This window comes from Mercenaria mercenaria, unplaced genomic scaffold (assembly GCF_021730395.1).
Source record: "Mercenaria mercenaria strain notata unplaced genomic scaffold, MADL_Memer_1 contig_1021, whole genome shotgun sequence".
Lineage (NCBI taxonomy): Eukaryota > Metazoa > Mollusca > Bivalvia > Venerida > Veneridae > Mercenaria > Mercenaria mercenaria.
Window position 1 is genome coordinate 1 of NW_026458991.1, and position 70,579 is coordinate 70,579.

The window sequence follows — 70,579 nt, forward strand, 5'->3', positions numbered from 1 at the left end:
GATCTATGAAAAACAACTGATACTTCTCATGAACAGACTCAATCAAACCGAGTCTGCTATGTTTCTGCTTGGTTGCATTATTTGCTCACAAAGGATATTTATACAGATTTTATTGAAATGGTTTAAAAAGCTAGATGTTTATTTATTTCATGGCTGACTATATGTGACAATCTGTTTGCCTAGGAAGTGAATGTTGATTTGTTCAAAATTAGGTCATAGACAATTTGCTACAACTCTTTCAGTCTTTCGTTTCCCTTATTGCTCTGTCTGCAACGGCATTGAGTACATACGTTTTAGGTTCTTAAGGATCGCATATATATATATATATATATATATATATATATATATATATATATATATATATATAAATACAGCGGGAAAAAAGATTGAAGGAAATGCCTTTTTTGATTTTTGATCTCAACCGGTTTCACCATTAATATGGATCTTCAGGAGAATGTTTATAACGTCGTCGTCGTCAGGCAACGACGTTATCAATACTGACGTCGCTTACGTAAATGATGAATATTGTTAAATTGTCGTTAGCTTCATTGAAAATATATAAAATATGAAATAATGCATAAATTCGGTCCTTGTAATTCTGCAAATATTTATACAAGTAGTAATTATTATTTCGCATTCAGAGACGGTTTAAATAGATTGATGAAATATGTTTCTTTCATCTTCCGAAGGGTATTATCATTTTCTTTCGGCTTGTAAAATGGGAATATGTTGAATTTACACAGTTTTTTGCACAATTTGCTATATGTCTGCTTACTGGAAGTATTGCCGCGTCTGCTTGTCTTATATGTTGATTATGTAGTGTTACTCTGTTTCTTATATTGATGGTTTCTCCTACATAATCTTCTTTACAACCAGAGCAGCGTATTACATATATCACATTCTTGATTTCGAAGGTTGCTGAACATTTTATTTTGAAATATTTACCGTTTCTAAATGTATATGTGTTCCCTTCTAGAAGATGAGGACAAAATCCACAGTTTCCTCTGCCGCATTTCGTAATTCTGTATTCTTGTTTTTCGTCATCAAATTTAGCTCGTGTTAATAATTTTTTAAGATCAGCTGGTTGTTTTTTACTCTTTATTAAATTGTGTTTGTCTATAATTTCTCTCATTTTTTCATCCGCTTTTAATATTGATATATCATTTTTGATGATACTAAAAAACTCTGCATTTTTCGGATTGTTTCGATACGAATGGAATTGTTGGTGAGTTATCTTTTTCTTTTACTTGTCTTAATTCACTTTTCGGGATTCTATTTTACTGCCATTTTCAACAAGTGGCAAAGGGTAACTGCGGGCAAAAAAGATATCTTCTTAGTTCTGAAAGTCGATAATCATGTTGGTATGTATTTGAAACTATAGCACATATCCTTCTTGCAAGACAAAAAGGAATATTTTCTCTTGTATGTTTGAACAACATATGACAAGAAGTATAGAGGACATTACTAAAGTTCTAGGTAAGATATTACAGACATTGACAAAAGTATTGAAATTTATGACGGAAAATGTACGAACAGAACTACCAGCGGCCCAATCGTCAAACACTGAATCAGGAGCATTAACAAAAAAACTGAACGCCACTAATAAGTTAGTTGATGAGACACGTAAGCAGCAACCACTTCTGATGGAATCAAATCAAGTTACACTTGAACAAGAAGCATTGAAAATTAAAGAATCTTTCAGTAATATTTGGAATACGAATCTTGTAAGAAGAAAACAAGAATTTTGGCAACTACTGCGTAATGTAAACCATCAGAAAGTGTATGAAGGTTGGAAAAGCAGCACACCAATAATTCTACCTCAGAAATTAAAAATGAAAGAAATTCGTTGGGAACCTGATGACCAACGCAGAAAGAGGGGAAAACAAGTCCTTGATAACTACCGTACAGAAATAGAACTATTAGAACTAAGATCACAAAGTCATGCAGAACGGGTGAAACAAATTGATGAAAAAATGAGCGCATTATTTAGTCAGAAGACGAGTGGCGGCAGAAAATTAATTCTTGAGAAACTTTGGAAGGACGAATGTAGTCGAGAAGAAGAGATATCTTCTAAAGAATGGCAGGACAGAAATGAAACATGGCTTAAAAGGTATGAAAATTCATTGAGTACTAACACAAAAACCAATTTATCAAAACTGGCAAGCTAGTATCTGAACACCAGCCATTACTGAATGAAAATCGCAGGCCTGTTAGCAGAACATTTGACAATACTAGCAACAAGTCAGCTGAAAGAGCACCACGTAACCGATATAACAACAGGCCATCATACGCATCTGTAGTTAGAAACCAAACTTCAGAGGGAGCCAGACAACAATACAACAAAGATCGTACGTCCCGAATAGGTGAAAACACAACATATATTGGTCACCAGTTTGCGCAAAGATTTAACAATAATCGCAACCAAGATAGACCGCAAATCAATTCTAGAAATGCCAGGAATTATCCTTACCTTGGCTTTAACAATTACAGGCGGAATTCGCAGAATAATGGTCGATATATACAAATCATTCAACAAGATTTGAATGTAGTTACACTCCTCGAGAAGATACACGCAATAGTATTTTTTTTCACAGGCCTGCCTACCAGGACAGAACAGGGTAATTGTTAATGAGGCACCGAAGGTTGTGGATATTCAGGTAATTAATATATCATTAAGAAAGTTAAATGAATCTGAACACAAACTTTTAAAGAAAGGCTTAAAGTTCACCCCGACACCAGAGAAACAAAATACGGACGAATTAGAAACAGACATACAGGAATTTACTAGAAGATTACGTTTAGCAGCGTTTTTTGAAGGCCGAGAGGATGATGATGAATCATTTGTAAGGAACAAAAGCAAATTTATGCCCCCAAAAGGAAGAAATGTCTCTTTAGATCAATTTGTAGAAAGTCTTGATAAATTTCCCAGATCCGGTAATCAACAAAATGCTAAATCTAATATATCAAAACTTGAGAGGAATGCTCTTAAGAATTTAATGGTTATAAATATACTAGATGATCCGGCATATTATGAGAAACTTAAAGGTGACCCTTCAAAATCTGACAGAATGAAATACAACAAACTGATCGTTGGGTTTCAATACTGCCTTACAGATAAGGAAATAGGTTATCTCCAAAACTTTGAAGTAAAGACAAGTACTTTTTATGGTTTACTAAAGGTCCATAAAAGCAAACAAATAAGTGAGTTATGTAAAAAAAGCCACAACAGAATATGTTGAAGTCACAAATGTTACATACTTGAAATTAAGACCAATTGTTGCTGGTCCAGCGTGCCAAACACACAGACTCGGTAATGTTTAATATATTTTACTAAGGGCACTTACAAAATATGTTCCTAGCTATTTACGCGATAGTACAGACTTTCTAAACTCTCTTCCAGAAAGCATTACAGCAAGAACAATTCTAGTGTCTTTTGATGTTGAATCTCTGTATTCTAATATACCGCATGTGTTAGGACTGGAGGCATTACAATACTGGTTAAATCTGGTTAAATCTATATCCAGAAGAAATACCTAAATGTTTTGATAAGGAATTCATCACGGTAGCAGCAAAGTTTATACTTATGAATAATACATGGGGACAAAATTTGCACCGGTCTATGCTACACTAGTTTTTGGCTATCTTGAGAGATCTAGACCTAGAAATTCTACTAAAACTGTTGAACAGTCTCAATGAAAATCTGAAATTTACGATGGAGAAAAGCAGCACTATATTACCTTTCTTGGATGTTCTTGTTGTAAATAAAATCAGGCACTTACTTAGAAAGAGATGTTTACTATAAACCAACAGACAGCAAACAATACCTCTTATTTAATTCTTGTCACCCGAAACACACAAGAGAAAATATTCCGTTTTGTCTGGCAAGAAGGATATGTGCTATAGTTTCAAATACATACCAGCGTAATTATCGACTTTCAGAACTAAGAAGATATCTTTTCGCCCGCAGTTACCCTTTGCCACTTGTTGAAAATGGCATTAAAATGGCGATAAGAATCTCGAAAAGTGAATTAAGACAAGTAAAAGAAAAAGATAACTCTCCAGCAATTCCATTCGTATCGACACACAATCCGAAAAATGCAGTTTTTTTAGTATCATCAAAGATAATATATCAATATTAAAAGCGGATGAAAAAATGAGAGAAATTATAGTCAGACACAATTTAATAAAGAGTAAAAGACCAGCAGCAAATCTTAAGAAATTATTAACACACGCTAAATTTGATGATGAAAAACAAGATGACAAGAATTACGAAATGTGGCAGAGGAAACTGTGGATTATGTCCTCATCTTCTAGAAGGGAACAAGTATACATTTAGAAACGGTAAATATTTCAAAATAAAATTTTCAGCAACCTGCGAAATCAAGAATGTAATATATGTAATACGCTGCTCTGGTTGTAAAGAAGATTATATAGGAGAAACATCGATATAAGAAACAGAGTAACACTACATAATCAACATATAAGACAAGCAGACGCGGCAATACTTCCAGTAAGCAGACATATAGCAAAGTGTGCAAAAAACTGTACACCGAAATTCAACATATTCCCATTTTACAAGCCGAAAGAAAATAATAATATCCTTCGGAAGATGAAAGAAACATATTTCATCAATCTATTTAAACCGTCTCTGAATGCGAAATGATAATTACTGCTTGTATAATATTTATCTTGTACGATTTCGCCTAGGATATACGTATGATGCTGATCACAAATTATTTGTTGTTCAAGAGCTCCGCCAAGCGCGAAGCGTTATACCAGAGGATGGGAGCAAAATTTAAAGAACTAGACCGGATGATGGGAGAAAAATGGAAAGAACTTGACTGTTGAAGCCCAAAGCACAGGAACAACAAAGGGAAGAAATTCAAAAACAAGTCACAAAAATCTAAGTCCACAAAAAATCCTTATCAGGTACAGATATGTCAAAATACACTTAAACATTGGAGGTACCATCCATGTTGTATCACAGAAATGTGGTATCGGTTTTCCCTACAGCCATTAATAAAAGAGTAACAAATTAAGCTATTTATAGTACATTAAGGGAAAGTTATTAAAAAATTGAAAGTAAACAAAAATAAAAACTAGAGCACCGCAATTCAGAGCAATATACACACGAAACAGTCATATGACCTTTGACCCCTGTGTGGACCTTGACCTTGAAGCGAGCCGTACAAAGTATGCGCTCTGCACGTTGTCTTGTGGGTACCTATGAGTTTTAATACATATTTCTGTTTTAAACTTGATTCTTAGTAAGTACACAAAGAATAAAGAAATTCTGATCATAAACAGTCATGCTTAGGCTGATTATTTTATTCGAAAGGTGCGTTTGTTTGCCTGCAGCTGCTGTTTACTAGTCTAAACTATATTATTCTGCAATTACATTTCATTTCCAGAATTGTCAAAATACAAAGTACCATTCAGAGGTCTAGTGACATGGAATAAATTTAAAGGTCAGAGAAAAAAGCCCTATATAAAACAGCAAATATAATATATATCAGGAATACAAAACCTTGTTACTTTTACGTACATTGTACAATAAACTAGCACCGTGGTTTAATTATGTGTATTAGTCATGTTTAAGCTCTCTCTCTCTCTCTCTCTCTCTCTCTCTCTCTCTCTCTCTCTCTCACTTTATACCTACCAGCCTATTTACTTAAAAATGACAGAAAAATAAAATGTTTTATGGCCCTTTAAAAGCAAACTTGGTTATATTTTTTAATTTTGTCTTTTGACACTTCCTGTGATACGCAGGCTCCATAACCTCAGATCCCCTTCCTAAATTCCAGTTTGTTTAGTTCTGCCCATTGTTTTCTCGTTTGGTGCAAACCCTTTACTTGTATCATTGAAGGTTCCATGTTCACCGCCGTTTGAATACATCTGCGGATGTGTCTAAATTGCTTTTTGTACTTTTAGCATGTGTAAACGTTGAGTGCTGCTCAACCCGGGGCTAGAGGGCGTAGACGGTAGCATGCCCATGAACAGGCTCAATCAAATCGAGCCTGCAACATTTTCGTTTTTGTCGTGTAACTTTCCACTTTTCTATATTTTATATATCGAGACAAAGGTACGTCTACCATTTTTGATGCTTTTCATTGTTGACAGAATTATTTTATAAATGGTGCCTTTTCTAATAATTATATAAGATTTATGAACACCGAATACAATTTGATCATCACAAAAGTAGGCACTGAGTAAAATATTGAAAGCTCTAAAGACATGTAAATCATTACTTAATTGCTCTGTTAAGGCTCTGTTTTGATATACGTTTAAAGAACATTACCTCTCGTAGTCTTTTCACTGCATTTATTGCCTTTTTATCGTTGCGTTGATACTTTGAGTCAGATAAAAGCTTACTCAGCTTCCATATTACGGATTGCACGTCTGGAACCCTATCCGTGGATAGGATTTGACTTTTTAACTGGAATATAATTTTACTTATGTCACACCAGTATACGATACAAATCTATAAACTCCAGTGACTATAAAACTAAATCGAGTGATCTGGCAAGTGTCTGTGTTAAAACGACCATTTACAATAGTATATATATATAAACATGAGACAAATACATTCATATAACTGATACATTATAAACAATCTGGCACATAAATCAGGTAAAAATAAGTAAAATAACTTCTTTATCAAAATAATATTGTTGATACTGCGATCTTTATTGGTCTTAATTACTAGTCGTATCAGTAGAAAAGTTAAAACTAGGTCAAGTTCCAGTGTGTCGTTTTTGTCACATAATGTTATGAAGCGTTTAATCGACCTCGGCAAGTAACGGTCTTGACCGTGCGGCTGACTGACCAGCACTGGGCATAACGAGGTGCCACGTGGAAATAAGAACAGGTTAATTAGTGAAACTTAATGTTTTCGAGGAGGATATGGCCAAACCATTAGAGAGTATATTAATGCAATGTTTATATTCTTCAAGTACGGATGTAAATTATTTGTTTTTGTGTACTATATAATCATTTATTTTGTAACTTGGGAGTACATTTTAATGCGGGCGGTGCTGGAGCCTGTATTTGAACATAATCAGTATACGTAACACTGTAGGGTTATAACTGTAACAATTCCTATTACCAGATTACTAAGATTACCAGCACTTAAATTATGTAGCACAGTAATGACTTGATTGATACTGTCTTATTTAGATACATTTCAGATCAAAGCTTCCTGTATATTTTACTACAACTATGGATTCTTTTAATCTATTTACAATTTCCTTAAATATGGTTGAAAAATAAAACTGTACATGGTGTTTATTTGTTTCTTATTTCATACAATTATATGCTATGTGGCGATGCCCGACAGTGTTGTTTTCTCTTACTTGTCTATTTGTTTATCTGTATATCTTAGTTGTGTGTGTGTGTGTGTGTGTGTGTGTGTGTGTGTGTGTGTGTGTGTGTTTTCTTTGATCCAAATATTAATACTTCAGTTGTTTTTTTTTGAGTATTGACTTCAAGTTTCCATTGATGATAGTATACTTCAAAATGCTTTTGTATAGTCTTCACAACTTTAACTTAGTAGAACTGTATCATTCGCACACAGTAATATAAATAGTATAAAAGATAATAGGTAAGTGTAGATTTCTCGGAAGCACAGAGAAAAAAAAACACAGCCCAGAGCCATGCATTTGCATAGTAGGCCCACAACAAAAAGCTGTAATGGAAAAATTTCAGACGGGTTGGTTCAAACATCCAACAAGTACATATTAATTTATGCTAAATATAGGATTTAGAGGAAGGAAATGGTAAGGGGCAAAATGGGGCCGGACGTGGGGGGTGGGGGGTATAAAGAACCCGAAGGGGAAAGTTGAACAAGAACGAATATACAAGGGAATGTCATGTTCTTTAATAACAGTCACACTACAACGTAAACCACAATAGCGCAGACACTCATGTACCAAAGATGAACACACAACTACGATCAACTGAATAACATAGAAAAACGAACAAACAACACATAAGAAAACAGTAGGGCACCGTTATAGACTCACAAGCATACAACACACCCAAACTAGTAGGAAAAAACAATCAAGTACCATCTTAGGATTCCGGCTGCCGAAACAAGGGCGGGGGTGGGGGCACGAAAACTTACTCAAAGTAAAGGGGTAGGGGATGCAAAGAGTAGCGTAAATGCATGGGAAAGGAGAGGGCAAAAGGGGAGTAAGGAGGAGGACAAAAACGATTACAACGAACAAGAAAATATACGCAACAAACAATAAATGACAGACAAAACAACCAGTTGAAAATAAGGGCACCGCCTTGGAATAGTCAGTAACCAGTATAAAGGAAACACATATAATTTGGACTTTAGTTACATTCGATACCATTCACATTTTAATTACATAGATAACTTTCCAGATCAATTAAGTAGATTGCAAAAAGTAGGTGTGACAGATTTTCACCTTGTAAAAATTGAGATTAACCAGTTTTTGTTTTTATTCTAGATTTAATATCAAGATACATGAGATGCACGTACCTCCTAGAAAACGTATACAAAAACAAATAATACCCATGCAAATTACAATGAACATGATGATTACTATAATAAAGAATACATAGAATCAAAATTAAAATTCTGATAGTGACTAATGTGTTACTCCAGCTACAATCCAAGCTTTAAAAAGGCAAAATAAATAACTTCACGTAATGACACGAAATGTTAGAGACCTTATGTTGCTGATTAATTCTTATAATTTGAAACTGTTGGTACCGATTCATAGAGTGAGAATACAGAAGATAATAGGTAATGGAATATAACTCGGAACCACACAGCACAACAAACACAGCCTCAGAGCTACGCATTTGCAAAGTAAGCCCACAACGAAGCTGGAAAAATATTATAGACAGGTTGCTTCAAAAATCTAACAAGGACATTTTAATTTGATGCAAAATATAAAAAGGGGAGGAAGGGGTAGAGGGTAGAAAAGGATGGGGGATGGAAGGGAAAGTGGAACAAGGGTGAATGTTCAAAAGGGAATGCTACGTTCCTTAATCACAGTTACACTATACCGTAAACCATAGCAGCGCAGACACTTATGAACAAAAGACAAACACACCCCTACACACATCCCCACATAATTAACTTACATAGATAAACAGACAAGTACACACATAAGCAGGAAAAACAACAATCGGGAAACGCCTCAGGATTCCGGCAGCCAAAATCAAGGTGGACACAACGCCAAAGCAAGGGAGCACAAATGCAAGTGAAAAGAGAATACGGTTTTCAGTTACAATAAACATTGCAGGAGAGCAATTTTAAAAGATAACATTTAATCACTACTTACGATGAGCATTTTGACTGGTTTGGAAATCTAAAATTTGGCAAAGGCTCTGTCTCTACACTAGTATATATTCTCATGTTTTGGTACATCAAATAATAATTATTATTCAACAGAATAGTATAAATGCATACTATCATTATTTTCTTAAATGTAAAATGCTTCATTTCAAATGTCCTGGATTTCTCTTTACAACCTGACAAATTTATAACGACAGATTTAGAAATATGGGTAATTTGGACAGTTCCTTTATTGAAAATATATAATGGGCCATTGGGTGCGTTTTTTCTACCAGTTTTTTTTCTACCAGATAACATCGGCCCCATGTAGTTCTGGGACGATCTGTGTATCAATTGAATTAGAACCACTATCTTACCATTGCATGATCGCAAAAGGCGATTAATAGGGTCTTAAGACTTGCTTTTGCTGTAAATCCAGCAGGCATGCAAATATTTTGATTCCATACCATATGTTTTACTTCGATGTAAATGATATGTGAAACCAAAATTTGTAGTCCTATTTGACGCCATATAACATATACTGTGTTGGTGAGCCGCAATATGGCCCTAAGTCGCTCACCTGTGTAACACACCATAAGAGTGTATTTATGTTTTACCTCGTAATTTCATGGAGACAAAATATTCTGACCAAGTGACCCAGATTTAAAACATTGAAAACTTCATGATAACAAATATTCTGACAAAATGTTATGAAGATAGAATAAAAATGTGCCCCAGGGTGTAAACAAGCTTATTTTTTTTTTTTTAATTTGATTTGGTGACCTAGTTTTCGACCCCACATGACCCAGATAAAAATTCATACGATATTTCATGCAGACAAACATTCTGACTAAGTTTCATGCACATCAAATAAACATGAATGTTAACAAGTTTTTCCTTTGATTTGACTTTATGACCTAGTTTTTACACCATATGACCCAGTTTCAAACTTGGCTTATTTACTTCACAACAGCGGGTGTTAAGTGCTGTGTGGCGGCCGTAAAAAGTCAACCCGACTTCATCTCAGTGTTATTATATTTTCTGGCCCCTCGGGATCATTGATTTCAACTCATTTAGATTTGAAGATTGAATTCTCCTTAAGCCGGTGCTAGGGGGCGTGGGCAGTGTTGCATTTTCCATTACTGCTCATGAACAGACTCAATCAAACCGAGTCTGCAATTTTCACTATTTGCCTTGTTTTCGGTGCTTCCGAGGGATCTACCTTTCAGATTTTATTAGATATAATCAAGATAAAGATTCTGACTAATTTTCATGAAGATATGTACCCTCTAGGTTGTTAACAAGCTTTTCTTTTGATTTGACCTTATGACCTAGTTTTTGACTCCATATGACCTAGCTTCAAACGTGATTTAGATATCATCAAGACAAAGACTCTGACAATGTTTCATAAAGATAAGGTCATAAATGTGGCCTCTAGGTTGTTAACAAGCTTTTCCTTTGATCTGACCTGATACAAGTAAACTATTTTTTGACCCAACATGTTCCAGTAAAGATCCAGGACTAGAGATCATCATAATAATCATTCTGTGCATGTTTTTATCAAATCAAAGCATAAATGAAACCTCTATATGACTGAAAGGGCCAAAATATAAAGTTTTGCCGGAGAAGTAACTTTAGAACCCATGTTGGAATCTAGTCAGTTTTCAAAAAGAACTGAGATCCTATTGTGACTTAAGTTGTGTGTAAGTGTGGTTAAAATCAAATACAAAATGTCACTCCGTAACTCCAGAACCTATGATTGGATCTGACAGATTCACCATAGAATCCAATATCTATTGTTGTTGAAGATATTTTGCAATTTTGTATCAAATCAAACCGTAAATGTAGTTTCTATATGGCTGCAAATGCCAAAATAGTAAATTTCGGCCCATGAAAGGACAATCACTCTAGAACTTATGATGGGATCTAGCCATTTTTTAAAAGGAATTGAGATATTATGGCAATACAAGTTGTGTGCAATTTTGATAATAGTCAATCGCACAATGTTGTCTCTATCGTGTTCAACAGCCAAAAATAGCAACTTTTGACCCTTTAAGGGGCAATAACTCTTGTACCCATGAAGAAATTTGGCAAGTTTTCAACAGGAACCAAGATTTTATGCCAATACATGTTGTGTGCATGTTTTATTAAAGATGATCACAAAATGTGATCTCTATCGTGTTTACAAGCCACAAATAAATGGCAAAATCTGGCCCTTTAAGGCGCCATAACTCTAGAACCCATGATAGAATCTGGTCAGTTTTCGAAAGGAACTGAGATATTATGCCTATATAAGTTGTGAGCAATTTGATAAAATTCAAATAAGCAAGAGCTGTCACTAATGGTGACAAATGCCCCCGCAGCACCTTGACCTTTGACCTGGTGTCCTTGACCTTTGACCTGGTGACCCCAAAGTCAGTAGGTGTGGTGTACTCAATAAGTACTATCAGCATATGAAGCTTGAAGGTCCTGGGTGAAGTGGTTGGCGAGTAAAGTGCCTTCATGCAAAAAGTTAACGTTGGCCCCTGTGACCGTGACCTTAGACCTGGTGACATCAATGTCAGTAGGGATGGTGTACCCATTAAGTACTATCAGCATGTGAAGTTTGAAGGTCCTGGGTGAAGTGGTTCGCGAGTAAAGTACCTTCATGTAAAAAGATAAAATTGGCCCCTGTGACCTTGACCTTTAATCTGGTGACCCCAATGTCAGTAGGGGTGGTGTACTTATTAAGTACTATCAGCATGTGAAGTTTAAAGCTCCTGGGTGAAGTGGTTCGCGAGTAAAGTGCCTTCATGCAAAAAGTTAACGTTGGCCCCTGTGACCTTGACCTTTGACCTGGTGACCCCAAAGTCAGTAGTGGTGGTGTACCTATTAAGTACTATCAGCATGTGAAGTTCCTTGGTGAAGTGGTTCGCGAGTAAAGTGCCTTCATGCAAAAAGTAAACGTTGGCCCCTGTGACCTTGACCTTTGACCTGTTGAACTCAAAGTCAGTAGGGGTGGTGTACTTAATAAGTACTATCAGCCTGTGAAGTGTAAAGGTCCTGGGTACAGTGGTTCGCAAGTAAAGTGCCTTCATGCTAAAAGTTAACGTTGGCCCCTGTGACCTTGACCTTTGACCTGTTGACCCCAAAGTCAGTAAGGGTAGTACACTCAATAAGTACTATCAGTCTGAGAAGTTTGAAGGTCCTGGGTGCAGTGGTTCGTGAGTAAAGTGCCTTCATGCAAAAAGTTAACTTTGGCCCCTGTGACCTTGACCTTTGACCTGTTGACCCCAAAGTCAGTAGGGGTAGTGTACTCATTGAGTACTATCAGCATGTGATGTTTAAAGGCCCTGGATGCATTGGTTCGCGAGTAAAGTGCCTTCATGCAAAAAGTTAACGTGACGAAAGAACTCACGAACTAACGAACGGACGGAACAGTTGAAAACTAATATGCCTCCCTTCGGGGGCATAAAAATATGGTCTCTATCGTGTTCACAAGGAAATTATGGACGGATGGACGAAGGGTGATCACAAAAAAATAGATGACATCGATTTGGGATAGTTCATACCCGAACAAATTCTCTTACAGATACTCTGATCAAATAATTATACCTTTTTTTACTGGCATCAATACGTTATGGTTTGGAAATTGCATGTAGTACATTTCTTTAACTTGGATGTTACAACGCACTAATATATTTACTTCAACACTACTTTTAAAAACAGATTGGAAATATGTATTGCCTTCTTGTGTACATATATTATCAACAAAATAAGGTGTCATAACCTTCGAAAACAACGATTTAAATTAATCCCCGTCAGGGCATAGTACATTTGGTTTAAGACTTACATTTTGTAAAACTTTTAATCCAGTGTGGTTATTCGTCGAAATCCGCGAAACAAGGGACCTTGAATGGTGCCCTTAAATGTTAGAATCTTGGTGCTCTGACTTCAGACAAGTTGTTGAGTACATTGGTGTAATTTTACCTTAGATTTACCTTAATTTTATGTTTTACTTAATACGATCTGATTTTTCGGTAATGTTAGAGCCTTTCTCAGCGGGAATTTAATTAAAATTGTGTTGTCTGTCTTGTCGAAATTCGGCTAAGTGCGAGGTTGGCATGCCCTAAACGCGTTTAAACTCCGTGTTTCCTTTAAATAGGTTACTGACCGTTCCAAGGCGGTGCCCCTATTTTCAACTGGTTTTCTGCCTGTCTTATATTTTGTGTTGCGTATATTGTAGATTATGAGCCAGAAGGGGTTTTGCCTCCCTCGCCCCCCACCCATCTACACTCCCCCACCGGGGTGAGTTTTGTGGACCATATTCTTTGAAACCCCCATGTATGTCAAACATTTTTGCATAGAGTTTGCAACTGACGAGCGGGACGTTTCTCCGTAACCACGCTTAAAAATACTTTACCCTCATAATCTCTATATTTCATTTTTCATTTTTAAAAACAAATTGTACCATTTTGTTAGTAAATCATTTAAAGTGTGCATATGTTATTTCAAGGTGTATGCTCGAAGCTGCAATTTTATTAAATTTTAATGTCTTAAAGAAACAAACTAGCTTGTTAACGTGTTAACACTCTAGAGGCCACATTTTTAAAAATATCTATATGAAACTTCTTCAGACTGTTAAACTTGTCAACTTTTAAGTCCAGTTTAAATCTTGGTCATGTGGGGTCAAAAACTAGGTCACCAGGTCAAATCAAAGGAAAAGCACAATCTAGAGGCCATATTTATGACTATATCTTGATGAAACTTGGTCAGAATGTTCGGAAAAAGCTTGTTAACACTCTAGAAGACACCTTTAATACTGTATCTTCATGAAACTTGGTCCGAATGTTAACCTTGATGATCTTTAGATCAAGTGGAATGTGACCTACTGACCTACTTTCTTGCATTTTAATATACAGCCTTAAAATTTGGATGACATGTACAGTTTTGCACACCGATCTTAACACTGACTTTCAGTGACCATGAATGTGACCTACTGACCTACTTTCTTGTTTTTCTGAGAAACAGCTTTGACATTTGGATGACATGTACAGTTTTGCACACCGATCTTAACATTGACTTTCAGTGACCATGAATGTGACCTACTGACCTACTTTCTTGTTTTTTTAAGAAACAACTTTGAAATTTGGATGATATGTACAGCTTTGCAGACTGATCTGAAAACAAAATTTCAGTGGCCATGAATATTACCTATTGAACTAATTTCTTGTTTCATAAGATACAGACTTGAAATTTGGATGACATGTAGAGTTTGCACATCAATCTTTAAACTGACTTTCAGTGACCATGATGGTGACCTACTGACCTACTTTCGTGTTTCTTACGATACAGCCTTGAATTTGACATGTACAGTTTTGCATAATGATCTCAAAACTTAAGACTTTCAGTAACCATACATATAGCTCATATTACTCAGATGAGCGATCCAGAGTCATCATGAACCTCTTGTTTAATATTCTAGTAATTTTAAATTAACGTAAGTTACGAATAATAATTCACATTTGTTCGCCTAAGATGATATATGCAAATGATAATCGCAATTTTAAATATATAAACATGAATAAATGTCTTACATATTATAATTAATTGAATAACTGGCATATTTATTATACAGTCATTGACTTATGTTGAGGTAAATATGTGTAATTGCGGACCTGTAAATATGATACTGACCGAGGACGCAGTCAGAGGTCAATATCATTTTACATGCTAGTGAAAACACACATTTGCCGAAACATAAGTCTAAAATTGTTATATCATATGCCCTTCACAAATGCACTTATTTGACTGGCCCATATTTCATACATACATGTATAAGAAAAAGTGATACCACAAGAGTTATTATCACTTAGCGGGTCAATATCGCTTTTTGCCGACCGCACGCAATCCCTTTAGACCAGATGAGCGCATTCGGGAAGGGTTTATATTATATTAAATACCCTTCCTTAACGCGCTCATTTGATTGGTCGAAATGAGTGCACATGAGGGTCCGCCAAAAGCGATATTGACCTACAAACTTGATAATGACCTTTGTGGTATCACTTTTTCTTATATGAAATATGGGTCATTCAAATGAATGCATTTGAGAAAGGCATATAACAAAACAACTATAGACTTAAGTTGAGGTCAATATGTGTAAGTCAATAACTGTAAATATTAGCATTTATGCTGATTTAGGTGAAAATGTACATGGTAACGTATTTTAAATCTCCGTAACTCGTTAAAACCCCAACAGGAACTCGCAAACTTTTATCTTTGAATGCGAATTACCATAAGATTTAAGAACATCACAGTGTTGAAAATTACTCCTTTGGGGAGCAGGGCCAGTTGTCAGCTCAAGGTCTATATTGTCTTGTTTGTTGTTAGCGCTTTGTTCCTCTTTCTGCTCACTCCCCTTCTCACCCCATCCTTTGACATGCAATGACACTTCCTTGTTTTGATATCCCCTCCCCTTTTACTATGAGTAAGTTTTCGTGCCAATCTTTATTTTGGCTGCCGGAATCCTAAGGCGGCACCCAAATGTTGTTTTTTTTTCTGTTTATATGTTTGTGTTTGTGAGTCTTGGGCGGTGCCCTACAGTGTTGTTGTATCTTACTTGTCTGTTTATCTATGTTAGTTGTGTGTGGTTGTGTGTTTGTCTGTGGTGCATAAATGTCTATTGCGGCTTACGTTGTAGTGTAAGTGTGATTAAGGAACGTAATATTCTATTTGTATTTGCATCCTTGTTCTACTTTCCCCTTCACCACCCACCCCCTCTTTTTACCACTTCCTTCCCTTCCCCTCTATCTATTTTTTTGCATTGGAATCTTGAAGCAACGCCTCTGTAATATTTTACCGTTATAGCTTTTTTTTGTTGTTGGCCTACTTTGCAAATGCGTGGCTCTGAGACTGTGTTTGTGGTGCTCTGTGCTTCCGAGAAATCTACCCTTACCTATTATCTTCTTTACTGTTTGGATATGTTTGGTTTTATGGCAGTCAACACGTCTAGTTGTTGTATCAACCTTTTAATTTCATCGTGGGAATTCAGAGATTTTTGATAACTTTAATAAAACATACTTGTACTTGATCACCACTAACATCAATATCATCACCTGAATTATGTTTGTAGTCGATAAATTGCTGTATAAATTTATAAGAGCATACAGTCGGTGAACGATAATAAAAATGGCGCGTAAATGTCAGGCGAGTCTAAGAGAGATGGTTAAGGTTGGTCAGTTATCACGGTAAATTAGATAGGCATTCTTATGATACTTGTAAAATAACATTTAGTTGAATGGCGAAATAGCTCAGACGGCTAAGCTCTAAGGTTAATTTTTTGAGGAAATGTTTTATACAGCCTTGCTTTATTTTTCTTGTTTTTTTTTCAGTTTGATTTTCAGTTTATCTTCTCTTTTTTATTTTGTTTTATATTATCATCATTTCAAAATTACAATAAACCTTTAGAACTTGTCGAATGACCTTCCTAGAATCCGCAGAATAATGAAATCGCTCATCATAAGCTTTTTCAATGTTCGCCATTTGGAACTATGGAATGGTATGTTAGTGTATAATGTGGGGCTACTATACCTACATTCGGTATAAAAACCCGTGTATGCTGTATACCGTATTACAAGTATTTTCAAAGCCACCGGGAAAAAAACGGTATTGTATGCTGAAAAACGTAGAAAAAGGTTTACTCTAGCCCAGTATCGAACTCTGGGCCTCGGGTGTCATACCTAGCAGCTTATCGCGTTGCGCTAATACAGTTCTTCGTTCATCGAGACTCAGTTTAAGATACTAATCTATATCGTCTATGCGTGATTTACCATTATTGGTAAATAATACGTTCGACTGCGTTTATTTAGAAATATCAAATTATCGTCCGATTACAGTATCCATTCATCCACCTACCCTCACTGCATACTGGTTAACAGGTGAAAATGCCCAAAAAGCTTCTTAAGTTTGAAGGATTTAAAGTAAATAAGCAATAACAAATACCTAATAACAAAAAGTCTATGTTACATGTAATACATAAATAGAGAATATTAGTTACTGTCTTTCTTAACTTAAGATTATCCAACGAGTTGGAGAAAGGTTTATCCACCCCGGGGCTTGCCGAGGGGTATAAACCTTTCGGAGAAGAGGTGGATATACTTAAGGTAAGAAAGACAGTAACCTAATATTCTCTTTAACCTGCGACCAATAAAATTTGTGTATAACATATATTTGTTAAAAAACTGTTTTTCGATACAAAAATAATCCACTTAGATTTTTACTATATTGTAAATTCCTACGTTATGCTTGATTCAGTTACACACGATTCATTACAATAAAACAGCATCCCTTCCCCCATGCTTTGCCTTCTGTGTATTTTAAATCATCGGTGCTAACAGGGCTTTCGTGTACAAAACAAGGACAGTGGTTTTTACTCGGAATAAAATACAGCCAAAAAACCACGCTTGAGATGAATTAACATGCCTGCAGTCCATACTTTAAATTTACTTCATTTTCGTGTAAGACAATGTGAGAGAAATGAAATTACGCCCACCGTAAATGGTCTAGATCCAATCATTACAATAAACGTCTGCTTAAATCTGGTTATTTGTCTAAATTGTTAACTTAAAAGGTATAAAGATCGATTCACTCAGACTTTAAAAACCGTTCCGTATTGAGGATACTAGGACAGAGTCAACTAATTGTCCTTATAAAATGACATAATGTTAAAGTTTCGAAACTTGGCCCAGTGTACACTGCCTATAGTACATATACTTGAAAAAGTAGTTCATCATTTGTATTGACCGTGTAAACCTCTATTGACTGGATAGACCCCAGCAGATGTAAACCTGACAAATGCGTAGTGGTAGGATATATTCTTAAACATGTTACATAATATAAGAGGGCTTCCACAAATTTCAAAAGATTTTTAGGAACGCTACGGAAGTGTGAAAATTTAATAAGTGCTTAAAAGGGGTACTATTTTAGTGTTGTTGGTATATAGTCGGTTACATGGATGCTATCACCTCTTCATGCATATTGTAATGTTTAAAATTAATATCTATAGTGGAACTTTTGACAACTGCACAACTTCAAGGCCAGAAGAATAGTTACGTTTTCGGTATTAGGAAAAAGCCTGTTATTTGGTACAAATGTATACTATCAATTGTTGTTCTTTGTGATCTGAAGCATGAGTAAGATTCGGGAACTATTTTGATTTTTTCCTGTAGGGACAGTTCACTTAGACGACGTTTTTTGCACGGTTCCTCGGCCATTTCAAGCATTGTAGTGATGGGGATTTTGTAAAATATTATGATTGAATAGGGTTTATTAAGTTTCAGTACAGTATTCAGTCTTTACTGTCATCTATCTAGGCAGTCGCAGCAGTGTTTGACCAATTACAACACTCTTCATGCCTTATAGTTAATTTCGTACTGTTAAAGTAGAAGTTTTCGTGAGGGTTTAATTTTTGCTATATTCGCGAGGCCCCATATCTTGCGAAAATGAATCCTCGCGTAAATGTTTACCATTAGTATAATTCAAATTCAAGTGCGATACTTTTTACAATTTCTCACATATTAAACCTTGCGGTCATACTCAAAATTTCAAATTCGCGAAATTTTGACTCCGCGAAAATATATGCTTTTACAGTAGTATGCACGCATTATATACCACGATTAATCTCAATATTAATATTAAGTAAACAATACAACTTAATCCGCTATTTCAAACGTACTTTGAACAGCTTCATCTTCATTAAATTTTAACAATCGTGTATAAACGTACAATCTTACCTCTTTGAGGTCCACAGAAAATTTCTCATCAAAATCTCTGAAGGTGAGCATCGCCGATATCATTGTTTCCAAATCCATGTCAGAAGCTGAGGTCATCTGTTGCAACGTTTCATATTTTCCAGTGAATATCTTAAGAATGTTAAATGGATCATTCAACAGGTCTTCTACACATACATTTGTCAGGTTCGGACTCCCATTCTTATATTTCTTTCTTACTTCATCTATTATGTTGTCCTTATTCAGTGTTCTATGAAACACTTCAAACACATGTGTAACAAAATCTTGTAGATCCTCCTTTGCTATGAGTAAAGCAAGTGCTAAGGTTTTCCTACTTCTGAAACTTCGTTCTTCTTTTTTCTCCACAGCAGTCGTATCACGCTTGTCTGCAAATATAAATTACATCGAGTTCCTTTATTTGGCATGGAACAAATATTTGTCCGGCGCCTCTATCGGCCGGCTGAGACATGACTTGTACTTATCAAAGTTGTACCCGACCACTTTGACAAAGGAATAATATATATTTTCTCACAGTTTAAACCCAAAATCGCATCAGAGGCCTTTATCAGGGTGCATGTTCCGTGTGACATTTTTGCTAATCTAGGGTGCCAAAAACAGGGTGGATTCCTCGATAAAGGTAAGATTTTCTTAAATAAAATTTCCACCAACCTGTTCAAATAAAAAGAAACATAGATGAGTACCGTCTTATATGAAAATCCAACACTCGGCTACAAATTTTCTGTTTCAAAGTCCACTCGTTTTCTCTAAAAGTGGACAAATTTGAGGATGTTAAAACGGGGGACCTTTTGGCAAATTCAATAAACTAAGCCTTTAAAATGCCGAAAAAGACTACCTTGCGACACGGATATTTGTACGAGTATTGTTTTGACAGATACACTTTAAGAAATACAGATGAAGAACCAGATTTATCAAATTGCTAAGATAGGGGGTCGTTTTTCATGATGCTTAGACGGGGTGTAATTTCTACATTCAACGAAGTTCGAAACATTTCTTTTCTTAAATCTTTCCCTCTTTTAGCGCAACTATATTGCCTCGTGTTTTTGAAATAGCAATTACCATGGTCTTGTTTACACATCGCAAACATACCTTATGTGGGTTATTTTAAACAAGCAAAGCGCAGTGAAAATGATAACTAATTTCAGAATATAAAAAGATAGCAACAAAAAGTAAAATATCATGTCTAGATCAATTTTGTAACAAATACTATATGTTGCTGAAAAAGCAACTGTTTGAATTCTGAGCGTCATGAGCATCTGTGCCAGTTGTGAAAAGAAATCAGAAATGGTACTGGCTTTGTTGGTCATTAAATATAAATTTCCAGATATCTTATTTTAAGTCATTTTGTTCCAGTGTGTAAATACCACGTGGTTTGTGACGTCAATTTCGGGTATTACGGCCAGAAAATTGATAAACAAATCCGTCGATTCAAAACTTAAAAATACCGTATTTCATTTTTTTCACCGATTTTAATAAAGTTTTTACGAGGCTCAAGCCAAGATAGTAGGCTATAAAGAAAACACAGTGTTTTCCTGAAATTCTAAGCAGTTTTTGCAAAGGTCCGTTCCAACCCTGAAGTTCGGCAAATTCTTGGAGGGTAATACGGCAAGAAAAATCCGTGTTTTACCAAATAACGCAGGACTGCTTTCATTTACATTGTTGTGCCTTTCATCGCAGTTTATCTCGGTTCCGATAAGGCCTGCAAACCACTTTACTTGAAATAAAATTGTAGGTTTCTTAATGAAAACATATGCCATCGGAAAATGCTAACACGGCAAGAATGATATGACGGCGAGCAGATTCATGAATACACCGATTGTTCTTTTACGAACAGTTTCACGGATTACTGAGTTTGAGAACGGTTTAAGTTTTCAATGCTTCTTTGAGATCGTTTAGTAGATCTATTATTTTTTTTCTTTTTCATTACTCAATAGGGCTTCCAAGAGAAGTTTCCTAATTTCTACCTTATATATATAGTCTCAAGAGGTAACTTAAAAATGAGCCTCTATGTATCTATACTGTTGCATCCGTGAATGAAAACAACCATCTTAAAAGAGTCAAACTGCCAAAAAGTCTACAAAAAGTGTTTAAAATTGAAAATGTATCCTACATGTTCATACTCTGTGTTTACTTATCAAGCATTAGTGAAAGCTTGGCCTCTGAACAATGCCTGTCAATAATAGTAATTGATAATGTATCGAAATAAGTGTTTGAGATTTTGAGATTATGATGATACATCTACCAAACTTTTCAACTAGCAAAGAGACATACTTGGACGAGGTATTTTTACTTTTGCAAAGTAATGACGCGAACAAAGACTAAACTTAAACTTGAGAAACGATCCAAGACGTCAGTGTTCAGACACAGAAACCAACAATACATACAGAAGTTGAAATTTTCAAAAAAGTTACTTATTATAATAAAATTAGCACATTAAATTATGATAGTATTAGAAATTTATTAAACGTTTTGAAATGTAGAACATAACAGTAGAATTTAAGTAAAATTGGAAATATTCATTTTATCAGACCCAAGAAAGCAAGGTAACACAGCAAATGCAAAATGAACATAAGGTCACCAAGCTAGCTTTGTAGTTTCTGTATACGGAACGACATATTATGCACATTGAAAATTAGAAAGCATTCATAAATGAATACTGTGCAGCATCCTTTTGTGATAAATTTGTATTTCAAAATTATCTTTTATACAAACAAAAAATGTACTTACCATGGGCAAACTGGCACATGTGATATAAAATTATTGTAAGTGCAGAGCATTTCTATCTCGACTTTGCATTTGTCGTATCGTCCATTAATCACAGTTTAACAATATAATTATAAATAACAAAAATATACATGTGTACTTCTAGTATGTCATACTAGAGTGTAAATTCAGATGCACCTTTAAAAAATAAAAACAATGTACAAAACGGAATGTGTTAAAATATTTTCTTAAATATTTTGACAGTTTCAATGCGTAAAGACCAGAGAAAGAATTATTGCATGACATTTGAATAAAGCGTCAGTGATTAGCCAAAGAGCACACATAAGTGCGATATTGATCTGCTCCTGAGGCATAACTATCTGTTTGTAAATAAAACATAGTTGCCACAGACGGAATCAATGGTCGGTGTAACACCTTCTATATACAGGTCATGTCATGAAACAGTTATTTACTAAGTTATGACCCTAGTTATGGTATGAATCGCAGAATGTTTACTGTGCTTATCCTGAAACTTAAGAATCATATATCCAATCATAAAATGATGAAACCAGAAAGTGCTGAAACTTTATGTCCAAAAAGGGGACATAAAAGTAAAAGTATGAAAGGAAAAGAAGGTTTATCACCTTCGGTAAACGTAACATTATAAATTTGAATTTTCTTAAGATTTTGCGTAATCTCATATCAAAATTGTACAGTATAACATGCATTCTTCAGACCCCTTTACGTATGTTGTCATAGTTTCAAATTATTTTTGACAAACGATAAATATCTTTTATTATCAAAATTCCAATCGTTCAAAATATCACTTCAGAATCATGGTCGTAAAATACAATGTAAAAATATGCATATACAATCACTTTACTTGCCAACAATGTTCGTAAAAAGTATTTTCAAGTTGTGTTAAACAGACAGACTTTAAACAAATAATCTCGAGATTGCTAAGACAGTCCTTTATCGCTCACAATAATACAACTGCTTGTACAGCAACGCCCTCATGCTACCTATGGACTAAAGGCGCATGAACAAAATTAATTTTGAAAATAAACCGCTGAATGTTTCTTTTTAATAAATCTGAGGCATACGGAAAAATGTTTTGTCAACACAAGGCTTTACTGTTGATAAACGGTTCCGTCTTGTTTAGCATACCATGCACTATGTAGGCAGGCCCTATTTACTTATCTGCTGACAGAAGTAAGTAAGCCTCAGCTACTCTTAGGGACAATAGGTGTATTCATAAATCTGCTTGCCGTCATATCATTCTTTCCGTATTAGCATTTTCCGAAGACATATGTTTTCACAGAGAAACCCACCATTTCATTTCCAGTAAAGTGATTCGCTGGCCTTTTTGGAACCGAAATAAACAGCGGCGAAAGGCACAACAAGGAAAATGAAAACAATCCTGCATTATTTGGTAAAACACGAGTTTTTCTTGCCGTATTACCCTCCAAGAATTTGCCGAATTTCAGGGTTGGAACGGACCTTTGCAAAAACTGCATAGAATTTCAGAAAAACACTGTGTTTTCTTTATAGACTACTATCTTGGCTTGAGCCTCGTAAAATCTTTATTGAAATCGGTGAAAAAAATAAAATACTTGCGGTGTTTTTAAGTTTTGAATCGACGGATTTGTTTATAAATTTTCTTGCCGTAATACCCAAAAATGACGTCACAAACCACGTGGTATGTCCACACTGTGTTCGGAATTTGCTTTTTGTTTCAAAGTCAATATGATTGTCATTATTATTGTAGTACTAAAGCGCATTTACATTTCTGACGTTTGTGTGTCAGGAATGTGCACGGGATATACTTCAAGTAAAAAAGGCCTTTGGCACCACGAAAGAGGCCACATAAATCTTGGCCAAAATAAATGCTGCGGGCAGTCTTTCCCGGTGAGATTAATAACATTATTTTATTACGACCCTATATTCGCATATATTAAGCATGGCACACTTTGTCCATCTGTCCTTCATTCCAGAAATTGTATCAACTATAAGGTGGATTACTTTCAGTCTTTCACAGATGGTGCCCAACTTGTCAATCAAAATAATCTTAAACAATTCTAAATGTTAACAAATGACCACTTATGATTTACATATTCCTTTAATTCTTTTGCTAATTATTGTTCTTCTTTAATTCGAAGCGGAGTGCATTTAGGGCTACTTCCTTTTTCGATTTTTTTCTAATATTCACATACACGAAAAGGAAATGTGTGATAAAAGTTCATTCAGGGATAATTCTTGTTGATAAAGTTCTTTCATTTTCGAATGCAAATTGAGGCATTACAACTTGGAAAGATTGCGTTCGAGCTTCTAGGAGTCACTTTCTTGATTTTAACTGATTAAATTACAAAAAAAATGTTAGTTTGTTACTATGCACGTTTTTGTTTTGACGATACATTTGGTAAAAATGTATTTTGTTGTATCGAGTAACTTATACAGCCCACAGAATATCATTTTACTGAGCATATACATGGCATACGCCGTTAAAGAGAAGAATCGATCTGCGATAACCGATTCTCATCTTTTTTGTCAATCGAAATGGAATAATATTGTCAGGCTTTAATTCTTTTTCTGTAGCATTTGCTTAGCAAAAACTTACTGAGAAACTTAGTAAGGTCAACGTTTTTACATACATTCATAAATAATTGTACTTTTAAATTACTAACAACACATTCAGTAGTGATCCGTTTCTTTTACCTTAAGTATTACCACATTGATATTATGTTCAAAATTTCGGGATGTCGATCCATTCCGCTAAAACTGCAACACGTTGTATGATAAATATTGGCTCTGATTTATATTTTCTTTTGTGTACAATGGTTTAAAGTACTTTCAACTGTAACCTTCGAACTTATAATTCTATGATTTCACAACACATATGGAGTAATTATCGGCACATACTCTGATTATTTCAATATCTATATCTATGCTTAAGGTTTGGGAAGTATGATTATTTATTTCAAACTTCAATTTAACAAAATCTATTCTGACAAAAGCGATAAAAAAGCACTATGATTTTAGAAGAACTGAATACATTCTCAACCACTTTCGGCTTTATGTAAAACAAAGCAAATGTAAGAACGGTTCACGTTTTAACGATAAAGGAATGAGAGTTACCGATCTGTTCCAGCTAGAGCAATATAATATTGATATCGAAAGTTAAACCGAACAACGGACAACGCCAGTGCGATTTCAACAGATTTATTATTTTTCCAAAGTCAACCTCGAAATGTAGTACATAAAGTGAAAGTCGGTCGTTTTCAATTAAATCAGTCAAATTAAGTACCAAGTAGTTCACCTTAGATAAAATTCCAGTTTACAGTCGGCGAAAAGCTTTCATTTGACCATTAAAAATTTTGAATTTTACCAGACATATAACGGGAGTTTTCCTATAGTTAGCAGAATAAACATGGAAAAATGAAGCAGGTTAATAAAATACAAAGGACTTCCACTAACAAATAAATCACACCCACGTCTTAGCATCAAGAAAAACGGCCTCCTGCTTAGCAATTTGATAAATCTGGTCCCGGAAGCTAATGAAGACTCTTAATTTGTAATTTCTATAAGTGTATCTGTCCAGTCAATACTCGTACAAATGTCCGTGACACAATTACTAAACTTTTTCGGCCCTTTGTTGAATTTGCGAAAAGCTCCCCCGTCTTAACATCCTCAAATTTGTTCACTTCAGATGCGCGGTTGCACTTTTAGAGAAAACGAGCGGACTTTGAAACAGAAAACTTGCAGCCGAGTGTTGGATTTTCATAGGAGACGGCACTAATCTATGTTTCCTTTTATTTGAACAGGTTGGTGAAAATCTATTTAAGAAAAAGTTACCTTTATCGAGGAATCCGCCATGTTTTTAGCATCCCAAATTAGCGAAAAATTTATGTGGTACATGCACCCTGACTATTTCATATCTATATTTCAAAAATATATGCGGATACTTTCTGACCTCGCCCCCACCAAAGTGGAGGGCATTAGCCTCTCCCATACCTCATTTTTTTAAAATCAAAAATGCTGCATTGGCCACCATTTTATACCTATATTTCAAATATTGTCACGCAGACACGCCCTGATCCACCTTACAGGAGGAGTTATCAACCCCCTATCGGCTCACCGATGCCGCCTTCGTTCTTAATTGGTACCCTTCATCCCCAGCCCAAAGAAATATTTCTGGATTTGGTCCTGTTATACATATATTTTGCATTCGTAAAACGATGAGTTAACATATACTATGATATATGTCGGCGAAATATGATATATATATCATGTAGTGCTGTTTTATAATTTTAAATCTCCTTATGCAGCTTAAGTAGAAATAATTGAATTCTGAATTGACTGTTAGTTTAAGGTATTGGACCCGTACAGTAGTTAGACGTCTTTAAAAATACTGAGTTACATGCGGTAAAAGTTCTCTATTTTGCCATCATTATTTATATGACATATTGTGAAAGAAATGTAGGTAGGTTTTACTTCTGCCCCAATGTTGTTTTTGGATGAAGTGAGCAAAATTCAAAACAGACACACAGGATTCGACCTTTATGTTTCAATGTTGGAGTTAGAATTCTGTCTCATTAAATCTGTTTACTTGAGGCATCCTAGAAAAAAAATGATATTTACACTTTTATTTTGTGTTTTATAATTGTTTACCAATAGTTTGATGTTTCTTTTATCAAAATGAATGCTGTAATGAGTTCTCTACAAACGTTTTAAATAGTGGCTATCACATTAAAATTTTCTCTACTTGAGCTTTAGGAAATAACATAAATTTACTAAAAAAAAAAAACAGCACGGTAAAAGTTGTTTAAAATTTGCATCACAGTGCAAAACATAGTCAACTTTAAGAATATACATGTACCAAGCAAATGCCATTTTTAAACATTACTATTATGGGTCCAATAGGGGTCTAATAGAAATAAAGATGATTTTCAAACACTCTGTCACTGGCTTCAGAATAACGTTTAATCAGAGATGGCTGAAAAGTATTTGTCGTGTTTTCACGTCAGCGGGTCAATTGTCATGTTTTCGTGTTGGCTAGGTGGAAACACGAAAACTGGACAAACAAGGTATTAGTCGTGTTTTCTTGTCAGCGGGGCAAAAAAATAAAGAAAACACAAAAACTCGACAAATAAAGGGCGCCAACAAGACATTTAAATTTCGAGTTTTTATGTGAAATGTGTCATCTTTTCGTGTTTTCGCCCCGCCATCACGCCAACACGAAATAGCAGAAATCAGCTACCATAATATAAAACATAGTCCACCTATGATTCAAGTAGAGTACTTGCGCTAAATATTAGAACACTGGTTACGCTAACTGGCCAGTATTACGTAACCAAATTACTAGAATGAAATGACATTAAACCCAGTCATAAACAAATTTTGGTAAATTGTCTTCTATATAAATGTTCAAGTACCAAAACATACGTTTTTCAAACTGAATAAATATTCGGTTATGCTCAGTTTGTTCAGAAAATAACAAACTAAACGGACACAATTGATTTTATTAAATCAATGCATCTTCAAAACAAATACCTTCAATGGGAAATGTGTAGCGTTTGTATGGCGGATGTTCTATTGAAATTTTCATCTGAAAAAAGATAAATAAGCATGAAAATACAGTTAACGAACAAGCCAGTGCATAATACACAAACGTTTATTACATTGACATTGTGTTATTTTGTCTCCTTTAGCATGTGATGAACTTGTTCTCAAGAGCAAACGTAAGTATCTAATGTTTGTAGTAAACTGATTTTCTCATTGGCATTTTGATGGCATTGCAGCTTATCTCAGCAAGTCTTATAAATAAGATCCGGGATATATAATAGGCTATGTCCTAAATTGAACTTTTTAATGGAAGGAAAGATACTTAATGGTAACTTAGAAACATTATAATTCATATGTTGTATCTTTTTTCACGAACAAAGGACCCATGATTCATGTAATATTAAAATTAAATTGTATTATTGCAATAGCTTTATGTGTATATAATAAACTAACAAGTTTGTTCGGTCAAAATTCATCCAGATATATAAGAGGTATGAAACGTGCAAAGTTGTGACGGACGGCCGCATTGTACTGTTTATCCCTTTACCTCTGATAAGGGATAATTAGATATTTGCAAACCAAAAGCAGTAATGAAGGAATTATTGTTAACTGCAACATTATTCTATCACATGTTTGGACTCATGATTATATAACTTAAGTAAGCAATACATGTCAAAAAAAATTTAAGAACTACCTTCTCCAGATCTTTCCTAGCGTCTGAAATTGAAGTTTTTATGGATACTTTTCTATCTTCTGAAACCGATGTGTCTTTATTTACAGCTTCTACTTTGACTAAAAGCGTAATAAGTAGGTCAACATAATACAACAGCTGCCTCCCTGTCAACAATATTTTTCCTTTTGCGAGATCCTGAATAAATTTTGTGTGCCGTCTAGCCTATATTAATAGATAAAATTAAAGAACATAGACAGTGTATTCCGGATAGGTAGTCTGTCCACCGCTTACTTTAGAAAACGTCACAAAAGCCATGCGAAGAGGCAGAGTATTGTATGATGATAAGAAAAATGCGTGAATTAAGTTAAATGCAATGAAAATATAATCACAGAACTACATAATATCAGCTTTTTATTCTAAATATATACCATGAGATTTGTTCGTAAAATATAGTTCGCAATTAATTAAATTAATGTCGCCCAAAACTTACAAACTTGATTTATTAATATCATAGTCACAAACAAATCGTCCTTCTCTACCGCAATATTTAACAAGAACATAAAAAAGAGTACCTCAATGTATAGAGGTTCAAAATCAGACAGCCTATTCTTGAAGTGCACGAAGTTGTAAATGGCAGTTATCAAGGTAAATAAATCCGCTTCTTCAATACGATTTATGTTGTTGTCACGTGGCATGTAACACTTGCAGATCTGGAATGGGTTCTGAAATACGTCCTCAGACTTGGACATATTCGTAAAGGCAGGACTTTTTCTTCTATGGTGTTTCTTAATTTTATGTTTGTTAATTTTTTTTGTTGTTTTTGTAAACGACTTAAATTCTTCTAGGATGAAGCTGGACAACCCTTTAGCAGTGATTTTTCCAGCTTCTATACCCTTTTCTGTATTTCCCGAGTAGTCCTCTTCTTTCATTGTAGTTATTGTCAGCTTAATTTCAGTCTAAAGTTTGTTATTTGAAGGATGTGAAGAAACGTCGTCCCTGTTAAACAAAAAGTTGTTATATTATTAGCATAAAGACTATATGCGACCGTGTTCAGCATGTATTACTACACAAGATCATACCATACAAGGGTATGAATTTCTTTACAAATTTGAATAAACCACTTTCTGGCAACACTAATAAGTTACAATGTAGTTAGATATTTAGAGCCTAAATAACTCAATAGTAGGGTCCGCTTTAAGTGCGGGAGGTCGTGGGCTCGTGCAATGACCGCTGCATATCAAAGACGTAAAAAATGGTACTGGAAGCTCCCTTGCTTGACTCGCAGTATTTAAAGGGTCGTTTCAGGAGGTAAACTAAGCCCAAGTAAATATCATTCTGTTACTGTATGCCTAGTTTGTTGCACAAGAGCTGGTAGCCCGTGTTATATGTTGATAATATGCAACAATAGAAAGACAGTTTATGTTTACCTTTATGTTGCTTTAGAGAATAGAAGTGGAGGATTATTATGCATGCATTGATAAAGGTTACAATCTTCTTGAAATGATCAAAGAATGCAGCAGTTGTTGTCAACTTTCACAGTCTGCCCTTTTCTTAGCAGAACAAGTGTAGTTCTTCCATGAAAAAGTCGAAATTACTTATTTTCTGTATCCGCAAAAAAACTATTGTCTTTATCTTTGCCACTGACCATTGGTCAAGGTAAAAAACATGGAAAAATAACACATTTGTATTGATTTAACATTCAAATAAAAATATATCTTTAACTAAACATGATGGGATTTTAATGCTGAGATAAAATTGTGTAAGACCCTATCAAATATTTGACTCCAATCTTAATAATACGATGGATCACGTGATTTGTGTCAAGCATCAATGCGAGTTATTGCAGGAAATCCTGACCTCGTCGCATGGGATTAGACTCTTTCGAGAGTGTATAGGTAAAAAATTAAATGATGATAGGTATCAAACCAAATAACTTTATCATCATCAACGTCTGCCTCTTTTAAGTTCATGAACTGACCGTAGGCATGTAATATTCGATAGTTTTAGTCCAGTATATCAATATCTGAATGTATAAAGGACTAGACATCATCCAGTTTCTGGTCAAAGTATGAGTCAAAACATCTTTGCGTTTTTACCCTTGATCAATTTACTTAAGGATTCCTCTTGATAGCACATAAACTCGTGATTAAAGGTAAAACGAGTCACATGAAATAGGGAAGGCGCGTATGATCTAAATGTTTTAAATCCTATTTTGATCATAGATATTCGATACTTGAACATTCGAAAAGCATTTTTGCCATAGTCATATTAATTAATACACGTATCTTTTGAAAATTTGAGACCTGTGCGATTTACAACGAAGCGCAAATTATAACGTAATCCATGGTGCATTCTGATTTAGGTACCGATCTATAAAGTAAATATTGATCATAATTTACTCCATGCACTTAACAATCATCAGAATTTGTAACCAGTCAGCTCCCTTTTATGTCACAAGAAGTAATCGACCGTCATTTTCCTTAAAGGGAACAGCAATACTGTTCTTATGCTAATTCCATCTTTTATGTGTTCTTAAATCATTTAAAGGAGTTTAAAAATTTTCAAAATCGACTTAAAAATGAGACAGTCCATGGCTACAAAACAGCATGGCGGATTTATTAAAATTTTATACTTATTTGAACTACATGTATATTTACTTACTTCTGTAAAATAATGTCTCTACCTTTTCCAGCTATAATGAAAGGAATTACTATGTTTTACATCTTACACTCAAATAATGTATGAAATTAATCTATTGAAAAGGTTATATGCTAAATATAAGAATCAGCAGAGTAAATGACGATATAACACAAAAAATGGCTGCCTCCATGATCAGCAATTTTCTTAAATTTCAAACTGCCATATCGTTTTTAATAGTGACCCGATTTTAAAAATTCTTTATGCGTTATGAAAGGCTATAAATTAGCTTTCACATGAAATTTTATCACGGTTTTCTAGCCCTATAAAGTGTACAAAGATATATTAACAAGCTGACTTCTTCAATATCAAAAGTGTTGAATTTTCTTGTGCTAGATTTGATGAAATTCTGCCCTGTCTGGTCGACCAACGGAAGAATTCTCATTTCTGGTATTTTTGGTGAAAAAATACCCCAACATTTTCGGTACTTTCATGTATTTCATGAACTATCAAATGACATAAACATAACATTTACATAGTAAGTCTTTTAACCTCTATAAGATGTAGGTTAGTTCCATTTGATAAAAAAATGTGGAAAATCTCGACACAATTGTGTACAGAGGTTGTCTAAATCAATTTAAGACTTTGGGCTGTAAAGACCAAGGTAACAGCTCTTTGGAATTCAATATTTTCAAAATGGAAGCTATCTAAAAAAAGTTATTTTAGTAAATGTTATCGGCCTAGTGGTTAATGTGACTTCTTATCACTTGCCGATGTTGGCTGGAACCTCACTCTAAACACTGAATTCTTCATTGGAGAAAATACTTCCAGCTGACTTAAAGAAGGTCCGTGGTGTTGTTTTGGTGACCGCCCGTGAGGAAAATAATGCATAGAAAGGCACCGGGGATTTTCCTCCATCAACAAAGCTGGAAAGTTGCCTTGTGTTGGTGCTACGTTAAAACCCCTCACACCCACTTACCCCTTCTTTTTAAGCTGTAAACGTATGCGTACACCCATAGATAGGTCCCGTAATGTGCCACTTGACTTTGATTTGATTTTGGTCTAGAAGAAATGAATATATTGGCCAAAATTTTGGGGAAGATATATTGTTTTTGTTTTGCCCGTTCTCCCATCCATTGCAAAACTCATGTCTCAGAACAGCTGATAGTATGCTGTTTTGTTGACTGTTTATGTTATAATCTATATACTTACAACTGCTACATGTAATGTAAAAATATGTAAGCAGGGGTTTATTTTAAAATGAATTAACATAAACATACATCATAAAATATTCTGTTGCTATATACTATAGGCATGTCGAACTACTATTGTAGTTAGGTTTTGCTTTACCTCTGTTCAAAATCGTCTTTAATTCCAATTTCTTAATATCTTGTATAGAAAGAACAATGTTTGTTAAAATTTTACCTCGTACCTATATCATCAAAATAGTGTCATTTGATAGCAAAGTTTTAACCGTGTATATGTCATTCTATTCTTTGATGTCTGTATCTTTTAAAGGTGATAACTTAAAGGTAAGGTCATTTTTAGTATTAATCATTACAAAATTACGAATTTGTCTAGTATGTAGAAATGAAATAATAATGGCTTATGGAAATGATTTTTACACTTTGAGAGTAAAATATTTAAGACGAAAATGATTCAATAGCGGACTGTCCGAACCGCGTCAGCGTTGAGGGCTTTCTTGAGCTATATCTTACTTACGCAATTTCTAACCAACGCAGTACTGAGCTCTCGTTAGACCGTGGTTCTCGTGTTACTATTAGTTGTTGTAAGTCGTGGATGTAATATTATGGCTACTTTTTTCAACTCTGGCACTAACGAAGGTTTAAACCATTAATAGTTAAACACGCGCCACAAAATAACTGTATTCTTTTGTATTTCTATGACGGATATTATACATGCTTTGCATGAACAAATGAGAAAAACTAGTATCTGCTTACAAATACACAGTAACATATATAATGCCAAGACAATGTGCTTAATGTCTGAATATATTATTGAATTAATGGAATAGTATGCATAATACTTTATATACCCTGAAATCCCGAAAATAAGCTGCGGCTTAATTTAAATTTTCGTAAGGTTTTGGTGGCTTATTATTGAGACCGGCTTATTCTTGAGACCGGCTTACTTTTGAGAACGTATATCCGGTAACAATAAAACAACCGGTATATTTTCGAATACCAAAATACTGCAGATAAGGATGTCGTATTTTATGCTTTTTAGTACAAACATTGACGTCGGTAAATACTTATATTTCTGACATGCCTGTTTTGCTACAATAGATATTTAGATGATAAAAGATTATTACTTACCAATTAAAACCTCTGTCTGGCCTAACAAATAAATAAACTTTTGATTTAATCACCCAACGGGTATGAATAACGTGATAAACATCGCATTGTGTTATCAATATATCTGTCCTAACAAGATCATTGATACTATTTCTGATACAAAAATGTTGACGGCTTATATTTGACTGCGACAAATTTATGAGCCCTTTTTCCTGTAGTGAAACGGTGGCATAATTTTGAGACCGGTTTATTTTCAAAGCCGGCTTATTTTCGAGATTTCAAGGTTTTAGGGTGAGTTTAGACCACACTTTGTTTCCAAAGTGTAAGATAGTAATCATTCTATGTTTCTATAACTAAACTGAAAAGAGATTGTGTGAAGAACTTTGTAGATGAAGTTGTGAAAACATATTAATTCAGGGAAAGTCTAAATTGTCCACCTATCATCTCCTGGAATAGCTGTATTTATCAGAAGGATTTGCACGAAGTTCATGCGAGAGTAAAAAGCAGGTCACGTGGTTGTGGCGGGTCTTTAGTCATTGCCAAGCCTTGCATTCTAACGGAATTTTCCAAAAACCGGGCGCGCATATTTGCAAAGTATTAGTTTAAACATATTTTATTTCAGTAATACATGAAACATTTACAAACAATTAATTAAGGAATTGGACAGAAAGCTATATCGGTTAGCTTTGTATTCTCTGCGCCTCAGGAACCGGTTAATACTTTCTTCGAAGCGTCTTTCGCTATGTTAAATATACATAAAAATGATATTTGCTTTAAAGTGTATCAGATATAGCAGGCATGTCGGTCGTGACCGACAGGTGACCATTATTACTCTCGCGGTTGGTGTACAAAGGTCAAGGTCACGTAGACCTAGGGCTGAAAATCGGTTTCTAATTAAAAAAACTGAATATTGCTTTAGCCTACAGTCGCCAAAACTCGTAGGTTTATTGTCAGTGGTCAGAAGATGAATCACATTGTTTGTTGTTGTTTTTTTTTTCGTTCAGTAATTCAAAGGTCTAGGTCGCAGAAAAGTGAAGTTCCTTGTCTTCCTAGAGAGGCTGTTTTGTCAAAATATTATTTGAAACAGCATTGTATATCACAATTATATTATTTTACTGATGCTGCTTCACCATATGTAATTGTTATACACACATTTTAAAGATACTCCAACAATATGTAAAGACAACTTCGGCGCGGGTATAGATAAAATATTGCCAGACACTTCCAACTTGAAGGTACCCACCTGTATATTTATCCAGCTAATTCAAGGTGATGGAAGTTACTTCAATAATGTGTGTTACATTCGACAGAGGGTGGCGCAATCTCTATTCTCAACATATTTCTCCAATGACCTCTTGTTAACAAAATGTTCAATAGGACCAAACTTTTTTCCATTATATTCGTTTTATCTAGTAAGATAAACTTTTTTCAAGACTTATTATTATTGATTTATTGCATAAATGGAGACATTTTTCATTTGATTACCCATTTCTTGTTGTTTAAAGTGAATTTAATCTCTGATGCAAAATGGTCTTTGAAAATACTGAGTTATATATGGTAAAAGTTCTTTATTTTGCATTTATTCCTTAGTTTACATATTGTGGAAAAAATGTAGGTAGGTTTTACTTCTGTCCTACAGTCATTTTTTAATGCAAAAGCAAGGTCATAATTTTTCAGTGTTGGAGCTTGAATTTCTGTCCTATTAAATCCTTTTCCTAAAAATGTTAGCGACAGTTATCTTTAAAAACAATATAAAAAAGCGACACGATAAAAGTTGTTAAAAATGCAACACAGTGCGAAACAATATTAACTTCAAGACTGTACCAAGTTAATGAAACATTACAATTACGGGTCCACTATGCTAATATAACCTGAAATACAGTTGAAAAGTGTGTTTAAACTAAAATCGCTTACATCTATGTCCCTCTTAAGCAAATTGGAGACAAAGCACTTTTTAGAATATTAATTACAGCATTCGTCAGAATGTTTCTCAAACGAATTTGTTTAGTATAAGAAATGCGCCCCCCCCCCCCCCCCCCCCCCCCCCCCCCACACACACACAAAAAAAAAGCAAAAATAAAAACAAAAACACAAAAAAACACAACCATAACCAACAAACTGCCGTTAAATCAAATAATATTATAGTTTCTATTGTAAATGTAAACATTATTTCTGTAGCAAAATATAACATGTACGCTGTTTCAGTATACAAATCGTAGACTGTGATCATTTGTTTTTTCTCACGTTACTGTGGCAATTCCACGCAGCGCTTACGTCCCCTAGAACCTATATCAAGTGATCTGGAAGAATTTCTTTTCAAAACTTATGCTCATGCTTATGCTTCCTTTTTACATTATGCATATTTTGTGTTTATTATTTACGTATTATAATGCAGAATCATACCAAAGAAAAGTAATACTTTTATTAAACATATAATTAATAATGCGCAATATAATTCATATCGACATTTGTTATAAATGAAACTGTGCTGTTTGATGAGCTACTTATAGACCGAGGTCATAAGCTATAACGAAGTGGTCGCGGGAATCCTGTTTCCATTTAATCAATATAAACATTACCTAAGTGTTTCGATGAAACTTTAATTCGATATGTTGTATATTTTTGTTAAATACGTCTTACATTTCGCATGATTTATTAGCTTTATCCCTGCATATTACTCAGTGTGTGTAGTATGTCATTGGGTTTTACATTAGAATATATACATGTACATAAAATACATAATCAATGTAAAATGTAATTATTGACAACAATATTGAAACCATCAAATAAAAGAACATCATAATTAAGAAACTGATATTCGTATAATCAAACTGATAGAATGCATTAATTCAAAATGTAAAAAGGAACATTGAATGCGTAATGAATGTTTCAGATGATTACTTTGTTGACAAAAGTGAAGAAAGAACGTTAGAATTAATACCTTAAAGTTTTAACATATCCATGATATCATAATATTAAAAAAAATATATATTTCTAAATACAGCAAAGTACAGTGGTAACGTATTTTAAAGCGCCGTTATCGAAAAAATCTCATTGCTTGGAAAGTATGGAGCTGTACTATTTTGTAGGAGTATTTAACAACTTGATAACTAAATATTCCTCTTCTAGATTCCTCTACTATTTTCTACCATCCAGCTGGCTTACGGAAGGTCGGTGGTTCTACCCAGGTGCCCGCTCGTGATAATGCACGGAGGGGCACCTGGGGTCTTCCTCCACCATTAAAGCTGGAAAGTCGCCATATGACCTATCATGTGTCGGTGCGACGTTAAATCCAACCAAAAAAAAAAAAAAAAAAAAAAAAAAAACTAAAAAAAAAAAACAATTTTCTAAGAAAATAACGATACAATAAAATATGATTACTGGAATGGTAACGTAACATGTGTAAAGTATGTTACAAACAGATTCCTCCTTCAAATAAGTATTTACATTATATTTTCACGCGCTTTAGCTCAAATAACACAAGTTTATTAATCACAGTTTAGTTCATCATGTTGTTCAGTTTTAGTTATATCTTGTTTTCAGAGATGCCTGTTTTAGCATAGAATAATCTATGCAAATTAGCTAAATACCTAGTGTAGAATAAATTATTTTACCTTCACAGTAATAAAATACTATTCTAGAAAACACTGAGAGACATTTAGACCAGATCAAAGCTGTCTGATCTATATTTTCTAAATAATTGATATAACAAAACAAGGTTATTGAAATGGTAATCCAACATGTGTAAAGTATGTTACATACTGATTCCTCCTTCAAAAAGGTGTTCAAACTTCATTTCCGAACAATATAGCTCACATAATTGCTTTTTCGTTGATAACATTTATTTATATCATTTTATTGAATTTTAGTGGTATTTTGGAGGAAAAAAGTTACTATCAGTGTTACAAAATACTATTTAATATTCATGAATATGCAAATTAGTTAATTAACATAAAACTGCTGCTATTTAAATGCCAATGTCCTATTTTGACACCATTTTTATTGTTTTATCACTTAAACTGACCAAGATATGACTGAATATCCTCTAAATGGTCGTATTTTCCAAAAATGAACCATTGTTTTTTCATGGGAACATTTTTTTATTTCAAAAGGGTTGGTCCTGCCGAACAATTCGGTACATATGAAGAAAAAGTCCAGTGGGGGAGTGGGGTTGGTGGGGGGGGGGGGGCGGGGAAGGAGGTGCATGGTAGACCCTATTGGCCCCCACCTAATAGTTTTAAAACAAGAAGGTCATTTTTGCCCTATATCTCTCCCTTGAGTTTTGTTGCTTGCTTGAACGGCTTTCTTTGCTTAAAGCTGCTCGCCCGCACAAAGGTTTACGGATTCACCGCACTATATGGTTATGTAGGAAAAAGTAAAGCGTTGCAAACGGTTTATTATTTTTCAGTATAGCCATATAGTGCTATGAATCCGTAAACTTGTTTTCATCAGCCATTATTTCAAAACGCTACGTAGATTTTCGCTTATTTTGTTGATTATACATTTTCATTTTATATTCTTGTTACAAAAATGTTGCTTTTGAGAAATTTGATTTTTTCGACCAAACTGAAGGCGAGCAGCTTTAAGCTTCAAAAATAAAAACTAATTGAGTAGGTCATGGTAAAGATTATACAAGATAACAATTGAAATCAGTTTAAAATTATATAAGTCGCCCAAATATCTTTGCTATAGTTTCAAAAACAAGAAAGTAGGTCAGTAGGTCATAATCAAAAATATTAAAGGTAAGTATTGCAATCTTTATCAAATGGTATACAGCAGTCCAAACTTCAAATCTGTACATTCAAAATCTAGAAAGTAGGTCAAGATTAAGACTATGAAAGATGAGTATCGAAATCTGTATTAAAAATTATACATGCAGTACAAATTTCTTTCCTGAAAATTCAACATGATAGATACTATTCAAGATGACGATTGGAATCTGTACCAACATTATACAGACGGTCCAAATCTCTTTGCTGAACCTTCAGAAACAAGTAAGTAGGTCAGTAGGTCGTGGTTAAGACTATTCAAGATAAATATTGAAATGTAGTTAACATTTCTATACTGTTACTTTAAAAACGAAAACGTAGGTCAGTAGACCACAGGGTTACGATTTCATCAAACTTAATACTCGACCACTAGACAATACTAAATACTAAATATCTCTGCTCTTGGCCTTACGGTTCTGCAAAAGAAGATGTTTAAATATTTTTCCTTTATAAGTCAATGTACAACAAAGGATCCCCAGATGTGGCATATATTGACGAAATGGTCATGCTTTGAACAATCTTTCTAGAGAACCACTAGAGCATGCCAAATACTAAATATCTAAGCTCTGGGCCTTCTGGGTTAGGATAAGATCGTTTCCCTATACAAGTCTACTTAAACAATTTGCCAAACCGGAACGGAGCCAGTTGTAACCCCAAGGGGATATTTTTAACAACCTTGATAAAGAACTACTGTACGATGCCACATATCACATTTCACAGCATTAGGCTTTTGGTTTTGTACAAGATGTTCAAAGTTTTCCCGATATAAGTCTATCTAAACAATATGACCCTAGAGCGAGGCTATATTTGGTCCTTGGCAGTGGAAGGGGTGAAGGGGGGGGGGGGGGGGGGGGGGGGTAGGTTGAGGCGGTAATTGGAACAATCTTGGTAGAGGTTATGCTACATACCAAATGTAAAGCCCTAGGACCTGTGGGTTTTGAACAAGAAGGTTTTTGAAGATTTTCATATTGTCTACCAGTTTCTATCAGTATGGTGATCACACATCATAGCTAGTACATCAACATAAATAGTTTTGGGTCCTACAGGTCCGTAATGATGTTACACGTGCAATAGGAATTTGCTTGCAAGCTATGTTTATACCACTTAAGTTCTATTTTTAGATGGTATTTACTCATATATTTTCGGATCAATGTATAGTAATTAATATCGAACTGTATTCTGTATTCTCGTTTTTGTTATGTCCTTGTGCTTAACATATAGACACCCCTTTGCTTCTAGAAAGTCGCGTAAAGCACACTTAATACCCACCAAGAAATAATTGTCTCTCAAATTCAAATACATGTTTATATATGGATCGCCAGTGTGGGAAAGGTTGAAATCTACGCTGATATACGTCCTAATCTTTATATAGCTCGTAAATATTTCTATCCATGTTTCTGCCGAAAACCCGAGATGTACTTTAATATAATGCGTCTCACTAATAAATACTTTGTGGTGTACTCCACTTATATCCCTCATTTCATTTGTGACGAAATTCACTATAGTCTCGAGACATTCCATGCTGAAATTCTGAATTTAGAACTAATCTAATATTTGTCGCTTAAAAGCGTTGTTAAATATTTTTTAATGGGGTATTTTAAGTACTCTAATGTGAGGGTTTATATAATGGTTGAAACTCAGAACATATGAACTTATTTAGTCTTTAAATGCGCGCTAAAATGACTTATTTGATCTTTGGGTAAGCGCGCCATCCGTGACCTACTTTAAAATTGAACCATGGGAAAAGAGTTCAGCGCGCCTACTCAAACTAGGTCAATGACGTTTGCCACCACAAATAAGCGCGCGAACTATGACCTAATGTACATACAAAACCATGGTGACCTATGGGAATGGCATTTCCTGTGTCCCAGATGTAGGACTGATCCAAATTTGATAAGTCTAGTCTGCTACTACTAGTATTTACAAAGGCACAGGAGGAAGAAAGAGACAAGTGGCTAAAAATGAAAGAAACGGGACATGGACTGAGACCTCATGAGTTCATGGACTTTGTTTAGGGAAAAGTACTAAAGGACGGCCAAGGTATGTCTGGAACTATGTATTTATGAAGCGAAATGAACACAGAAAAAAACCTAGAGCATAAAATTCGTTAATAGATTCATTATAAGGAAGTGATATGATTTACACGGAAGAAAAGTTGGATAATTAGACCAACATTTGAAATGCTCATAAACTTCGACAGGCAGGTTTGTAGTCTTTCTTTTCGATAGTGGTAGTGACCATATTAAAATCACAGTGAATGAAAATGTAAAACCTACAAGGAGATGAACCTTTACAAAAGTAATCGCAATGTACCCACCTGATGCGACTGATGCAGAAGTGACATCAAGTTGTAAGGCGGCCTAATCAATCGAAACCGGGTCGGCCAAATGGTAAGGAAAAAAAAATACCGAAATCTGAGAGATGCCAAGCTACTATTCTATAAGCAATTTGCAATTATCAATGCCTTCAAATCATCGGGAATATATCCTGTGGATGTTACAGTTATCACAAAAGAGCAATTAAAGCGTGGAAAGACATTCAGCAGTACGAGTAATGATTTAAAACCTACATTTAACTTCACTGAGACATCACGCTCAACCTCATTACCACCTAAAGATAATAAACAATGCCACTTAAAGAATAAAGAATACAGCAGTTCAGGGGAAAGAAAAAGCAAGAGGAATGTATGGTGTTTCTTAAAAGAAGAGTTCCTTCACTTAAACTTGATGAAATGTTTTGTGTAAAACTCTGATTTAATGCTTAATATACTCAGGAACAGAAAAATTAGCAGGGTCACTAAAACATAACATCTCTTTTTCCTTCAACAAAAAGTATTCCTCTCAAACACAGTTTTAGCTCGGTACGTGTTACAGAGCTATTAATATTTGCTGAAAAATAGTAAAATATCACCTTCTTTAGTTACGTTGAATTGGAATGCAGCACACGTTTCGCTACCCTAAAGAACCGTTGCATAAAATAGTTCGCGTGCATGTTTTTGTAATGAAAATCTAATAACCCATGAGTTCAGTATTACTTGGTTCAGTTCTATAGTGACTATGTTTTTGTGATTGATCTCATTTGAGTATAAGGGTCTGCGTATACTTCAACAACTTGAAGTGTTTTGTGCCCCCATGAGTGGTGGGGGCAAATAGATTTGGTCTTGTCCGTACGTCCGTGCGTCCGCCCGTCCGTCCGAAGTTCGTGACACGCCTAGCTAAAAAAGTATTTAATATAAATTGATGAAACCTTGCAGGAGTCTCTATCATGATATGAACTTGCGCACCTCCTATTTTTTGTCTGGCTCTGCCCCCTATTTTCAGAGTTATGGCCCCTGAAATAGTCAAAAATGCACATTTTCACCTTGTGACACGCCTAGCTCAAAAAGTATTTGATGTAGATTTATGAAACCAATCATGATATGAACTTGCGCATCTGCTATTTTTCATTTGGGTCCGCCGCCTATTTTCAAAGTTATGGCCCCTGAAATAGTCAAAAATGCACATCTTCAAATTGTGACGCGCCTAGCTCAAAGAGTATTACATATAAATTGATAAAACCTTGCATGAGTCTTTATCATGATATGAACTTGCGCACCTCCTATTTTTGTTGTTGTTGTTGTCTGCCTCCGCTCCCTATTTTCAGAGTTATGCCCTTGCATTAGTCAAAAATGCATATTTTAACCTTGTGACGCTCAAAAAGTATAGTATTTGATATAGATGGTTGAAAACTCACATGAGTCTATATCATGATATAAACTTGCACATCTTATATTGTTTGACTAGCTCCACCCACTATTTTTAAAATAATGGCCACTAAAATTGTAAAAAGATGCACATTTTCACCTTATTATGTGCCTAGCATTTGATCTAAATTCATCAAACCTTACTTGAGTCTTTATCATCATGTAACCTTGCACGCTTGACATTCTTCCTGAGAATCTTAGCGCTTATTATAGAGTTATGGCCCTTGAAATAGCCAAAATAGTGGATTTCTTGTTTGTGATGCTCATAGCTTAAAAACTATATGGCCTAGAATAATGAATATTTTTCATAAAATGTTTGTTGAGGCTTGACCCCATTAAGACTGCAAAAATTTGAATCATTGCCCCTTATTTGTGACAAATGTACCAGTGGGGGCACACCCTGAATCCTACAGACACATCCTAGTTATTTACAAATAATGTGTCAGTTATACTACACCGCATAGCGTTAACGAACGTCCAACGTATAGAAAAACTGCGGCAAAAAGTTATCCGGTAAGGAAAGGCATCCCCCGCTGCTGCTCGGTGCTCTCGCGATCGCTGTATGGGGCGCATAAAACGCACAATGACCGCAAGATCAACTCACATATACAAGACGAACAACGTTCAATTAACGGACATCACTGTACCAGTAACGGACTTGTATCGCATAAAACGTAAGCGCAACGCATGAAAAACTGACACAACGTTCTTCGTACGTTTGACGAATATATTGTCAGTAAAAGTCTGTTGAACATACGTTACATCCGTTGCATGTCCGGTAGTAGTTCGGCCAGGAAGCAGGTCCACCGGACAAGAACGAACCAGACAAGTAAAGAATAAGGAACGCACGTGTAACGAACGCATACCAGCGCATTGCCACCGTTCATTTGACGGACAATTTTTTCCGGTGGTGTACGTTCCCAATTTTGAATAAACTCAAAACCTTCCACCGGGTGGAACGAACATCGCCGGACAAGTAGCGCAGGCGCCGCATGAGAAACGGAAAAGAAACGCATGCGAACGGATTGAAAATTTTGTTATACATTAGACGTCTGTTAACGATATACGGTGTAGTGTGACTGATACTTAAAGGTATACTAGACCTAAATTTCATATTTGAAATCATGATAAAAGTACTACAAGTAGATTATGTAAACATGGAATAAATAAATTAATGTGTAACACTCATGAATTAGTTTAATAATAGAACACACTTTATACATGTACAACGGAAAGCAGTATAAATGTGTACTACCATAATAAAAAAAAAACTGGAAGTTAATTACACAATCAGCTGTTACTACATGACATTTGATTATGAATAAAGCTTAATAGAGACAAATTATTTATATATTTATTGAAGTTGAATATATTTGATGAGGATTATCTGCATTAGAAGTAAATATCTAAATATAAAATTTTTCAATGAAAGATGAGCAGAATACATCTTTAAGCAGCACGAGTACACAAATATACTTAAATGTCAACACAAAAAGAGATTTGTATTTTTCATGTTAATATACACCATGTACTTAATTTTAAATCTAAAAAGCAATTTCTTCTTTATTTGAGACATTTGTTTTATTCATTACTATTCTAACTGCGCCTTATAGTACAGTACATTAGATACTTGCAGGAGAACACCTCATTCGGATAGAAATCTTAAGACAACAAAATGCTAGTGAATATATATCAGAATACTATGAACCTTTAAGTGAAATACCTTGGCGTGGATGTTCTTGGTTATTATATTTTAATTCTGTGTGAAATTAGAAACGAACAAAATAAGACGGGTAATTTAAACTTGTGTTCATATTGTTATGATAGATTCTATTATGTTGAAATTGTGTATTCACAAGTGTTTTGGCAGGGACTTTATTGTATTTACTGCATTAAGCAAATGTATTGTTATAAACAATGCATTATATCTTTCGCATTGAGCTGTGGGGTATCATTTTTCTCTTTATCATGTTTACTCTAAGCTCTGTTGTTCTCTGAAATCAATGTGTCGTTTAGTGTGAAATATTTACGTTTTGCTATGACATTGCAGTCCAAAATCAATTCATCATTTTTCTTGTTGGATCCTTACAATTTTCTTTGAAAAAAAATGAATAGTTAATTCCTATTTATGCCGATAAACTATAGAAAATATTATTGAATATGAATGTATTAAATATCGGTGCATGGGTGCATTTACTCCATTTAAATTGGATATTGAAAACTCCACATAATAGACTATTCAAATTTTCTCTGAGATTTACTGAAAGGTTCTACCCAGGTTCACACTCGTGATGAAATAATGCACGGAGGGGCACCTAGGGTCTTCCTCCACCATCAAAGCTGGTAAACCGCCGTATGAAATAAAATTGTGTCGGTGTGACGTTAAACAAAATAAATAAAATAAATTTGTAAACGTGGATGATAAACTTTTGTTTGTGAAAAGAAAGAAACGATTATAAGAGAATCTGCAATTAGGGGGTCATGGCAAAAATAAGTTAAGAACTTATCGTTTTTATGAGTTTATTGCATACATTTAGTTTTTTTATCTTAAGGTAGTTCTGCAGTTTGATAAACCGGAAGTGATGGCATGACACCATTTTTCCGGAAAACGTAGAATTAAGACTGGATTCGGCGTACGGAACAGAAAATCATTTTATGAATTAATTGCAACCTGTGAGTAAATTTATTACAATGGTACTGTTGCTATATTGTAAAGTCAAAATATGATATTAAAAAATATCACATGTTAAATAATTCAAAATAACGTCCTAAAATTAGCGTGAAATGTCCGGTTTACTTTAATCATGGTCAAATATCTCAAAAATAAGCACACGGACCTATATATTTTATTTCATCAAATTAAAGGCCATGTCTTTATTTACAACTGTGAGACGTTTCATCAAAATCTACATTGTAGAAAAATTTCTATTCGCGAAAATGTTAAGAAAGTTATGATTTTCCCATAGACTCTCATTATGAAATATTGCGTGAGGTCCCTATTTTTCAAATCAGTCTAGCAAAAAATCAAGCACACGACCCTATCTATTTTATTTGCTCAATTTTCTAGGTATATTCTGAAGTTTTGAAAAATCAGTGTTTAATCAAATTCTACATTGTAGAAATAATTTCGATCCAAACGTGCAGAACTACCTTAACTATGCATCTTTCATAGCAGGCTGTAAATCTACTCATTTGAAATAGACATAAACAAGAATTAACAAGGAATGATTTCTACTTCTTTGATTATTAATGAAGAAATAAAACTGTATAATACTTCTGTTTAGTATATTGGTAATACTTGTTTAAAAAGGTCTCTCATACGTCTATAAAGAATGCTTTCATACATTTTACCTGCTTTGTGATGTGTAATTATATAGTATGATATATATGAAAACGAGATAATAATAAAAAGTCCAAAGCCCCAGAACCCCTTTTTAATCTAACGTTAATAAGTAAGGTAAACTACTTTATTAATAAACAGTCGATAAGTAAGAATTTCTCTTTGGTGTACTGATCAAATGGTTTCGTTGTTTCGACGTTTCATCATCATAGTATCGTGCTTTGGGCGTAATGGCCCTAACGGGACACCGTAACAGACAAAATTTGAACTGAATTTGTTTAAAAAAGTATAGAAGTGTAGGTATGTATGCTCCTAATTACAACGAAAGATTAGTTCAAGCTTGATATTCATTAAACGTTATAATCAAGTTGTATGTTTAAAACTAGATAATCCGGTTATAATTAAGAAGAGATAGTATCATTGCTACCTCCCTTTGAACAAGTCTGTCACAAAGTAATGATAAAACCTTGTTTATCTGCAAAAAGCATGGAATAACAGAGGAAGATTTTTCTGTATCTTAAAGATGGTCAACCATATGAAGGCATCATTTTATCTAAACATGTACACGGAGGGGGGACCAACATATGTATTCCCAAATGGTCACCGCTTAAAATTATATGTTGTGCTTCCGGTAGTACATATGTGATAAACATTTTACAGAAAAACATGTGAGATTTTTATTTGTTAGTGAATTTTTTGAAAATGACATTGTTTTGAAAAATATCGCGATGCAGTGCAACCGAGTATACATTACCAAGCACGTAAGTGCATTTACCTTACCTGTATTTGTAGAAATGACGGAATAAAGCTTATCCCCCGTAAAGCGGTATGGCTGAAAACTAGTAACATTTTTATCAACAGATGGGAATATGTTGTAATTGCTCTGCGCCTGCTTAAATATTGCCCTTGAAACCTTCCGTATGCTAAACCCCACCCAGAAGAAAAACTATATGGCGATTACTTTGCTAGAAAAATGTTTATTGGCGAAAAAACGAATGGGATACATATGTTGTGCATGGGCTACATATGTGGTGCATTAATTTTTTTAAAACTCCGCAGATCTTGAGCTAAAATGAAGGCTTGATGCATTGTTGTCTTCAATTCGTTTCTTACACTCACATTCTCCTCTGCATCAGGCTAATGTCAATACTGTTTGACAACTTTGAAACGACATGTAGATACTGGTCTCTTATCAAAATCAGTCTGTTCAAGGCATAACATCAATAAAAGAAATCATTTGCTAGCATTTAAGATGAACGGACTATATTATTGTTACATACAGTATCTCTGTAAGTAGTTATGATCCCCGGTACAAGAGAGTGTCTTGTTAATGTTGAATTGCCTATTTTTAGATTATGTCAATATTTCTATATTTGTTAAAATTTTCCTTTTTTGTTACGGGTTTGCGATGTTTTGGCGAGTCCCTTGAAATGTCAAAATAGATAACAAGGATCTGCAAGCATAGTTATTCTTATGCTACCGAATAGGGCGAGCATACATGTATAGTTACGGCTTTGTCCGTCCTTCTGTCCGTCACACATTTTGCCCTGAGCATAAATGATGATTTAAACTTCAGGTAGTCATAAAACCCATTAAGACAAAGTGTAGTGTCAATGAACATTGCCTGTATCGTTCCTATTTTTTGAATTACCTCCCTTTATCAGATAACATAAGGCTTGTCCGGAGCATTATTTCGAAAGAATTAAATGTATTGGACTGAATTTACACAAAATGATAGAGGCCATTGACAGTGAGTGCAATGTCAAAGGACCATAATCATGCTGTACCTAGTTTTTAATTATCTCCCTTTATTATAAAAATAAGGCTTCTGGGGCATAACTTGAAAAGTATAAAAGGCATTTGGTTGAACTTCACAGTATGGTAGAAGACATTGATAGCTAGTGAATTGTCATAGAACAGTAACTATCCTACCCTTTCTTTTTAATTGTCTCACTTTATCTTTGATTTAGTCCGGGCTCCCTTTATTTTATTTTTCTGTATCGGGCAAACCAAAATTACCTCCTGAAACACCATGACCCTAAAGTATTTATTAAATTTTATTTTTGAGACCGTTGCCCGAGACACAGATATTTGGCCCAATTACTCAGTTCACGTACATGATTCATGGACAGAATATCCACAGGTAATGATGCAAAATACCGCCGAAGATATATATAGAGGCGCACATGGACGAGTAAAACAAACATGAAAAGAACACTTTGTTCAAGAACATATAATTTAGCAGACCGTATTGGCAACTAATATACTATACACCAAACTATACATGTATATTTCCGACATTCACAGGTCAACACACATAAGCAACATATAAACGCCTTCGGATTTAGGAGAGACGCGTTGACTCCTAACTGGAATGTTCTACGCATAAAGCTATGTTCGTTTCTAATTGTCCCGAGGTCATAGGTTAACCCTTAACACACATGTATATAATATCTGGAATGATGTAACATACACTTGATACGTATTTCCAATTCGTTTCTTTATCCAGGTACCATTTAAGCTAAAGATCTGCGGTGTTTTAAAAAAATTAATGCACCACATATGTAGCCCATGCACAAAATATGTATCCAATTCGGTTTTTCGCCAATAAATATTTTTCTAGCAAAGCGACCGCCACATAGTTCTTCTTCTGGGTGGGGTTTAGCATACGGATGGTTTTAAGGGCAAAATTTAAGCAGGCGCAGAGCAATTACAACATATTTCCATCTGTTGATAAAATGTTGCTAATTTTCAGTCATACCACTTCACGGAGGGTAAGTCTACAAATACAGGTAAGGTAAATGCACTTACGTGCTTGGTAATGTATACACGGTTGCACTTTTGGCAAAACAATGTCATTTTCACAAAATTCACTCACAAGTAAAAATCTCACCTGTATTTCTTTGAAATGTTTACCACATATGTACTACCGGAAGCACAACATATGATTTTAAGCGCTGCCCATACATTCCGTGATGTGAACATAAATAAGCGTAAATGATTATATAAATTTTGTTAAACTTTCGACCCAATCCATTACTTGATCAAAGTCTGACTAACCATCTTTAAAGGTGGTCAATCACATCTGAGCAACATTTTATGACAATTGTCAGTTTTCATAATTATGTTCTGTTGGAGATTTATTTAAGGAACAAAAAGACCCATTACATAGAGTTAGATCCGTATTGAAAAGTATATTTTATTACTTTTTATAAAAAAAAATTAATTGGCTCCCTCTAATATTAAATTATCAAACAAGTAGTCTATTTCCTTTGATTTCAATATATATTTCTTTCTGATTAATAAAAATAGAGTAATAAAGTATTACCTCAATCGTTCCAGCGCCGCCGATAGTATACACGTTACTTATTGCTTTTTTATTATATACTTTCTATTATGATAAAAGAGCGCATGATTTACACCAAATAGCACATTGATTACTTTTTTTCTTCGGTAAAGTTAGCCGGCTTGTGTACTAAATCAATCACATATCATAGAGAAAGGTGACGGTTTAAGTCGAAAACTGCATTTTAAAAAAAGGGAATGAGGAGAGCGGGTCTATCAGTAAAATACCTTTACAGGCAATTGCAGGATGAACGATGTATATGTCAAAGAACAAACATGTCTTAAAGTCTAAAAAATGTGCTATGAACCCAACATAAATATAAGCATAAGTCTATGCTGAAAACCCGTTATTTAAAAACTACGTGTAAACATGTACATTTCATTACCCTAGGTAGATGGGTGGATACGTAAGTAGACCGGTCGGTCGGTCGGTCGGTCGGTTGATAGGCAGGAAAGGAATTTAGGTTTTGAGTAAATATGCACGTGTTGAAGCAGATACAATATGTAGTGCTGTTTGGGCATGTAAATTGTTATAAATTTCACTCATAAAATGTAACGATGTAATTTTGATCTCGTCTTTTACTACAAAAACAAATCTGGTAAAGGTTTTCAGACTTTTTCTTCTGTTAGCAGCTGCAATAAAGACAAACTGAATTTGAAAATACTATAAAATATTTTTATAATATTTGGAATTTTTGGTATCTTTAACAAATAATAAAATACAGTAAATTTAGGACGAACCCTATTAACTTCATTTTTATATGTCATTTTGGATAAGCAGGCTGAGGCATGCAAATTTATCGAAAGTTCCGGAAAATTCATCAAACGAAAATATGACATTGTCTTTAAAATATTTGAATTATCTTATTTTTAAGAAGACAAACCAGTTCGTGCGCAGGAGAAAAAAGACACGAATGACAAAAACAGCCAAAAATAATTCTGAATCTGAATTACCTCTAAACTTTATCTTAGGCGCTTTTCGCCTGACTTGGTAAAACTATCATAGAATTAATCAGTAAAAATATAAACATACATTTGGTTTCATTTTGTTATTGCATTGAGAGATAATTTTACACAATAAAAACTTCAGTTCCTTCAAGTTTAGATATGGTAGATGACGTGGTGGAAATTAAATAAATTTAAACATCAGATGAGTTGTCGTTTCTGTCATTTTGATTAAATAATATAAAATAACAATATAAAATAAGAGACTCAAAAGTTTACATTAAATATACATGTTGTCTATTACAAACGCAGACAATAAAATACAATCTTGGTTAAATATAACGCAAACAAGTGAATACCTAGACACCCACATAGAAATAAAGTTATTTAGTACAGATAAAACCTAAGCAGATGAACAGGTATGACCATAACACGCAATTTAGGAATAATAAAACCCCTAAAGAATCTTGCTTTATAAAGGCATGAATATAAAAATGATAAAAAAGGAATTGATCCTTGTATATTTTTATTGTGACGCTTGAGATTTCAATTGATAGACTCATCTGTTGATTAAGGTGTTGATTAAGGAAATTCGCATGGTTTGCTTAACCTTATCTAGATTAAAACCACTACCCATTATGGCTACTTAGAATGGTATTATAGTGCACGCTGGCTTATCATCCAGGTGGCTTGGGTTTAATACTCCAGCAATGCTATTGTGTTATATGTAGTATCACCAGCTGTGTCGGTTGATTCTGGAGTCAGTCTTCAGTGACAATGGCAAGCACATTTCCCGAGCCGAGCATTACATACACTTATTTCTTAGATAACTTGCACATGCAGACAACTCATTGGTTGTGTATTCTACAAAATATTGAATACTTACATTTCTCAAATGATATTACGATGCCCGACAGACTTCCATATGATTTTATGTTACCTACTTCTCTTTTAATGGTGTATGAATTTAGATAACGTTATGTTAAAGTTTATAGAATACAATACGACAAAAATAACGCTGTCAGATATCAAACCCACACCCACAGTATATAGACATTACAATGTTTATGCCAACTTGTACAAACACGTCTTTAAGGGCGATACAGTTTTGTATTTCTAATATTAATCTTTATCCTATATAACTTTTATTGAATAATACTGATTTGAGAACATTACCTTTCCATTGTTTAAAGCACAAACAAGTCACTGATCTCGACAATGAACTATAATATGAACGCCAGTCAATTACTTTACATATAAAGACATTAGACTTAAAACCTTTTAAGACCTTTGAAATGTAATTGTTTTAGAGTTTTTTATGTTATTCATAACACTCAGTATCAAAAGTTTTAATGTCTACAAAGTATCGAAACTCATAATATGGTTTTCGGCTCTATTTGGATTTTGCCAGGCCTGTATTGCATGAAGCGCGCAAGTACATAGTGTTATGCAGCCTAGTAAACCTACTAGAGGCGGATACATCCGTAATCAAACTACTGTTATTATGTCCCTTATATTATATACCACCATTTTTTTTTTGTTTTCTAGCCAAACTGTCAAACTAAGACCTTTTCATTTATTCTGTCTCGTATATGTAATAAAATTCAATAATATATTAGTTCATAGTTTTAAAGTAAACTAGATGAATTTGTTTCGTTTTGAAAATAATTTTGGATTACTTTTTGTCTATATGTAAATATGAGAATATAAATGCTAGATATCGTTCAATAATTCAGTGACCCCCATATTTATTTTTAACTATGACATGGCAAAATAAATGCCTTTAAAGAAACCAAAAGTGTTGTTGTTGATTTTCCTTTCTTGCAATTAAATAAATTAGAAGTAAGGCAACATACTGTTTAAAATAAGATATTCAAGTTTGCCTGAATATAATTTTTATGAAAACACATATAATTTAAACATTCAATCAAGGAAATAGCTTCATTCAACTTAATTGTCCACCTCCTGTTAGTAAAAGCAGTTAGTACAACGTTATAAAAGAATGTCTGCTAAACGTGCAATACCGTATTTTCTGATCATACAAACATCCAATATATATGATTAAATGATAAAAAAACACATATACATATCACTGAAGATCAGCACATGTATGTGATTAAAACTGTTCTCAAAATAAAACATTTCATGAATGGACATTTTCCTTCATTGTAACATATTTTTTCCCAGTCACTTACATATAAATAGTGTTCAGCATCTTGATACTTGGTAGATGAATTGTAATTGACAACTCCTTCTTCACCAGAAGCAGGCCGTGGACGCTGTGCAACTTTCGTCAATACCTCTCGCAGTCCTGTGATTCCACAAACACATTTGCGCACTTCACTAATCCAGTGTAGGCCGTACATGACGACGACTATCAACAGAGCTACCAGAAAGAACCCAGCTATCCTGAAAGTATAATGGAAATGTACTAATAAATTGGACAGTTAAGCTGTATGGAGATGATCGTTTCGTTTTAAATGCAATGTGGTTGTAATTCGCCATGTTTCGTATTGTTTTGCGGTACATAGTTGATGTAAGTGCTGGTTTTGGCCACTTTGGACTTATAGATTTCAGAGGGGTCCATAATAATTTACTTTGTTACCATTAAAAAAGAATAGTCTTCCGTGTTTGAGTGGTTCTGATCGCTGCATTTAACTAACTTGCAACTCAGTTCTACGTGTTTTGTCCTCTCTAGAGGCATATGAGGAAGCCAAACGATGGTTCCCGTGTCTTAACTAATGTATTGAGTGGTTATTCCTCCATCATTAACGATGGAATGTCAAAATGTGCACAGAACTGTGTCGTTTTGATTAAGCACATCAAACAATTAGGAGGAATATTGAAACACATTTTTTAAATATAAACAGTGCAATCGCTTTACAGCGAACACCACATGGGAAAACAATTAAAATTCGTTTGTTACTCAGATGAAAACGTTATTTCTATGAACTTGGATAATCAGTAAAGTAATAATTAGTCATTGTATGAAGGTATCTGGTCTTCGGAGACGACATTAAGACAAATCAAATTGTTTTATCATCTAAGTCGTGTCTCAAAAGCATCATCAATACAGCAGCCTTTTTCGCAGCAATACTCTGTGATTGGGCATAAATAACTCCGAGCCGTTCGTGTATCCCATCGGTGGAAGCATACAATCTAAAAAAAAAAAAGAAAATTCTTTCGGACCATTTAAGTATGTATTATCAAACTTTTCCTACAGTTAAGATTTTGTATACCCTGTGAGCTTAAAGAACATTAGTTTCTAAGAAAACTAAGAGCAGAAAAACACCCATTTTTATTTATAGATGTATAGTCTGTACCTTCAGCTGAGTTGACCTATAGTAGTGTTAATGAATACCACAAACTAGTAACTTTATATCGTGATTTTCCGAAAGAAATGTTTATTACCCAGCTTCTAAGAATCTATGCGTCTAGTGAACCTGACTTAGAGAGAGTCCGGCTGGAATATATCGAAGTCCTTAAACAAGAACACGATGACATTCCGTTTGGCCAGCAGGCTGAGCTGAAACGTAGTGTTTTTACGCGTAACGGCGATCCAGTGATTATTAAACTTGCTCAAGACATATATAATATTATAGCTGTTGCTGAAGGGGGAGACTATGTGATATTACGTGATATTATTAGCACATCAAGAGCCCGAGCAGCATCAGTGGCGGCGGCTCCAACGGTGGCGGAGGTACCGAGTAAATCAGCTCCTCCTAGTCGGACTTCCATAACATGTCAATGTGCAAATGAAGTGGTCTTGTTGAAAGACACGGTTTCCACGTTACAAGCAGGACTACTGTTGCTGAAGCAGTCACTTCATGCAAGTGACTTACTTAGAACAGAGCAAATGAACTATGTTAAGGCAGTGTTAGGGAGCATTAAGGTGAATATACTTGAAACTGGCCAGCAAGTGCGCAGGTGTATGCTAGAGACTGAATTAAAACTTTGTGATCAGAAAAGGGGACTTGAAGATCAAGTCAAGGACATTGAAACACGGGTCAGTGGCCTTATGACATTTATTGACACAAACAACTTACTGTCGGTTTCATGCGCTCTATATAACACTTTGTTCCAGGTTAAAGATGATAATAGTAGCCCGCAGAATGACGACTTGTACAATGAACCTACAGAGTTTGATACTCTCGGTAATGTTAATTCATCTAGAAGGCATGCTATTTGTACGTACGGTGATGCAATTGACGTTATTTTCTTCACAAAATGAAATACCCAATGATCAGGAGGTACATAACTTGTCGGGATGTGATGCGGTGAAAGCCACATCACGGGCACGAGTAGAAAACACACCGGTAACGCCTCAAACTTCAGAGTCTCCTTCTACCACAGATTATCAGCGTCCAATTCCGGTGTGTATAACACAGAGAACTCATGAACACCAAAAAAGTACTTTTGACTTTCGGCATCCTAAACGTAAAAGAACAAAGCACTTTTGTGTGCTTAGTTTTAAGAAATCACTAAATATTGACAGACTTCACAAATTTGTTTCCATGGGTGGCTTTCATACCCAGGAAACTGAATCTGATCAAAGGCCCAAAGTATTCACTATTCGGACATTTCCTATGCGCAGGTCGCCAAATAAAGTTATTGTACGCCTAAATATCGCAGCAGATCAAAATGCAAATATTGTAATGCGAGAAGGTTTTTGGCCAAAGCATGTTAGCTGTTCACCGCGGAAATCGCGGGAAGCCCTTCGGACGTCTCACAGTAATTTGAACGCTGATTTGTCTTATGGAATGAAGCGTAACAGTCAACGTGCATTGTCAAACACAAATTCTCAGAATGAGAGTTTTTCCACGACAACAGATTTTATACACTTAGTGAACAACTTGATTAAGACTGCATCTGTGTGCAGTAAGGAAATTATGAACTTAACTTAACCGTCCTTAATAATGACCTTGAATTTATTGACATGGAACGCAACCGGACTTATGTCGAGTGCGTCTAATCTTAGTGAGATATTAACGAAGAATTCAATAGATATATGCGGTATATCTGAACACTGGCTTTTTTCGCACAATTTGTTCTTTTTTGATAGCATTATTAGCGATTATAGTTACCATGCAGTCTGTGACAATGATTTAAAAACTTATTATAGTAGAAAAGTAGGTAAAGGTGGTGTTGGTATCATGTGGAATAAGAAATATGACCAATGTGTTCTACCATTAAGTATTGACGATGACCATATTGTTGGCATTCAAATACAGATATATTATAGTCAGTATATATTTATATTTCAGGTTTACATGCCATGCACGAATTATCCCACAAGAGTGTGTATTGATTATATAGAAAAACTGTATGATATATATAATATGTATTCTGCAAATGGTATTACCATTTTCATGGGTGATTTTAACTCAAAATGCACTGCTAGCAGCCTAAATGGTCGTGATTTACGTTTTGTAAAATTTTTGTCTGATTGTAATCTTTGCGCTATAAATACGTTACCCACATGTCAAGGCGCAAAATACAGTTATGTGTCGTATGACAATATTTATAGCACTCTTATTGATTACATTTGTGTGCCGTTAGAGGTATTAGACTTAATGGCCCATTGTGAAATTGTTGATGACTACAGTTTAAATGTCCCCAGGCACAGACCTGTTTTTAATTCTGTACAATTATATATTTACTTTGAAAATGTAATATGTAATGATTACAACGTACACTGGAAAAAAGCGAGTAGTGCTGATATCAAACAGTATCAGGCATTGTTGTCGTCTGATAGCGACTTTGTTAATCTTGGAACATGCGTTTTAGACAAAGGGGGGCATTGCTAAAGCGTACACAATATTAACAGAGAAACTGAAAAATAGCGCAATACAGTCCCTACCTAGGAAGTGTTTCAAGCCATTCTTAAAGCCATATTGGACTCAAGAGTTGTCGAATTACCAAACGGAGATGCAGTTATTTCGTCAAAATTGGTGTAGAGAAGGAAGACCGCGAGATAAAAACAATATTCATTACAAACAATATAAGGTCGCAAAAAGTACATTGAGGTCCATGCATAGATGATGTGTAGAAAACTATTTAGCGTTAATGGACAAAGAACTAGACAAGACAGCTGAAGTAGATAGCGGGCAGTTCTGGAAAATAGTAAATTCTAGGAAAAAGAAGTCTCAGTCTAAAATGGCAGACGGCATAAAGTTCCAAGATCGTGTGATCAGAGACAGAAAAGGCTTAACGGAACAATGGGGATTGTATTTTCAAGCTCTATATGCGCCCGCTGAATCGCCCGAGTTCAGCGAAGAGTGGAAACAAACTGTTAACACAGTTGTTCAACAAACGTTCAATAACATCGCTACTGACCCACATGTGAGGGTATTGCCAGAGGTTGTAACAGCAGCCGTTAAGACATTACCGACTGGGAAAGCTAGCGGTGATGATAATAATATGCTATGAACACTTAATTTTGGCAAAACGCGTTGTGTCAAGTGTGTTAGCAAACGTATTTACATACATGTTACGTCTCGGATACATACCAGACTCGTTAAAACTTGGGATAATTATAACTCTGCACAAAGGTGGCAAGAAACAGAAAGATGACCCCAATAATTATCGCGCTCTTACCTTGTCATCTGTAATATTAAAACTTTTTGGAATTATATTGATGTACAGATGCAAAGAGACATTAATAGAAAGTTTAAGTATACAACAGGGTGGATTTCAGGATAAACTAGGATGTATTATGACTTCTTTTATATTACGCGAGTGTGTCTTTTTTTCACGCGAGAATTCGTCAAAAGTGTATTTATGTTACCTAGATGGAAAACAAGCGTTTGACAATGTATGGCATCATGGCTTATTTTACAAATTGATTGAGAGTGAAATTGATGAAACATCTTTAATTGCTTTTAAAGAACTATACAAAAATGTTTCCAGCTATGTAAAATATAAGGGTCTGAATTCGCCAATTTTCCCGGTGTTACAAGGAACCCGACAAGGCGGGAAAAGTTCGCCTCTGCTTTATTTTGGTTTTCATTAACAGTCTTATTAAACAGCTTGAGAGCAGTGGCTATGGTTTGTGTATGTTTAATATGAATGTTTGTGCCCCAACAGTTGCTGATGATATGGTACTTGTGTCTTACTCGAACTTTGGAATTGACAGGATGCTGGCTATATGTTATAGTTACTCATGTCAGTGGAGATTCAAATATAATGCCAATAAATGTGGTGTTATAGTCTTTAATGAGTCTGGAAGTGATAGGACACGAACTGATAGAATATTCAAACTTGGGGATGAAATAGTCGAGGAAAGAGAATACTAAACCCATCTAGGACTTGTATCTGACAAGTTTCTATCAATGAATAGATGTATACAAGATGCTTGTATCAAACTTCGGGGGACGTTTCTTAATATCTCAAATTGCGGAATTCATCCTGTAGCAATAAACCCAATTACGACCAGAACAATATATCAATCAGTTGTAATTCCAAAAGCATTAAATGGATGTGAATTATGATCCTTATATTCTAACTCTGATATACGTAATCTACAACGTGCGCACAGGTTTTGTGTGAAATCCTTGCAACAACTCAATAAATTTACCAATACTGACTTCGCCCAGTGTGCTATATCCCTTGACTCGATAGAAACAATTATTAACTTTAAAAAACTCCAGTTTTTCGGGCAACTGTGTCGCTTGCCGTGTAGATACCTTGCAAAACGAATGTTTGTTCATAGGTTAACGAGGTTTATGAATTTTGACAAACTGACCATCGGTTTCATACCAGATTTATACAGACTTATTCAAAAATACGATTTAGTGAAGTTTTTGCAGGAATTCGTAGTGTCAGGATTCTTTCCATCGAAGTACGCTTGGAAGTCAATACTATATAAAGTTGTCATTGTGTAGGAGAAAAGACTGCTTGTTGAACATCTATTATCAATCAGACCAGTGTTACACAATGTCATTGACCTGGAAAATCCGTGCATACTGTGGTGTATAGCTAGGACTAACCCTAAACTTATGTCCATGTGTACTTTCCTTATTAAAACAATCGGTGTAAGATTGTCTAAAAGTTTTGTACAGCATTGTAAAAAATGCAACCTGCTATGTGAAGACTTGATAACTCACTTAATATGTTTCTGTCATGAAAATCATAATCTACATACTTGCCTTTGGGATGCTGTCATTCCAGCCTGCGACTTAGATACATTAAAAATCAAATGTTTAGAATGAGCCCGTATGAACAATCGTGGTTCTTTATACAACTATCTACAGACAATAATAAATGCAGTTTGAAAAATTATCAAATTGCAAGAGTTCTACAGAAGGTGTTGATTTGACCATGTATACGTTAAGGTACAGATGATTTTATGACAGCATCCCAAAGGCAACTAAGGTAAAATTATTTTTTTTTTGTGCTGACATTTGATAGATTGTACCATGTACACTTAATTTTGCATATATTGTATTTCGTATACCCGTAACTTTGCATATGCTGCCTACTGTGTCTCATTAACCTCACACATATTATACCATATGCTCTCAACTTTGCATTTATTATACTATATACTCGTAAATTTGCATATTCGAAACAGTTTTTCCTTTACGTTGCATTTGTTGTGTCAAAGACTAATTTTACATGAACTGTTACCATTTCTCAATCGTTTTTGATTATATAATTAGTGCGAGCAAAGATATATCATATACGTGTTATTTCCGTTCGTTCATCTTGTGTTTTAGTTTCGACAAGTTTCTTCTATTTGGAAATTACAGTATATAGCCAGTTACACAGTCTTCAAGTATGGCAACTAGGGGCTTGTTTTTAATCTCTCTTTCGAAAAAGACAAGCCTTTGCTGGTATACCATACGATAATGCTTACCTCACTATTAAGTAGTACCTTAAAATTTGTATTGTTTAATATAGGTAAACGGTGGACATTGTTTTATACACTTCCTAGTCAGATATGGTTCTTATCATTGAATATACATGTTTTATAGAGAAATATTAAGTTTTAATGCATGCAGTTACATTAACGAAAAGAGTATACCATGTTAGCATAGTTTATGATGGTTGTATTTTCTTATGTTAATTATGGTATAATATGCATATGTGTGTTATTATGTTTGTAGAGTTGATGTTTAACTGAAGCATATAATGCTGTTTGTATCTAAAATGATATATATTTTCACGTATAATATGTAAATGATGTTTAAATGTTTACATGTAAATTTCCTGATACATGTCTACCTGTATATATGTTATGCTCTTCAAGAATGGAGGAAATAAAAGAATCTATCTATCTATCTATACCCACTGTCTAAGCATTTTATGAAATTAAGTAAAATTGATAAAATGGGTGTGATTTATAAATCATATAATTTTATACGGATTTTAGGTCTTACAGGTCACTATGAATACATGTTGATATCAGTATTTCGTTCATTTTTACATGTTAACATAATCATCGCATCCACTTTTTCATTGGAAAAAAAAGTGTTATTAAAGGAGTTCATCACAGTATTTTGTGCGCAGCTCAATCGCGCAGCAAGCGATATCCACTGTAAAGTTCAGAATTCGCCGCCGAAAGTGCATAATTGTCGGATATGCAGCGCACTCGCGGAAAATATATCGTATGTACTGACAATATAGGTCGTGCATCCATATTTTACCTTTAAAAGTGATGGTGTTTTACTGGAGGAGTAGTTGTAGGAAGTGCTCGAATCGAACACATTGTGGACAGCCAATTTGAAAGTAAACTTTTTCGTCCAGTAATGATGCAGCCGACTCCAAGTCAAATAAAATTCCAGAAAATCTTAACGTAGATATATCTCCTTCAAGTTCAAATGTGACTTCCTAAAAACGTTGTTATACTTTTTGTGCCCTATCCCGCATTTCACGTAGTAAGACCAGAGTTATGGCCCTTGATAGTCAAATTATACATAAAGGGTCTAAACATTTGTGTCGCATGTACCTCAAAATTATGTGCGCCAAGAGTCATGAAACCACACAAGAATTAAATTCAGCATGCGAAGTTGTGCACCAGTGCTTTTATTTGAGGTTTCACTCAATAAAAACAGATTTATGTCCCTTGACGTGGTCAAATATATACGTAAATGGGATGTGAAAGCTTGTGTAGCACGTATCTCAAAAAGTATTTGACCTAGAGGCATGCAACCTTAAAGGAGAATTATTCCGCATGTGAGTAAGAATATTGGTTAAGGAACTGATAATAACATTGTGCAATTTGTTTTGTAAGAAAAAAATGTTCATAATTTTTAAGTGGGTGGGGTAATGAAAAAATACTTTTGTGGGTGGAGTGAATATTTTTTAATTTTTCTTGAAAACAAGCACGGGTTGATATTATTTTTTTGGTTTAGATTGTTTTGTCTTAGTTCTAGCTTACATAATGTAAAATTTGGAAAAATTCTGTCCGCTAGATTTTTCATATTATTAAGAAATACTTCGTGTTTTTCTCAGTTTCAGATACTTTCGACATCTGTCAAGAGTAATTTTTCTGAGTTAATATATCTATATGTTGACATTGTATGCATAGTTATAGTGGTGTTATTAATTCGGATGCATAAACAGTAACATCAGAGTGAAACTTCGAATAAATAATTGTTTGCAGTAGTTTTATAATGACATGTATGTACTGTTTCTTCAGACAAAAATACCGATTTGGTGTTCTTAACAAACTTTGAATATTGAAAAAAGAAGCACGGGTACCTATTATTTTTATTTTTTATTTTAACTTGTCATACATCAATCTATAAATATGCAAAGTTACAAAAAATTCTGTCCGCTAGAAATAATTGTGAAAAACATCTTTAAATGTACAAAAAAAAACTGTTTTGAAGATGTAACAAAAATTTGCTGCTTTAATGACATATGACAATGCTTTAAAATGGTAAGAATAAAATGGGGGTCACCGTGCAATCAAAAGATATAATTATTAAGAAAAAAATTATTAAAAAATATAATGTGCTATGTTGAAAAGTTCTGTTTCAATATGTAGCTTATTATATTTATTTATCAGCCAGGAAAATATCAGAACAAGACCTGATCTGCTTAAATAGGTATTTAAAATTTACAACCCTGTCCCATTGTGCATCTTTCATTAGATTAAAGCAAATACCGGCAAAAAATAAGGGTGAAAAATAAATCGCAACGAGTTGGTTAAATGGTACATTATTTGCCTTACTTTGATGATTTTGCATTACCTTTCGGCATAAATGTCTTGGAAAGAAATATTCAAAGAAACAATTTTCAAAATGGCGGATATCCTGATAAAAGACGTTCGTACTCCTTAAGATGTAGAAGGTGTAATGAGCAGGATATTCAAAAACAAGTTGCATCTTCACCCGATGTACAATTATTGAAAAGTTCATATGCACACTTTTTACGCAAATGACGTCGAAAATTCACGTTTTAGCCCAATCGGAAAGAGTTGTGACGTTGCCGCTACATGGCAATTAATTTACGTTCGGGGATTTCATTTTATTCAAAAAGTTTTTTTTTTTTCATTTTATATATGCCAGTGGAAACCTATACAGTGATGTAATTTGCAAATATATACTCCCACTATTCGCCGGAGGAATGCTTACTTTATGCAAAAATCATGCCAAAATCTTTCTATGAAATTACTGTTTTCGTGCGGAATGACTAAGTAGTGTGCAAAAACTGGTCCATAGATATTTAAAAAAAACTATTATTATCTTATAAATTTATTTTACTGTAAAATGATCAAACAAAAATTAGGGGTCACCGACTTTGTTTTCGCAGTACTGTCATAAATATTCCCCTACCCCCCTTTTCCCGTGCATTTTTCTGACATAAAATCATAAGAAAAACATTTGATAAATCAATGAAATACACTTCTACCCGATAAATATTAGCTCACAGCGACATTGACTGCACACGAGTTTGTTAAGTGATAAGTTTGAATCTGACCCTTTCCGCAAAATTAAGTTGTAGCCATAAATATTAGCATGTGTTGTTCCAAAATCTGGCCTCTACGGAAGTGACGTTACTTTATAAATTGGGAGCATGCATTTACTGGTACAATTACTTTAAAGGTATTTCTCAGCAAAATAACGAAAAAAAAGTCCTTAACTACCGACTTCGTTTTCGAGCTACGAAGTCGCCAAAAATTATGTAGTCTCGAATGGCGCTATGGCCGGCGTTTGACGTTGTTTTCCCGCTTTTTTCTGACTTAACACAAACGTCCTATTACTAATACGGAGTATGCTGTTTACAAATAACTATTTAGCCATTCCGTTTTAAAAAATCTAAAAGTATTTTCTGAAACATACTTTCATTCTTGTATTTACAAATCATTATATTTCATAGTTGTCTTTATCACGTGAATATATGTGGTAATTTTCAAGTTACCTACTTAGAAGAGTGTACAGTTGCGAGACAAAGTACAAATAAGCAAGTGCATATACATGTACATAATTATACAAATATTCAGTCGGAAATAATCTGAGTTTTCATTGTATCCCGCTGTAAAAAGAAAGTCGTATTTTTTTTTTCGCATGAAGATGTGTTATTAAGTATAATTTAAGGTGCAACTGGCGTAAATGATTTCTTTTGCATAGAGAATGTTACAATATGAATTTGTTTTTATGTGACCCCCATCCACGTTATGTTTGGGTGGGGCAATCAGTGTTGCCCACGCCCGCCCGTCCGTCCGTTTGTCAGTCCGAATTAGTGTCGGGCATATTGATTCTGAGTCATCAAACCTCACAGGATTGTTATCAGCATTTCTACTTGAGTATGTAATGTTTAAATTTAATCTCACACAGTCAGACCAGTGTTATGGCCCTTGACGTAGTCGAAAATATACATAAAAGTTTGTGTCGTATGAATCTCATTAAGTGCTTCAAGATTTTTGTTGCATATATCTTAAAAATTATAGAGACATGAAACCATGTAGGAATTATATGCAGCATATGAAGTTGTAACATATTCGGGGTGTAGCGACCGCCAAATACGTGGTTTTGCTATAATTTATCCTTTGGAACTACTGCATCTAAACAAACTCAGACAGTTGTATAGAAAGATACAACTAGTCAGACTAAAGTTTTCATTTTTGTTTTCATAATTGTTCATGTTTATTGCGACAATGCGCTTGATAACTGCTATGGTTGTATGTAATACAGAAATTATATAAAATCCTCTTTATGATAAATAAAATTTATACACATCAGCTGTCTTCAAAATATATATATGAATTTTGAAATGCCTTTCACAATTATCAAATGTACCCATTGTCATACAGAAAAGACTTGCACATAAACAGCATATATAGTGCTTAACCTACAAGATTATCCAGCCGGGAATGGAAAAAACGCCCAGTGTATCGCCCTCCTGCGTCGCTCGGCGCCATTTTGTTTCCAACAGCGTTCTGTCAGACGTCGCTGAATTACACCTTCTTCACCTTAAGGTATATATTTCAACAGAGTGCCATCAAAGACGTTTTTAAAGTGATAACATAAGGAGTACTAAACAATTTTCTTAAATAAGCAAAATATCTTTTAGAAATATGCAAAACAGTTTAAAAGGTTTTTTTTTTTCCACAAATAAAGCTGCGTTGGCTTAATTTCTTGTTTTAGGATATCACTTTCATATAAAATATATCAATTAGTTATGCTTTCCTCATTTACATTTATATCATTTAAATAGGAACTTATTGGAGGGCATCAATAGAAGTGAATTTTGTGCACATTGCTTTACTGGTCGTTTAAAATTAAGTTTTACTTACATCTTATCATGGTTTAATAACTTTGATTAAAGAATAGTTATTCCATTTCTTGAACTCTGAAGCAGCAACTTGTGGCCAAGAATTGCATTTCATAAGATTCACAAGGTCACAGAACAAGTAATATTTGCCTTCATCATAAAAAATGATACTTGCCACAAACATTGTACTTAAAATGATGAAGAAATTTATCCAGAATGTTTTTTAATCGTTTTCCTGTTTTTAAGAATTTTTCATCTATATTTAAATATGAAAAACAAAAATGGCATGCTATCATACAACAGGATTAATACAACCGTAGCTCGATCTGGGATGCTGTATTCGGCTCGAGTGGATTTGCCGTATCTAATTACTCACGAGGCGCGCATGCAGGTATATAATAAAGTGATTGCTTGTTTGATATAACCTAAATTACTGAAAACAGTACGATTATCATTCATAAGCATTTACGTGCTCTAAATGCCTTAAATGATCCGAGTATTGAACATCTTTACAGGAAATTGACCGAAAATAATTTTATGATCATAATTAATAATTCATAATTTTGATCATACGATTATGATTTATAAGTATTTCCGTTCTTGTAGAATTAGTCTAAGAGCATGTATAATCGAACAATGCAGTGCTCCAAGTATTGACTTTCTTTATCGTCACAATAGAATGAATATAATTGAATACATGTACAAAAAGAGTGAAACACGTTCATCTTCGTCCATAGTGATGGGGTTTGTTACTTCACAAAAAGGAAAGTTACAACTTGTGTTTGATGGGTATATTTTTAAAAAGGACAGACGTCGTAAGGATAAAGTAGTAAAAACGTATTGGCGATGTGTCATACAAGAATGTTCAGGTCGAGCTGTAACCATCGAGGAACCACCGAATAACGAAGATGCACGAGGAACAAAAGGCTACACCATCATAGAGGCCCTTAGAATTATCAATATGTAATAAACAAGATGCAAAGAAAGCAAGAATTTACTCTAGAAGTAAATCATAGTGGCAATAAGCACGTTATTATTGTAATTTGTTACACGTGATCTGTTTTAGGCCTGTACAACAATAAATAACCGAACATGAGCGAATATTAGCTTTTTAAATGTGTATTATATATTTTTGGATTAAACTGATCATAAACATCAAAATACATGGACGATCTTTTCTGAATACATAATATTTTGATAAGTATACTAACTGAATTACATCTGCTGAACGTTTTTACATGTGAGATTCGTGTTCGTGGACTGAAATAAAAACATTGCAAACTTTGCGCTAAACAAGCTATCAAAGAACAATAAGTGAAGGCAAAAAAAAAACTAAAAAGGTATATATATATATATAACTGCACTTGAAAAAAAACTACGTCGATTATTATGAAATGAATACCTTCCTAGGAGATAAAAGCAGGGGTTATTACGCCATGACAAGGTCCAAATTTCTTATAAGTTACTTGAAGGTTATCTATTCATCATGATATGATGATCAAAATTAACGACGTTTGAGACAATGTGGCGCGGCGTTAGTGAAATTCTATAGTTTAACTACTGTAAGTATTCGGTGGTTATTTTTTGACAGCTCGTAAAAATCGGTTATGGCGTTGATTTATAACAATAATTCGTAGGCTAATGTTTCCTTTTAAATAACCAAATAGTTACAAGCAATAGTATTGTATACAGGGGTGTAAAATTATCTCTGTTTTATTATTTTATGCTTTTGTTCATAATTACTAAATGTATACAGTTCAACAACTTATGAATGACAAAAACATCGGTTATAACGGTACAATGAAAACCAATCTATTTATATAAAGTTTGCTATGATCAAAAGAAATCGCATAACTTGAGTCGGTACTGACATATATAATCCACTAAATAGACGTTTTGTTGTTTTGCCAATATCTTAAACCTTACCGTAATACGAGGAGTGTTCGATATGAATTGTTTATTGTCCTCTAGCTCGATATCCACGTGGGGCACGATAAAAACCAATACCTACCTGTATAGGGTCATTCAATACCTACACAACGGTGTATAAATGTACATGTTAGACTAAGTGTAAGACATAAAATTTGTCATTTGAATACACGCAATCATTGACCACTGTAGTAAAAATGGTTGGTAGAAGCGTCGACAAGAAAGATGTAATACGGGCTTACATCAAAGCTCGCTCAAAACTTGGTTCTTTGAAGCAGCTGATGACTGAACTTTCTACTGCTTATGGACCTTCTTGTGTGTCTTATGACACAGTTCGGCGGTGGAAAAAGAAATTTGAGTCTGGTGTAGAGTCCATCAATGCTACGAAATCAGCTAGGCCAAAATCTGCATCTCGTAAGCAATCGTTTCCAAAATAAAGGAAATCATTGAAGGAGATGCCAGATTTACAGTTCGTGATATTGCACGAAAGGTAGGCATATCACTATCAACGGTTCACCTTATTTTGAAGAAGCATTTGAAAGTCAGAAAGATTTCTGCTAGATGGGTGCCACATCTGTTGACTGATGAGCAAAAGAGGCAACGGGTTAAAGTGGCCTAAAAGCTGCTTCAAATGTTTCCAAAATATGACAAAAAGCAGTTTGCCAATGTCGTCACAGGTGATGAAACATGGGTCCATTATTTTTAGCCCGTCAGAAAGGTTAGCAATAAGATCTGGGCCACTTAACACAGCAAACGCCCAATAATTGCCAAACGTTCTTTGAGTGCAAAGAAGGTTTTGTATGCAATCTTCTTCTCTGGTGAAGGAGTCGCAATAAAAGTGCCGGTGAAAAAGGGCAAAAGCATCACCGGAAAGTACTACAAAGACGTAGTACTGAAGAAACTGAAGAAGTATTATCAGAAACGACGCCCTTCCACTGGTTTTAAACATGTCCGTCTTCTACATGACAATGCCCCCGCTCATACCTCCGCAATAGTTACGGCGTTTTAGAAGAAAGAAAAAGTAACTGTTTTTCCTCACCCCCCGTATTCCCCAGACCTTGCCCCATGTGATTTCTTTTTGTTTCCGAAATTGAAATCATTCCTTGCTGGGCGGAAATACCAGTCCCGACAGGCACTTGGATCTGCCATTCATCAGTACCTTATTACTGTGCCCAAATCAGCGTACCGTGACGCCTTCAAGAAGTGGATACATTGGCTGAAACTTTGCATTTCTAGCCACGTGGAGTACTTCGAGGGCATGAAATGAGCCCTTTTGGGCTAACTTGAAATTTGAAGTCTCCAGATAGAAATAAGCAATTCATTTCGAACATCCCTCGTAATGTCTTTAATTTTGCAGAGTAAGGGAACGTATATCATTTTTTGTCAATTAATTTGAATGAATTTAAACCATATTGCTAGCTTGTTTTAATTATTGACTAAATACCATCTTACGAATATGAACATACAGAAATGCAGAAATTAGCTGTTATCTGTGGCACAGAATGGTATTATTTGACACGAAACTTGTCTAGTATGTCCTAGTATGTCCAAACTAAGCTCATTGTCATCAAAATTGAGTTGTTGTCACATAAACGATATTTGTGTTTCACTTAATCGAACTGGTATTAAATTTTGTGTCAGCTGTGTAAGTTTGGTCAGTACCTGACAACAATTTTCACAACTTCACATTTTAATACCACCATCCATTAACTGAACATAACCGTAAATGTTCGAGTCTTAATCTTGACTGTCTGAAGATTTAGACCGATTTAGATTTAGACCGAACCTTTCAGATATGTGTAAAATTTCAAGGTAATTTAACCCCTGAAAATGAAGAAAAAGTATAAAATTTTAATAAATTATGTGTCGATGTTTTGTCCATGTTTGTCGATGTTTGTGTCGATGTTTTTTGTCGAGCTTTTGTCGCGTCGGCGTTTTGTCGTGTCGATGTTTTGTCTGTCGATGTTTTGTCGTGCTCCCAGTATAATATTGCCTACGTAACTGTATTGTCTTCTTGTATTTAATTATAATGATGTTTTATATTCTGTATACTAGTTATAATTGCTGAAATAAAACAAGATTGTCACACATATTAATCACTGAATCCCCTTTGTCCTACATGCATTGTGTCTCAATACAAACGTTCACAACTTTCCGTAAACGAGCGACTGCTACAACGGACATGCCCGAAGGTGATACGGAAATTTATAACAACTTGATCAAATGAGAAAATAAAAACACAAACTACATTTTATTTTGCATGATCATATATTTAAAATAATAGTATGAACAATAAACAGGAATATCATACGAACCTTGAAATATTAGCAAGCAATGTAACTAGTGCAAACTCTCAAGAGTATTTATTTGCAAAAGTTCGAAGAAAACATCATCAAATGAAAATGTTCATGAAAATGCTTGGACAAATTAATGCGCGGACATGAATTAGCGCCCGTGCGATAACGCTAAAAGCGCTGTTATTAGCACACCGCTAAAATAAGTAAGCCTACAGTAGTCTATGTCAACCTACGAAAAGGCAAGAAAATATTTAAATGGATGTTACAGACATAAGCGACTATAGAGGATATAAGACTTATATGTGTGTTCACAGAATAAAGTAAATTGTTGATTAAAATCATACTTGAAGCCTTCCGACACTGTTTATCAGCGTGATCAACTTCATGATATTTCTCACGATTCCACAGGTTAACGTCTAAGGGTTGTTTCAGCAATATGTCTAAGACCAGTTTCCATGCCAACTCCATATTATAAAATAAAATATCCACTGTAAAGATGTAAACACGGCCATTGTTAGAGAAACTTTGTTGGAAAGTATACAAATGTAACTATATCCTTGATTTCCATTGTTCATAGTTCCGGTAATTGTTTTATGTCAAAATATCTATCAAACTATAATCCAGGTTTTATTTGTTTAAAAAAAAAACACATATATTTAATATACACAAACAACACTGAAATGATAAAACGTCTCCCAAACAAACGAAAATCATTAAAATTAGATAATTATATGACGAAATAGAAAGCGGAAGATAAAACGTGGTAGGGCATATAACTTTTATTTCTACATACAGTAAATAGATAGATATAACGTAACAACAAGCATTGAGCAAAACAGACCTGAAAGTATCATATCGTTTAAAGATAACTATTAACATAATTTGTAATTAAACATATACGCAAGAGTATGGTATTTCATGTATGTATAAACATTTCCAAAAAGATACAACTAATAAAAACATAGAGCCATTGACGGCTGTCAATGTACTAATTAAAAAAAAAAGTAGCATTTTGATGGGCCTAGGGACTTGCTCAGACTATTCCATTTTTTTAAGTGTCCCATTTCATTACTGCGAAAAATGTGCATTCCCTAAGAGATGTTACCTAAATTTCTCACTTCTAGCATTTAAAATCAATTTTAGTAGTCCTTTGCGTAGGTATATTTATGGGAAGGTAACGTGTACCCAGTAACTATCAGGCTGTAGTGGAATGCAAGCTTAGTGTTTTTATTGATCAAGCTATAAAATATAGATCTGACAAAATGGTAATTTTAGATAAATACTCTCTTGAAAATGTATTGAATATAACAAAAGTCATGCATTGCCAAGCATGTGTGCATGAAACACCTTGTAGCTAACAGTTCATATATCGTTTGTATATTTGTAGATTTGTTGACATTGTTCGCGCTCTTACCTCAGACTTCGAAGACAATGTAAACATCGGATGTTTAATAACAGAATCCATGCATCTTATATCGTATTTCTGAATGATTGACATTGTTACTTGTACTTGTATAGACATGATAAGTTATGGATTGCGCTACGTCATGTATATTCAATAAGAACACTTTTCTGTCATGCAAATAACTATAAAATGTGCAAAAAGTTTAGCGGACCAATAATTATAATGTCATAGCTTATTATGGTTAACAAGAACACCCGTCAATCATAATCTCAGCAATACTGGACATGTCCAGACAGAGCCTGTTACTGACTATAGAATCCGTACAGATTGAACATTACATCTGAAGGCCTGCTGTGCAATCGTGTTTGCAAAAAAAGCATTTTTATGACAGTCCGTTCTGTGTTTTTATTGCAAAGTTTTGCCTAGGACAATGCTGTAAGAGCTGACGCTGTGGTTGAACCTACTGACTACAACGAAACCAAAAATTAATGGTCAAGTGTTCAAGTTTCCGCTCCTTCATATACATTATTTACATTCGGATAAGAGTGCCGTGTATAGGTACTTTACATTTTGCAAGCTAAAGAACAAGAGTAAATTCTGAATTGGAGCGTCTTCTGTATCTTGCACTATTCTCTCACTAAAATTATGAACATTGTTATTGAATATTCGCTGATATGGTTTACCTGTGGTGGCTAAAAATAAGTTAAAATACAAACAAGCCTTTGCAACAGAGCATGAGTTGCGTTCTGCTTTTCATAACCTCTCATAAACAGACTCCATAAAATAGGTCAGGTTATGTACATCTACTTTATGTTTATTTAGACAGTTACACTGCAAGGTAGTGAACCTTTGGAAAAATATTTTTTAACTAAGATAGAAGTGTTATACCAAAGAGACATCATCTGGGTCGCGTCTCGACTGATAACCAAGAGTGTACTTTTCTATTCTTGTATTCTGGGAGATCGGTTTGGAGACGAGATGAGACCTAGCAATTACAGTTTGGCCTGATTTACAGTTTCTGGCATTTCGATTATAGTATGGAACATGGAGATAAAGAATTGACAAAGCGTCAAACTTTTTGATTATGTTCGAGTGACTTCGTCACAAAGCCTGCTACATCACTGAAACATTCCATATGTTTCTAACTTTTACACGACACAAATAAAAATGTTTTGTCAACTTCTTCTTTTTAATTTATAATACATATATAATTTATATGTCTATAAACTTACTACCACCCTCGTGGTTATTTTCATTATACCTACATGTAGGCATTCATGTACAAACAGAAGGTGAATTTCGTGAAATGTTCAGTTATAATAGAATAAATGGAATCGCTTTCTAAACATCATTTATTTATACTATGTATGGCCTGGTGATGCATTTTCAAACTGTTGAAGGTTGCAGAATATTTACCATAAAACTGAATTGTCTGTTGAAATCAATGACAACTATATTTAACTAAGAAACTATGCAAAAGAGCTATTTAATTTTTACAGAATGAAAACGACTAATTCGAAAGTCTATGTTGAATACTACAATGCTCATTTCAGTTATATTTTAAACTTTGAACATTATTAAGTGTGTTTTGATTATTTTGAAGAAGTAATTGTGAGAGAAAAAACTTTTTCTTTCTCGAGTGTTTATAACGTCTCTCATACATAAAGATCTTTGAAGTCCTGTTATAAAAGAGTGAATTCATACGATCAAAGAAGACCGAAGTTTGTAGTAATGACACTATCCTATTACTTAAACTAGCAATAAGTAGAAAGCAAATACACTGGATGTCCCCCAAGGTTGTGTTTTCTTTATCAGCAAATATATTTTATCTGATTACCCGTAGTTTTGTAAAAACGCAATGTTAAATCACATCGTTTACGTAAAATATTGCTTTCCACGAAAACATAAACGCTTGTCTTAACATGCAGACTTTTGCAAACCTGGTTATATTCAAGGTTAGATATATTGATCAGCTTGCTGAACAGCAAACGCGGGTAATATTTCTTAAAAGCTGACATTTCTTTACCTGACGGCAAAAGAGAAAGATTGAGCATTTTTATAATTTGATAGTTGGATTTCATTTTAACTTTCATAAACTTT

The 70,579-nt window shown here is 34.4% G+C and overlaps 1 protein-coding gene across 1 annotated transcript; it reads right to left on the reverse strand.

Moving 5' to 3' along the window:
• Positions 1-6,244: 6,244 nt before the first annotated feature.
• Positions 6,245-29,001, reverse strand: LOC128551365 (uncharacterized). The gene is made up of 5 exons (XM_053532214.1): positions 28,606-29,001; positions 28,055-28,255; positions 27,349-27,403; positions 19,081-19,463; positions 6,245-6,436 (listed from the first exon to the last, which is right to left on the reverse strand). Exons 1-5 carry the CDS (start codon positions 28,960-28,962, stop codon positions 6,245-6,247), a joined length of 1,188 nt encoding a protein of 395 aa, XP_053388189.1. The 5' UTR covers positions 28,963-29,001.
• Between the last annotated feature and the right edge of the window lie 41,578 nt (positions 29,002-70,579).

Bases quoted from the DNA above. Each gene is read 5' to 3' on its own strand.
- LOC128551365 (XM_053532214.1), bottom strand. From the start codon at position 28,962: ATGAAAGAAGAGGACTACTCGGGAAATACAGAAAAGGGTATAGAAGCT. The intron at 27,404-28,054 runs GTAGTTCTTAAA...ATCTTTTTTCAG, and splicing joins CTAGGAAAGATCTGGAGAAG to ATGAAAATTTCAATAGAACA. The intron at 6,437-19,080 runs GTAAGATTGTAC...ATTATATTCCAG, and splicing joins TTTCTGTGGACCTCAAAGAG to TTAAAAAGTCAAATCCTATC.